Raw genomic sequence first — 72,089 nt, forward strand, 5'->3', positions numbered from 1 at the left:
TCCATGTCAACAGGTAAATGCTCACAGGGGAAAACTTGAAACTGGAAAAAGGCTCAGGGGAGACCACCCAGGAACTTACTGGGAGGTGGACTTTACCGAAGTACGTCCTGGAAGGTACGGTAATAAATACCTCCTGGTTTTTATAGATACTTTTTCAGGATGGATAGAAGCCTTCCCAACGAAGAAAGAAACAGCTGCTGTGGTAGCCAAAAAGATCCTAGAAGAAATTTTTCCTCGATTTGGGGCACCAAAGGTAATAGGGTCCGACAATGGTCCGGCCTTCGTCGCCCAGGTAAGTCAGGATGTGGCCAGATATTTGGGGACTGATTGGAAATTACATTGTGCATATAGACCCCAGAGTTCAGGTCAGGTAGAAAGAATGAATAGAACTCTAAAAGAGACCCTAACTAAATTGTCCTTGGAGACTGGCAGTACAGATTGGACGGTGCTCCTTCCTTTAGCCCTGTTCCGGGTTAGGAATACACCTTCCCGGTACCATCTTACTCCTTTTGAGGTGCTATACGGGGCCCCACCTCCCCTTCTCACCTTAGGAGAAGAAATAAAACCAGACTGTCAAAATAACACTGACTTGTATGCTAGGCTATTGGGACTCCAACTGGTCCAAAAGGAGATATGGTCCCAACTCGCCGAGGCCTACCAACCGGGAACACCAGGAGAAACTCATCTTTTCCAAGTCGGAGACTCCGTGTACGTCCGTCGGCATCGAACCCAGACGTTGGAACCTCGATGGAAAGGACCATACACCGTCCTCCTCACCACCCCAACGGCCATAAAAGTGGACGGCATCGCTGCCTGGATTCATGCTTCACACGTGAAAGCTGCACCAGCGACGGCATCATCAGGATGGTGGGCCCAAAGAACCGACAACCCGCTCAAACTCAAGCTTCTACGAACCTAAGACTTATAATTTTGATTTTACTGCCTTTATTGACTGTAAGTGATTTTAGCCCTCACCTGCCCCAACGTCTAACTTGGCAGGTAATTTCTCAAACTGGAGGTGTAACTTGGTCCATTAGCCATACTGCACCTCCCTGGACCTGGTGGCCAGACCTTTTTCCTGATGTCTGTAAACTGGCCATAGGAGCTCCCTATTGGGATCTAGAGGGTTATTATGATCAGCATAATGCTCCGTCCGAACTTCTAACTAGAGCTGATTACTCTGGAGAGGGTTGTAAAAATCAGGTCCGAAGAAGTTGGCTCAGAACCCTCTCCTTCTATGTATGCCCCGGGTTCCATCGCCCCCGATCCCTGAATTATAAATGTGGGGGAACTGAAAATTTTTATTGCCAAAACTGGGGATGTGAAACCACAGGAGATACTTATTGGAGACCCACCTCAACTTGGGATTTTATTACAGTAACAGCCAACTATACTCATACTTCTTATAGGGGTCCCCAACCCGTCGCCCCTGAATGTTCAGGATGGTGCCAGCCCCTCAAAATTTCCTTTAGTAATCCTGGAAAAAGGGATAAAGAATGGATAAATGGCCATTCATGGGGCATTAGATTTTACAAGAATGGATATGATTCGGGAATATTGATGACCCTTAAGCTAAAAATTGAGACTCCCGCTCCTGTGTCGATAGGCCCAAACCCTGTACTTGGCCCCCCCCGTTACCCCCAAACCCTGTACTTGGCCCCCCCCTGTTACCCCCAGCCCCTAAAAATAACGGGACCTCTGGGCTGAAAGAGACAACGATTAAGCCCGGAACCCGCCAGGATAGAATGCTTTCTTTGGTGCAGGCAGCTTTTACGGTCCTTAATGCTACAAACCCGGAGGCTACAAAATCATGTTGGCTCTGTTATGCTGCCCCTCCCCCTTATTATGATGCTATAGGATATAGTTCTAATTATACTAATGTCAGCTCCCCGGACCATTGTCGATGGAAACAGGAAGGGAACAGTAAATTAACTCTGTCTTCGGTTTTTGGAAATGGTACTTGTGTAGGAACACCTCCCCAGTCCCATCGACACCTTTGTCATGATTTTAGCCTCCCTTCAGGCTCAGGATATCTTGTACCTCCCCAAGATGGATGGTGGGCATGTAACACGGGGCTAACCCCTTGCGTTTCTCTAGAAGTTCTCAACACTTCAGCTGATTTTTGTGTACTAGTGCAATTAGTTCCTAGACTTATCTATCATTCAGATTCGTCCTTTCTGGATGAATACGAGGGAAGAAAAAAGAAAAAGATAACCCTCACGTTGGCCATGCTCCTAGGACTAGGAATAACTGCTGGGATAGGAACAGGAACCACAGCCCTCATACAACAACCCCAGTATTATGCAAGTTTAAGACAGGCTGTAGACATCGACCTTCGAGCATTAGAAAGTTCCATAACTCAACTAAAGGAATCACTCACCTCACTTTCAGAAGTGGTGTTGCAGAATAGAAGAGGCCTAGATTTGCTGTTTCTTAAGGAAGGGGGATTATGCGCCGCTCTAAAAGAAGAATGTTGCTTTTATATTGATCATTCAGGAACCATTACCAAAACCATGGATAAACTCAGGGAACGCTTAGATAAAAGGCAAAGGGAGAGAGAAAACGAAAAAGGATGGTTTCAATCATGGTTTGATAAATCCCCCTGGTTTACCACCTTAATCTCTACTCTGTTGGGACCTCTTATTGTTTTATTGTTGATTTTAACTTTTGGACCATGTATTCTAAATCGCTTGATAGCATTTATTAGAGAACGTATCAGTACTGTACAAGTTCTAATGCTAAGACAACAGTACCAAAGTTTACGAACAGAAGATTGAAATTCCATGATTGGAATCAATAGTCACAAGAAAAAGGGGGAAATGTGGGACTCGAGGGACATTGTTCCAGCTAATGATTAAGAACTCTCCAGACAATAGGGGCTTCTTAGACAATGGGTGAATTTCCAGGATGTCCGGCCCCCTTCCGAGAAGGAGGGAGATAAACAAAATGTAAAAAAGGTATCTGTCAAAGAACCAATCAGGAAGCCTGGGACAGGTTCCCTCTCTGGTCCGAACAGAAGCTAAGAACCTATCATTAAAAATCACAATTGAATCCACACTTTGCATAACAGGAAGTTGAGACCTATAAAAATGCATGTTCACGCCCTGGGGGGGTTCCTTCTTCGACCTCCTGCGTGAGGACCAAGGAACCCCGGTGCACCGGCCTTCAATAAACCTCTTGCGTTTTGCATCGGCTTCCGACTCTTGTTGTTTCCTGGGCGAGTCGAAACTCCTAGGAGACCGCGAAGGTCTAACATTTGGGGGCTCGTCCGGGATTCCACTCGCCCCGGACCACAAGAACATCGGGAGTTGGAGGTACCAGGTAAGCGCGAGCTTGATTGTCTGTTTGTCCCTTGTTCTTTGTGGGCCATTATCGGAGGAAAGCTGTAAGAATCGGCTTATTATGGAATCTGTATCGGACCTCTGGCTAGGCAGACGTGCTAATAGCCGGCGTCCATGAGCCCTAGGGGACGCCCTGGTGGCTCATCTGGAAGGAGAGGCAAACTCTGTCTCCCCTTCACTCGGTTTCGGCAGTTCCCTTTGTGATAACTGCCATCTGAAGAGGTTTCGGTTTTGAAGCGAGCTCGCGGCGGCCCATACGTATATGTGTTTCGTGGAGTTTTAACTGTTTCTGTATTGTGGTCTATTCTTCTTCTCTGACGGACGACAATGGGACAAACTATGACGACTCCTCTTTCCCTTACCCTAAGCCATTGGACCGAAGTTCGGGCCAGAGCCCATAATTTTTCGGTAGAGGTAAAGAAAGGAAAGTGGCAGACTTTGTGTGCCTCTGAATGGCCAACATTTCAGATAGGATGGCCCCCTGAAGGATCCTATTCATTAGACAAGATTAGGCTGCTGAAGTCTAAGATATTTAATATAGGACCCCACGGACATCCAGACCAAGTACCATACGTCTTGGTCTGGGAAGATTTAATTCTCTCCCCACCTCCGTGGGTCCGGCCCTTTGTTTCCTCAACAGGCACGTCCGCGCACACATCAGCAGCGTCAGAGATATTAGCCCTAAAGAAAAACCCCAACACGGAAAAGCTACCCGGCGCCCCAGATCCACCGAAAGCGATTTATCCTGACCCGCAGTCCGATTTGCTTCTTTTGGATTCCCCACCCCCTTATCCTCCGGCCCCAAATCCCCTACCACCTAGAGGACCCCCAGCTCCACTGCCCTCAGCACCAAGGGGACCATCCATGATGGAAGAAGAAAGGGGTCCCTCAGCGGGCACTAGGAGCCGGAGGGCTATCTCCCCGGACTCCACTGCCCTACCTCTTAGAGAATATGGCCCCCCCGATGGCCAAGGGAATAGACCTCTCCAATATTGGCCCTTTTCCTCTGCAGATCTTTATAATTGGAAAATGCATAACCCAACTTTTTCCGAAAATCCACAGGCCCTTACCGCTTTAATAGAATCTCTTGTTTTCTCCCACCAGCCCACATGGGATGATTGTCAGCAGCTGCTTCAGACTCTCCTAACGACTGAGGAGAGGCAACGGGTTCTTTTAGAAGCCAGAAAAAATGTATTAGGTGCCAATGGGCAACCTACCCAGCTGCCTAACGAGATTGATGTTGGTTTCCCACTCGTCAGGCCAAACTGGGATTTCAATGCCCCGGAAGGTAGGGAGCGCCTGAAAATGTATCGCCAGGCTCTGGTGGTGGGTCTCCATGGAGCAGCCAGACGGCCCACTAATTTGGCTAAGGTAAGGGAAGTCACTCAGGGGCCCCAGGAATCACCAACTGTGTTCCTGGAACGTTTAATGGAAGCCTTTAGACGCTTTACCCCTTATGATCCAACTTCGGAGGAACATAGGGCTACTATAGCAATGGCTTTCATAGATCAAGCGGCCCCTGATATTAAAAAAAAATTACAGAGGCCAGATGGCTTGCAGGGATTTTCGCTTCAGGAGTTAGTAAAAGAGGCAGATAAAGTATATAACCAAAGAGAAACAGAGGAAGAGAAGGAAGAAAGAAAGCAGAAAGAGCAGGAAGCCCGTGAAATAAGACGGGATAAGAAACAGGAGAGGAATTTAAGTAAGATACTGGCCACTGTGGTTGGAGGAAGAAATATAGGGGATAGAAATAGGCAGGAAGGGCGAACGGCAGACAGAAGGCGGCCATTAGACAAGGACCAATGTGCCTACTGTAAAGAAAAAGGACATTGGGCGAGAGAATGCCCTAAGAAAAAGAATGGAGGAAGGCCAACCAGAAACAAAATCTTAACATTGGAAGAAGAAGACTAGGAAAGTCAGGGCTCGAACCCTCTCCCCGAGCCCCAGGTAACTCTTAAAGTGGAGGGGGAACCTGTTCAATTTTTGGTGGATACTGGAGCCCAGCACTCCGTCCTTCTCCACTCAAAAGGTCCTATCTCAGCTAAAAGGTCATGGGTACAAGGAGCCACTGGGAATAAACAATATTCATGGACCACACGAAGGACAGTAGATCTTGGGATTGGACGAGTAACCCATTCATTTTTGATTATTCCGGAATGCCCCTATCCTTTGCTGGGAAGAGACTTGCTCTCCAAAGTGGGGGCTCAAATTCACTTCCAACCAGAAGGTCCCACCATAACTGACAATAAGGGAAGATTACTCCAAATATTGACTATGAGATTGGAAGATGAATATAAATTATATGAAAAACCTTCATCTCTACGGGTTAATGTCACAGATTGGGTAACTCGGTTCCCGCAAGCCTGGACAGAAACCGCTGGTATGGGGATGGCTAAAAATCGGCCCCCAGTACTAGTGGAACTCAAGGCAACTGCCACCCCAATAACGGTTCGTCAATACCCCATGAGTAAGGAAGCCAAAGACGGCATCCGTCCTCACATACAGAGGTTGCTGGAATTGGGCATTCTGGTAAGATGTCAATCCACGTGGAATACCCCTCTTTTGCCAGTTAAGAAACCGGGAACTAATGATTACCAACCAGTGCAAGACCTGCGTGAGGTAAATAAACGAGTGGCGGACCTCCACCCCACAGTACCAAATCCTTATAATCTCTTAAGCACTCTTCCGCCCCAACATACATGGTATACTGTTTTGGACCTTAAAGATGCTTTTTTCTGTCTAAGACTTTCTCCCCTCAGCCAGCCTTACTTTGCCTTCGAATGGAAGGACCCAGCATCAGGAATATCTGGCCAACTGACATGGACTTGTTTACCTCAGGAATTTAAGAACTCCCCTACCATCTTCGATGAAGCTCTTCATCAGGACTTAGCGTTATATAGAGAATCAAATCCACAGGTAACGCTACTTCAATATGTTGATGACATCTTATTAGCTGCTGAAACCCAGGAAGATTGTATCAAGGGAACTGAAAAACTGTTAACAGAGCTCAGAACCCTGGGATATAGAGCTTCAGCCAAGAAAGCACAAATATGCCAACAACAGGTCAGTTACCTGGGGTACCTGTTAAAAGGGGGACAAAGATGGCTCACGGAGAGCAGAAAGGATACGGTGGCCCAAATTCCGGCTCCCAAAAACGCCAGGCAGGTTAGAGAATTTTGGGGGATGGCCGGATTCTGTAGACTATGGATTCCAGGGTTTGCCAAGCTGACAGCCCCATTGTGCCCCCTAACCAAAAACAGCACTCCTTTCGTTTGGGGCGATAAGGAACAACGGGCTTTTGACCAAATCAAACGAGCTTTACTTTCAGCTCCAGCCCTAGGACTGCCAGATGTAACCAAACCTTTTCATTTATATGTGGCCGAAAATAAGGGCATTGCAAAAGGAGTATTGACTCAGAAATTGGGTCCCTGGAATCGCCCAGTTGCTTATTTGTCAAAAAAAATGGACCCTGTGGTATCAGGATGGCCCACCTGTTTAAAGATAATCGCTGCAGTAGCCGTTCTGGTCAAAGATGCTGACAAACTAACTTTAGGACAAAATCTAACGATAACAGCTCCTCATGCCCTGGAGAATGTAATCCGTCAACCACCGGATAGGTGGCTAACTAATGCCAGGATGACCCATTACCAAACCCTGTTGCTAAACTCAGATCGCATCAAGTTTGCTCCAGCCACAGGACTCAATCCAGCTACCTTGCTACCTGATCCCGATTTAGAAGGCTCCACCATCATCCATGATTGTCAGGAAGTGTTGGCTGCAGCACACGGTAGTAGACCAGATCTGACGGACCTACCCCTTCCTGATGCTGATTTTACTTGGTTTACTGATGGGAGCAGTTTCCTGGAAGGAGGTAAGCGTCGGGCTGGGGCAGCCGTGGTAGACGGAAAACAAGTCATCTGGGCAGCTGCGCTACCACAAGGGACCTCAGCCCAACGAGCTGAATTAATTGCCATGACAAAGGCACTGGAGATGGCAGAGAATAAAAAGGTAAACATCTACACGGACAGTAGATATGCATTTGCTACCGCTCATATCCACGGTACCATCTACCAACAGAGAGGGTTGCTAACCTCAAGTGGCAGAGAAATTAAAAACAAAGACGAAATTGTGGCTCTATTGGTTGCACTTATGCTTCCCACTAAAGTTAGCATCATTCACTGCCCTGGACACCAGAAAGACAATACCCCAATAACTAGGGGTAATAATATGGCTGACAAGGTGGCCCGAGAAATGGCATCGGGAGAAGTCATTTTAGGACTGTCAGATAAAGTTCCTGAAAAACCAGGCAGCGACGAGGAAATCATCCCGACCACAACCAAAGGATCTTTGTCCCCTCAGCAAGCAGAATCCATGTTACCACAGATTCATAGATGGACACACCTGGGGACTAAAAAAATGATATCCCTGTTACATAAAACCGGGTACGGAACCCCTGGATTGACAAAATTAGCTGAACAAATTGTACAGGAATGTGTTCCATGTCAACAGGTAAATGCTCACAGGGGAAAACTTGAAACTGGAAAAAGGCTCAGGGGAGACCACCCAGGAACTTACTGGGAGGTGGACTTTACCGAAGTACGTCCTGGAAGGTACGGTAATAAATACCTCCTGGTTTTTATAGATACTTTTTCAGGATGGATAGAAGCCTTCCCAACGAAGAAAGAAACAGCTGCTGTGGTAGCCAAAAAGATCCTAGAAGAAATTTTTCCTCGATTTGGGGCACCAAAGGTAATAGGGTCCGACAATGGTCCGGCCTTCGTCGCCCAGGTAAGTCAGGATGTGGCCAGATATTTGGGGACTGATTGGAAATTACATTGTGCATATAGACCCCAGAGTTCAGGTCAGGTAGAAAGAATGAATAGAACTCTAAAAGAGACCCTAACTAAATTGTCCTTGGAGACTGGCAGTACAGATTGGACGGTGCTCCTTCCTTTAGCCCTGTTCCGCGTTAGGAATACACCTTCCCGGTACCATCTTACTCCTTTTGAGGTGCTATACGGGGCCCCACCTCCCCTTCTCACCTTAGGAGAAGAAATAAAACCAGACTGTCAAAATAACACTGACTTGTATGCTAGGCTATTGGGACTCCAACTGGTCCAAAAGGAGATATGGTCCCAACTCGCCGAGGCCTACCAACCGGGAACACCAGGAGAAACTCATCTTTTCCAAGTCGGAGACTCCGTGTACGTCCGTCGGCATCGAACCCAGACGTTGGAACCTCGATGGAAAGGACCATACACCGTCCTCCTCACCACCCCAACGGCCATAAAAGTGGACGGCATCGCTGCCTGGATTCATGCTTCACACGTGAAAGCTGCACCAGCGACGGCATCATCAGGATGGTGGGCCCAAAGAACCGACAACCCGCTCAAACTCAAGCTTCTACGAACCTAAGACTTATAATTTTGATTTTACTGCCTTTATTGACTGTAAGTGATTTTAGCCCTCACCTGCCCCAACGTCTAACTTGGCAGGTAATTTCTCAAACTGGAGGTGTAACTTGGTCCATTAGCCATACTGCACCTCCCTGGACCTGGTGGCCAGACCTTTTTCCTGATGTCTGTAAACTGGCCATAGGAGCTCCCTATTGGGATCTAGAGGGTTATTATGATCAGCATAATGCTCCGTCCGAACTTCTAACTAGAGCTGATTACTCTGGAGAGGGTTGTAAAAATCAGGTCCGAAGAAGTTAGCTCAGAACCCTCTCCTTCTATGTATGCCCCGGGTTCCATCGCCCCCGATCCCTGAATTATAAATGTGGGGGAACTGAAAATTTTTATTGCCAAAACTGGGGATGTGAAACCACAGGAGATACTTATTGGAGACCCACCTCAACTTGGGATTTTATTACAGTAACAGCCAACTATACTCATACTTCTTATAGGGGTCCCCAACCCGTCGCCCCTGAATGTTCAGGATGGTGCCAGCCCCTCAAAATTTCCTTTAGTAATCCTGGAAAAAGGGATAAAGAATGGATAAATGGCCATTCATGGGGCATTAGATTTTACAAGAATGGATATGATTCGGGAATATTGATGACCCTTAAGCTAAAAATTGAGACTCCCGCTCCTGTGTCGATAGGCCCAAACCCTGTACTTGGCCCCCCCCGTTACCCCCAAACCCTGTACTTGGCCCCCCCCGTTACCCCCAGCCCCTAAAAATAACGGGACCTCTGGGCTGAAAGAGACAACGATTAAGCCCGGAACCCGCCAGGATAGAATGCTTTCTTTGGTGCAGGCAGCTTTTACGGTCCTTAATGCTACAAACCCGGAGGCTACAAAATCATGTTGGCTCTGTTATGCTGCCCCTCCCCCTTATTATGATGCTATAGGATATAGTTCTAATTATACTAATGTCAGCTCCCCGGACCATTGTCGATGGAAACAGGAAGGGAACAGTAAATTAACTCTGTCTTCGGTTTTTGGAAATGGTACTTGTGTAGGAACACCTCCCCAGTCCCATCGACACCTTTGTCATGATTTTAGCCTCCCTTCAGGCTCAGGATATCTTGTACCTCCCCAAGATGGATGGTGGGCATGTAACACGGGGCTAACCCCTTGCGTTTCTCTAGAAGTTCTCAACACTTCAGCTGATTTTTGTGTACTAGTGCAATTAGTTCCTAGACTTATCTATCATTCAGATTCGTCCTTTCTGGATGAATACGAGGGAAGAAAAAAGAAAAAGATAACCCTCACGTTGGCCATGCTCCTAGGACTAGGAATAACTGCTGGGATAGGAACAGGAACCACAGCCCTCATACAACAACCCCAGTATTATGCAAGTTTAAGACAGGCTGTAGACATCGACCTTCGAGCATTAGAAAGTTCCATAACTCAACTAAAGGAATCACTCACCTCACTTTCAGAAGTGGTGTTGCAGAATAGAAGAGGCCTAGATTTGCTGTTTCTTAAGGAAGGGGGATTATGCGCCGCTCTAAAAGAAGAATGTTGCTTTTATATTGATCATTCAGGAACCATTACCAAAACCATGGATAAACTCAGGGAACGCTTAGATAAAAGGCAAAGGGAGAGAGAAAACGAAAAAGGATGGTTTCAATCATGGTTTGATAAATCCCCCTGGTTTACCACCTTAATCTCTACTCTGTTGGGACCTCTTATTGTTTTATTGTTGATTTTAACTTTTGGACCATGTATTCTAAATCGCTTGATAGCATTTATTAGAGAACGTATCAGTACTGTACAAGTTCTAATGCTAAGACAACAGTACCAAAGTTTACGAACAGAAGATTGAAATTCCATGATTGGAATCAATAGTCACAAGAAAAAGGGGGAAATGTGGGACTCGAGGGACATTGTTCCAGCTAATGATTAAGAACTCTCCAGACAATAGGGGCTTCTTAGACAATGGGTGAATTTCCAGGATGTCCGGCCCCCTTCCGAGAAGGAGGGAGATAAACAAAATGTAAAAAAGGTATCTGTCAAAGAACCAATCAGGAAGCCTGGGACAGGTTCCCTCTCTGGTCCGAACAGAAGCTAAGAACCTATCATTAAAAATCACAATTGAATCCACACTTTGCATAACAGGAAGTTGAGACCTATAAAAATGCATGTTCACGCCCTGGGGGGGTTCCTTCTTCGACCTCCTGCGTGAGGACCAAGGAACCCCGGTGCACCGGCCTTCAATAAACCTCTTGCGTTTTGCATCGGCTTCCGACTCTTGTTGTTTCCTGGGCGAGTCGAAACTCCTAGGAGACCGCGAAGGTCTAACATTTGGGGGCTCGTCCGGGATTCCACTCGCCCCGGACCACAAGAACATCGGGAGTTGGAGGTACCAGGTAAGCTCGAGCTTGATTGTCTGTTTGTCCCTTGTTCTTTGTGGGCCATTATCGGAGGAAAGCTGTAAGAATCGGCTTATTATGGAATCTGTATCGGACCTCTGGCTAGGCAGACGTGCTAATAGCCGGCGTCCATGAGCCCTAGGGGACGCCCTGGTGGCTCATCTGGAAGGAGAGGCAAACTCTGTCTCCCCTTCACTCGGTTTCGGCAGTTCCCTTTGTGATAACTGCCATCTGAAGAGGTTTCGGTTTTGAAGCGAGCTCGCGGCGGCCCATACGTATATGTGTTTCGTGGAGTTTTAACTGTTTCTGTATTGTGGTCTATTCTTCTTCTCTGACGGACGACAATGGGACAAACTATGACGACTCCTCTTTCCCTTACCCTAAGCCATTGGACCGAAGTTCGGGCCAGAGCCCATAATTTTTCGGTAGAGGTAAAGAAAGGAAAGTGGCAGACTTTGTGTGCCTCTGAATGGCCAACATTTCAGATAGGATGGCCCCCTGAAGGATCCTATTCATTAGACAAGATTAGGCTGCTGAAGTCTAAGATATTTAATATAGGACCCCACGGACATCCAGACCAAGTACCATACGTCTTGGTCTGGGAAGATTTAATTCTCTCCCCACCTCCGTGGGTCCGGCCCTTTGTTTCCTCAACAGGCACGTCCGCGCACACATCAGCAGCGTCAGAGATATTAGCCCTAAAGAAAAACCCCAACACGGAAAAGCTACCCGGCGCCCCAGATCCACCGAAAGCGATTTATCCTGACCCGCAGTCCGATTTGCTTCTTTTGGATTCCCCACCCCCTTATCCTCCGGCCCCAAATCCCCTACCACCTAGAGGACCCCCAGCTCCACTGCCCTCAGCACCAAGGGGACCATCCATGATGGAAGAAGAAAGGGGTCCCTCAGCGGGCACTAGGAGCCGGAGGGCTATCTCCCCGGACTCCACTGCCCTACCTCTTAGAGAATATGGCCCCCCCGATGGCCAAGGGAATAGACCTCTCCAATATTGGCCCTTTTCCTCTGCAGATCTTTATAATTGGAAAATGCATAACCCAACTTTTTCCGAAAATCCACAGGCCCTTACCGCTTTAATAGAATCTCTTGTTTTCTCCCACCAGCCCACATGGGATGATTGTCAGCAGCTGCTTCAGACTCTCCTAACGACTGAGGAGAGGCAACGGGTTCTTTTAGAAGCCAGAAAAAATGTATTAGGTGCCAATGGGCAACCTACCCAGCTGCCTAACGAGATTGATGTTGGTTTCCCACTCGTCAGGCCAAACTGGGATTTCAATGCCCCGGAAGGTAGGGAGCGCCTGAAAATGTATCGCCAGGCTCTGGTGGTGGGTCTCCATGGAGCAGCCAGACGGCCCACTAATTTGGCTAAGGTAAGGGAAGTCACTCAGGGGCCCCAGGAATCACCAACTGTGTTCCTGGAACGTTTAATGGAAGCCTTTAGACGCTTTACCCCTTATGATCCAACTTCGGAGGAACATAGGGCTACTATAGCAATGGCTTTCATAGATCAAGCGGCCCCTGATATTAAAAAAAAATTACAGAGGCCAGATGGCTTGCAGGGATTTTCGCTTCAGGAGTTAGTAAAAGAGGCAGATAAAGTATATAACCAAAGAGAAACAGAGGAAGAGAAGGAAGAAAGAAAGCAGAAAGAGCAGGAAGCCCGTGAAATAAGACGGGATAAGAAACAGGAGAGGAATTTAAGTAAGATACTGGCCACTGTGGTTGGAGGAAGAAATATAGGGGATAGAAATAGGCAGGAAGGGTGAACGGCAGACAGAAGGCGGCCATTAGACAAGGACCAATGTGCCTACTGTAAAGAAAAAGGACATTGGGCGAGAGAATGCCCTAAGAAAAAGAATGGAGGAAGGCCAACCAGAAACAAAATCTTAACATTGGAAGAAGAAGACTAGGAAAGTCAGGGCTCGAACCCTCTCCCCGAGCCCCAGGTAACTCTTAAAGTGGAGGGGGAACCTGTTCAATTTTTGGTGGATACTGGAGCCCAGCACTCCGTCCTTCTCCACTCAAAAGGTCCTATCTCAGCTAAAAGGTCATGGGTACAAGGAGCCACTGGGAATAAACAATATTCATGGACCACACGAAGGACAGTAGATCTTGGGATTGGACGAGTAACCCATTCATTTTTGATTATTCCGGAATGCCCCTATCCTTTGCTGGGAAGAGACTTGCTCTCCAAAGTGGGGGCTCAAATTCACTTCCAACCAGAAGGTCCCACCATAACTGACAATAAGGGAAGATTACTCCAAATATTGACTATGAGATTGGAAGATGAATATAAATTATATGAAAAACCTTCATCTCTACGGGTTAATGTCACAGATTGGGTAACTCGGTTCCCGCAAGCCTGGACAGAAACCGCTGGTATGGGGATGGCTAAAAATCGGCCCCCAGTACTAGTGGAACTCAAGGCAACTGCCACCCCAATAACGGTTCGTCAATACCCCATGAGTAAGGAAGCCAAAGACGGCATCCGTCCTCACATACAGAGGTTGCTGGAATTGGGCATTCTGGTAAGATGTCAATCCACGTGGAATACCCCTCTTTTGCCAGTTAAGAAACCGGGAACTAATGATTACCAACCAGTGCAAGACCTGCGTGAGGTAAATAAACGAGTGGCGGACCTCCACCCCACAGTACCAAATCCTTATAATCTCTTAAGCACTCTTCCGCCCCAACATACATGGTATACTGTTTTGGACCTTAAAGATGCTTTTTTCTGTCTAAGACTTTCTCCCCTCAGCCAGCCTTACTTTGCCTTCGAATGGAAGGACCCAGCATCAGGAATATCTGGCCAACTGACATGGACTTGTTTACCTCAGGAATTTAAGAACTCCCCTACCATCTTCGATGAAGCTCTTCATCAGGACTTAGCGTTATATAGAGAATCAAATCCACAGGTAACGCTACTTCAATATGTTGATGACATCTTATTAGCTGCTGAAACCCAGGAAGATTGTATCAAGGGAACTGAAAAACTGTTAACAGAGCTCAGAACCCTGGGATATAGAGCTTCAGCCAAGAAAGCACAAATATGCCAACAACAGGTCAGTTACCTGGGGTACCTGTTAAAAGGGGGACAAAGATGGCTCACGGAGAGCAGAAAGGATACGGTGGCCCAAATTCCGGCTCCCAAAAACGCCAGGCAGGTTAGAGAATTTTGGGGGATGGCCGGATTCTGTAGACTATGGATTCCAGGGTTTGCCAAGCTGACAGCCCCATTGTGCCCCCTAACCAAAAACAGCACTCCTTTCGTTTGGGGCGATAAGGAACAACGGGCTTTTGACCAAATCAAACGAGCTTTACTTTCAGCTCCAGCCCTAGGACTGCCAGATGTAACCAAACCTTTTCATTTATATGTGGCCGAAAATAAGGGCATTGCAAAAGGAGTATTGACTCAGAAATTGGGTCCCTGGAATCGCCCAGTTGCTTATTTGTCAAAAAAAATGGACCCTGTGGTATCAGGATGGCCCACCTGTTTAAAGATAATCGCTGCAGTAGCCGTTCTGGTCAAAGATGCTGACAAACTAACTTTAGGACAAAATCTAACGATAACAGCTCCTCATGCCCTGGAGAATGTAATCCGTCAACCACCGGATAGGTGGCTAACTAATGCCAGGATGACCCATTACCAAACCCTGTTGCTAAACTCAGATCGCATCAAGTTTGCTCCAGCCACAGGACTCAATCCAGCTACCTTGCTACCTGATCCCGATTTAGAAGGCTCCACCATCATCCATGATTGTCAGGAAGTGTTGGCTGCAGCACACGGTAGTAGACCAGATCTGACGGACCTACCCCTTCCTGATGCTGATTTTACTTGGTTTACTGATGGGAGCAGTTTCCTGGAAGGAGGTAAGCGTCGGGCTGGGGCAGCCGTGGTAGACGGAAAACAAGTCATCTGGGCAGCTGCGCTACCACAAGGGACCTCAGCCCAACGAGCTGAATTAATTGCCATGACAAAGGCACTGGAGATGGCAGAGAATAAAAAGGTAAACATCTACACGGACAGTAGATATGCATTTGCTACCGCTCATATCCACGGTACCATCTACCAACAGAGAGGGTTGCTAACCTCAAGTGGCAGAGAAATTAAAAACAAAGACGAAATTGTGGCTCTATTGGTTGCACTTATGCTTCCCACTAAAGTTAGCATCATTCACTGCCCTGGACACCAGAAAGACAATACCCCAATAACTAGGGGTAATAATATGGCTGACAAGGTGGCCCGAGAAATGGCATCGGGAGAAGTCATTTTAGGACTGTCAGATAAAGTTCCTGAAAAACCAGGCAGCGACGAGGAAATCATCCCGACCACAACCAAAGGATCTTTGTCCCCTCAGCAAGCAGAATCCATGTTACCACAGATTCATAGATGGACACACCTGGGGACTAAAAAAATGATATCCCTGTTACATAAAACCGGGTACGGAACCCCTGGATTGACAAAATTAGCTGAACAAATTGTACAGGAATGTGTTCCATGTCAACAGGTAAATGCTCACAGGGGAAAACTTGAAACTGGAAAAAGGCTCAGGGGAGACCACCCAGGAACTTACTGGGAGGTGGACTTTACCGAAGTACGTCCTGGAAGGTACGGTAATAAATACCTCCTGGTTTTTATAGATACTTTTTCAGGATGGATAGAAGCCTTCCCAACGAAGAAAGAAACAGCTGCTGTGGTAGCCAAAAAGATCCTAGAAGAAATTTTTCCTCGATTTGGGGCACCAAAGGTAATAGGGTCCGACAATGGTCCGGCCTTCGTCGCCCAGGTAAGTCAGGATGTGGCCAGATATTTGGGGACTGATTGGAAATTACATTGTGCATATAGACCCCAGAGTTCAGGTCAGGTAGAAAGAATGAATAGAACTCTAAAAGAGACCCTAACTAAATTGTCCTTGGAGACTGGCAGTACAGATTGGACGGTGCTCCTTCCTTTAGCCCTGTTCCGGGTTAGGAATACACCTTCCCGGTACCATCTTACTCCTTTTGAGGTGCTATACGGGGCCCCACCTCCCCTTCTCACCTTAGGAGAAGAAATAAAACCAGACTGTCAAAATAACACTGACTTGTATGCTAGGCTATTGGGACTCCAACTGGTCCAAAAGGAGATATGGTCCCAACTCGCCGAGGCCTACCAACCGGGAACACCAGGAGAAACTCATCTTTTCCAAGTCGGAGACTCCGTGTACGTCCGTCGGCATCGAACCCAGACGTTGGAACCTCGATGGAAAGGACCATACACCGTCCTCCTCACCACCCCAACGGCCATAAAAGTGGACGGCATCGCTGCCTGGATTCATGCTTCACACGTGAAAGCTGCACCAGCGACGGCATCATCAGGATGGTGGGCCCAAAGAACCGACAACCCGCTCAAACTCAAGCTTCTACGAACCTAAGACTTATAATTTTGATTTTACTGCCTTTATTGACTGTAAGTGATTTTAGCCCTCACCTGCCCCAACGTCTAACTTGGCAGGTAATTTCTCAAACTGGAGGTGTAACTTGGTCCATTAGCCATACTGCACCTCCCTGGACCTGGTGGCCAGACCTTTTTCCTGATGTCTGTAAACTGGCCATAGGAGCTCCCTATTGGGATCTAGAGGGTTATTATGATCAGCATAATGCTCCGTCCGAACTTCTAACTAGAGCTGATTACTCTGGAGAGGGTTGTAAAAATCAGGTCCGAAGAAGTTGGCTCAGAACCCTCTCCTTCTATGTATGCCCCGGGTTCCATCGCCCCCGATCCCTGAATTATAAATGTGGGGGAACTGAAAATTTTTATTGCCAAAACTGGGGATGTGAAACCACAGGAGATACTTATTGGAGACCCACCTCAACTTGGGATTTTATTACAGTAACAGCCAACTATACTCATACTTCTTATAGGGGTCCCCAACCCGTCGCCCCTGAATGTTCAGGATGGTGCCAGCCCCTCAAAATTTCCTTTAGTAATCCTGGAAAAAGGGATAAAGAATGGATAAATGGCCATTCATGGGGCATTAGATTTTACAAGAATGGATATGATTCGGGAATATTGATGACCCTTAAGCTAAAAATTGAGACTCCCGCTCCTGTGTCGATAGGCCCAAACCCTGTACTTGGCCCCCCCCGTTACCCCCAAACCCTGTACTTGGCCCCCCCCTGTTACCCCCAGCCCCTAAAAATAACGGGACCTCTGGGCTGAAGGAGACAACGATTAAGCCCGGAACCCGCCAGGATAGAATGCTTTCTTTGGTGCAGGCAGCTTTTACGGTCCTTAATGCTACAAACCCGGAGGCTACAAAATCATGTTGGCTCTGTTATGCTGCCCCTCCCCCTTATTATGATGCTATAGGATATAGTTCTAATTATACTAATGTCAGCTCCCCGGACCATTGTCGATGGAAACAGGAAGGGAACAGTAAATTAACTCTGTCTTCGGTTTTTGGAAATGGTACTTGTGTAGGAACACCTCCCCAGTCCCATCGACACCTTTGTCATGATTTTAGCCTCCCTTCAGGCTCAGGATATCTTGTACCTCCCCAAGATGGATGGTGGGCATGTAACACGGGGCTAACCCCTTGCGTTTCTCTAGAAGTTCTCAACACTTCAGCTGATTTTTGTGTACTAGTGCAATTAGTTCCTAGACTTATCTATCATTCAGATTCGTCCTTTCTGGATGAATACGAGGGAAGAAAAAAGAAAAAGATAACCCTCACGTTGGCCATGCTCCTAGGACTAGGAATAACTGCTGGGATAGGAACAGGAACCACAGCCCTCATACAACAACCCCAGTATTATGCAAGTTTAAGACAGGCTGTAGACATCGACCTTCGAGCATTAGAAAGTTCCATAACTCAACTAAAGGAATCACTCACCTCACTTTCAGAAGTGGTGTTGCAGAATAGAAGAGGCCTAGATTTGCTGTTTCTTAAGGAAGGGGGATTATGCGCCGCTCTAAAAGAAGAATGTTGCTTTTATATTGATCATTCAGGAACCATTACCAAAACCATGGATAAACTCAGGGAACGCTTAGATAAAAGGCAAAGGGAGAGAGAAAACGAAAAAGGATGGTTTCAATCATGGTTTGATAAATCCCCCTGGTTTACCACCTTAATCTCTACTCTGTTGGGACCTCTTATTGTTTTATTGTTGATTTTAACTTTTGGACCATGTATTCTAAATCGCTTGATAGCATTTATTAGAGAACGTATCAGTACTGTACAAGTTCTAATGCTAAGACAACAGTACCAAAGTTTACGAACAGAAGATTGAAATTCCATGATTGGAATCAATAGTCACAAGAAAAAGGGGGAAATGTGGGACTCGAGGGACATTGTTCCAGCTAATGATTAAGAACTCTCCAGACAATAGGGGCTTCTTAGACAATGGGTGAATTTCCAGGATGTCCGGCCCCCTTCCGAGAAGGAGGGAGATAAACAAAATGTAAAAAAGGTATCTGTCAAAGAACCAATCAGGAAGCCTGGGACAGGTTCCCTCTCTGGTCCGAACAGAAGCTAAGAACCTATCATTAAAAATCACAATTGAATCCACACTTTGCATAACAGGAAGTTGAGACCTATAAAAATGCATGTTCACGCCCTGGGGGGGTTCCTTCTTCGACCTCCTGCGTGAGGACCAAGGAACCCCGGTGCACCGGCCTTCAATAAACCTCTTGCGTTTTGCATCGGCTTCCGACTCTTGTTGTTTCCTGGGCGAGTCGAAACTCCTAGGAGACCGCGAAGGTCTAACATTTGGGGGCTCGTCCGGGATTCCACTCGCCCCGGACCACAAGAACATCGGGAGTTGGAGGTACCAGGTAAGCTCGAGCTTGATTGTCTGTTTGTCCCTTGTTCTTTGTGGGCCATTATCGGAGGAAAGCTGTAAGAATCGGCTTATTATGGAATCTGTATCGGACCTCTGGCTAGGCAGACGTGCTAATAGCTGGCGTCCATGAGCCCTAGGGGACGCCCTGGTGGCTCATCTGGAAGGAGAGGCAAACTCTGTCTCCCCTTCACTCGGTTTCGGCAGTTCCCTTTGTGATAACTGCCATCTGAAGAGGTTTCGGTTTTGAAGCGAGCTCGCGGCGGCCCATACGTATATGTGTTTCGTGGAGTTTTAACTGTTTCTGTATTGTGGTCTATTCTTCTTCTCTGACGGACGACAATGGGACAAAGTATGACGACTCCTCTTTCCCTTACCCTAAGCCATTGGACCGAAGTTCGGGCCAGAGCCCATAATTTTTCGGTAGAGGTAAAGAAAGGAAAGTGGCAGACTTTGTGTGCCTCTGAATGGCCAACATTTCAGATAGGATGGCCCCCTGAAGGATCCTATTCATTAGACAAGATTAGGCTGCTGAAGTCTAAGATATTTAATATAGGACCCCACGGACATCCAGACCAAGTACCATACGTCTTGGTCTGGGAAGATTTAATTCTCTCCCCACCTCCGTGGGTCCGGCCCTTTGTTTCCTCAACAGGCACGTCCGCGCACACATCAGCAGCGTCAGAGATATTAGCCCTAAAGAAAAACCCCAACACGGAAAAGCTACCCGGCGCCCCAGATCCACCGAAAGCGATTTATCCTGACCCGCAGTCCGATTTGCTTCTTTTGGATTCCCCACCCCCTTATCCTCCGGCCCCAAATCCCCTACCACCTAGAGGACCCCCAGCTCCACTGCCCTCAGCACCAAGGGGACCATCCATGATGGAAGAAGAAAGGGGTCCCTCAGCGGGCACTAGGAGCCGGAGGGCTATCTCCCCGGACTCCACTGCCCTACCTCTTAGAGAATATGGCCCCCCCGATGGCCAAGGGAATAGACCTCTCCAATATTGGCCCTTTTCCTCTGCAGATCTTTATAATTGGAAAATGCATAACCCAACTTTTTCCGAAAATCCACAGGCCCTTACCGCTTTAATAGAATCTCTTGTTTTCTCCCACCAGCCCACATGGGATGATTGTCAGCTGCTGCTTCAGACTCTCCTAACGACTGAGGAGAGGCAACGGGTTCTTTTAGAAGCCAGAAAAAATGTATTAGGTGCCAATGGGCAACCTACCCAGCTGCCTAACGAGATTGATGTTGGTTTCCCACTCGTCAGGCCAAACTGGGATTTCAATGCCCCGGAAGGTAGGGAGCGCCTGAAAATGTATCGCCAGGCTCTGGTGGTGGGTCTCCATGGAGCAGCCAGACGGCCCACTAATTTGGCTAAGGTAAGGGAAGTCACTCAGGGGCCCCAGGAATCACCAACTGTGTTCCTGGAACGTTTAATGGAAGCCTTTAGACGCTTTACCCCTTATGATCCAACTTCGGAGGAACATAGGGCTACTATAGCAATGGCTTTCATAGATCAAGCGGCCCCTGATATTAAAAAAAAATTACAGAGGCTAGATGGCTTGCAGGGATTTTCGCTTCAGGAGTTAGTAAAAGAGGCAGATAAAGTATATAACAAAAGAGAAACAGAGGAAGAGAAGGAAGAAAGAAAGCAGAAAGAGCAGGAAGCCCGTGAAATAAGACGGGATAAGAGACAGGAGAGGAATTTAAGTAAGATACTGGCCACTGTGGTTGGAGGAAGAAATACAGGGGATAGAAATAGGCAGGAAGGGCGAACGGCAGACAGAAGGCGGCCATTAGACAAGGACCAATGTGCCTACTGTAAAGAAAAAGGACATTGGGCGAGAGAATGCCCTAAGAAAAAGAATGGAGGAAGGCCAACCAGAAACAAAATCTTAACATTGGAAGAAGAAGACTAGGAAAGTCAGGGCTCGAACCCTCTCCCCGAGCCCCAGGTAACTCTTAAAGTGGAGGGGGAACCTGTTCAATTTTTGGTGGATACTGGAGCCCAGCACTCCGTCCTTCTCCACTCAAAAGGTCCTATCTCAGCTAAAAGGTCATGGGTACAAGGAGCCACTGGGAATAAACAATATTCATGGACCACACGAAGGACAGTAGATCTTGGGATTGGACGAGTAACCCATTCATTTTTGATTATTCCGGAATGCCCCTATCCTTTGCTGGGAAGAGACTTGCTCTCCAAAGTGGGGGCTCAAATTCACTTCCAACCAGAAGGTCCCACCATAACTGACAATAAGGGAAGATTACTCCAAATATTGACTATGAGATTGGAAGATGAATATAAATTATATGAAAAACCTTCATCTCTACGGGTTAATGTCACAGATTGGGTAACTCGGTTCCCGCAAGCCTGGACAGAAACCGCTGGTATGGGGATGGCTAAAAATCGGCCCCCAGTACTAGTGGAACTCAAGGCAACTGCCACCCCAATAACGGTTCGTCAATACCCCATGAGTAAGGAAGCCAAAGACGGCATCCGTCCTCACATACAGAGGTTGCTGGAATTGGGCATTCTGGTAAGATGTCAATCCACGTGGAATACCCCTCTTTTGCCAGTTAAGAAACCGGGAACTAATGATTACCAACCAGTGCAAGACCTGCGTGAGGTAAATAAACGAGTGGCGGACCTCCACCCCACAGTACCAAATCCTTATAATCTCTTAAGCACTCTTCCGCCCCAACATACATGGTATACTGTTTTGGACCTTAAAGATGCTTTTTTCTGTCTAAGACTTTCTCCCCTCAGCCAGCCTTACTTTGCCTTCGAATGGAAGGACCCAGCATCAGGAATATCTGGCCAACTGACATGGACTTGTTTACCTCAGGAATTTAAGAACTCCCCTACCATCTTCGATGAAGCTCTTCATCAGGACTTAGCGTTATATAGAGAATCAAATCCACAGGTAACGCTACTTCAATATGTTGATGACATCTTATTAGCTGCTGAAACCCAGGAAGATTGTATCAAGGGAACTGAAAAACTGTTAACAGAGCTCAGAACCCTGGGATATAGAGCTTCAGCCAAGAAAGCACAAATATGCCAACAACAGGTCAGTTACCTGGGGTACCTGTTAAAAGGGGGACAAAGATGGCTCACGGAGAGCAGAAAGGATACGGTGGCCCAAATTCCGGCTCCCAAAAACGCCAGGCAGGTTAGAGAATTTTGGGGGATGGCCGGATTCTGTAGACTATGGATTCCAGGGTTTGCCAAGCTGACAGCCCCATTGTGCCCCCTAACCAAAAACAGCACTCCTTTCGTTTGGGGCGATAAGGAACAACGGGCTTTTGACCAAATCAAACGAGCTTTACTTTCAGCTCCAGCCCTAGGACTGCCAGATGTAACCAAACCTTTTCATTTATATGTGGCCGAAAATAAGGGCATTGCAAAAGGAGTATTGACTCAGAAATTGGGTCCCTGGAATCGCCCAGTTGCTTATTTGTCAAAAAAAATGGACCCTGTGGTATCAGGATGGCCCACCTGTTTAAAGATAATCGCTGCAGTAGCCGTTCTGGTCAAAGATGCTGACAAACTAACTTTAGGACAAAATCTAACGATAACAGCTCCTCATGCCCTGGAGAATGTAATCCGTCAACCACCGGATAGGTGGCTAACTAATGCCAGGATGACCCATTACCAAACCCTGTTGCTAAACTCAGATCGCATCAAGTTTGCTCCAGCCACAGGACTCAATCCAGCTACCTTGCTACCTGATCCCGATTTAGAAGGCTCCACCATCATCCATGATTGTCAGGAAGTGTTGGCTGCAGCACACGGTAGTAGACCAGATCTGACGGACCTACCCCTTCCTGATGCTGATTTTACTTGGTTTACTGATGGGAGCAGTTTCCTGGAAGGAGGTAAGCGTCGGGCTGGGGCAGCCGTGGTAGACGGAAAACAAGTCATCTGGGCAGCTGCGCTACCACAAGGGACCTCAGCCCAACGAGCTGAATTAATTGCCATGACAAGGGCACTGGAGATGGCAGAGAATAAAAAGGTAAACATCTACACGGACAGTAGATATGCATTTGCTACCGCTCATATCCACGGTACCATCTACCAACAGAGAGGGTTGCTAACCTCAAGTGGCAGAGAAATTAAAAACAAAGACGAAATTGTGGCTCTATTGGTTGCACTTATGCTTCCCACTAAAGTTAGCATCATTCACTGCCCTGGACACCAGAAAGACAATACCCCAATAACTAGGGGTAATAATATGGCTGACAAGGTGGCCCGAGAAATGGCATCGGGAGAAGTCATTTTAGGACTGTCAGATAAAGTTCCTGAAAAACCAGGCAGCGACGAGGAAATCATCCCGACCACAACCAAAGGATCTTTGTCCCCTCAGCAAGCAGAATCCATGTTACCACAGATTCATAGATGGACACACCTGGGGACTAAAAAAATGATATCCCTGTTACATAAAACCGGGTACGGAACCCCTGGATTGACAAAATTAGCTGAACAAATTGTACAGGAATGTGTTCCATGTCAACAGGTAAATGCTCACAGGGGAAAACTTGAAACTGGAAAAAGGCTCAGGGGAGACCACCCAGGAACTTACTGGGAGGTGGACTTTACCGAAGTACGTCCTGGAAGGTACGGTAATAAATACCTCCTGGTTTTTATAGATACTTTTTCAGGATGGATAGAAGCCTTCCCAACGAAGAAAGAAACAGCTGCTGTGGTAGCCAAAAAGATCCTAGAAGAAATTTTTCCTCGATTTGGGGCACCAAAGGTAATAGGGTCCGACAATGGTCCGGCCTTCGTCGCCCAGGTAAGTCAGGATGTGGCCAGATATTTGGGGACTGATTGGAAATTACATTGTGCATATAGACCCCAGAGTTCAGGTCAGGTAGAAAGAATGAATAGAACTCTAAAAGAGACCCTAACTAAATTGTCCTTGGAGACTGGCAGTACAGATTGGACGGTGCTCCTTCCTTTAGCCCTGTTCCGGGTTAGGAATACACCTTCCCGGTACCATCTTACTCCTTTTGAGGTGCTATACGGGGCCCCACCTCCCCTTCTCACCTTAGGAGAAGAAATAAAACCAGACTGTCAAAATAACACTGACTTGTATGCTAGGCTATTGGGACTCCAACTGGTCCAAAAGGAGATATGGTCCCAACTCGCCGAGGCCTACCAACCGGGAACACCAGGAGAAACTCATCTTTTCCAAGTCGGAGACTCCGTGTACGTCCGTCGGCATCGAACCCAGACGTTGGAACCTCGATGGAAAGGACCATACACCGTCCTCCTCACCACCCCAACGGCCATAAAAGTGGACGGCATCGCTGCCTGGATTCATGCTTCACACGTGAAAGCTGCACCAGCGACGGCATCATCAGGATGGTGGGCCCAAAGAACCGACAACCCGCTCAAACTCAAGCTTCTACGAACCTAAGACTTATAATTTTGATTTTACTGCCTTTATTGACTGTAAGTGATTTTAGCCCTCACCTGCCCCAACGTCTAACTTGGCAGGTAATTTCTCAAACTGGAGGTGTAACTTGGTCCATTAGCCATACTGCACCTCCCTGGACCTGGTGGCCAGACCTTTTTCCTGATGTCTGTAAACTGGCCATAGGAGCTCCCTATTGGGATCTAGAGGGTTATTATGATCAGCATAATGCTCCGTCCGAACTTCTAACTAGAGCTGATTACTCTGGAGAGGGTTGTAAAAATCAGGTCCGAAGAAGTTGGCTCAGAACCCTCTCCTTCTATGTATGCCCCGGGTTCCATCGCCCCCGATCCCTGAATTATAAATGTGGGGGAACTGAAAATTTTTATTGCCAAAACTGGGGATGTGAAACCACAGGAGATACTTATTGGAGACCCACCTCAACTTGGGATTTTATTACAGTAACAGCCAACTATACTCATACTTCTTATAGGGGTCCCCAACCCGTCGCCCCTGAATGTTCAGGATGGTGCCAGCCCCTCAAAATTTCCTTTAGTAATCCTGGAAAAAGGGATAAAGAATGGATAAATGGCCATTCATGGGGCATTAGATTTTACAAGAATGGATATGATTCGGGAATATTGATGACCCTTAAGCTAAAAATTGAGACTCCCGCTCCTGTGTCGATAGGCCCAAACCCTGTACTTGGCCCCCCCCGTTACCCCCAAACCCTGTACTTGGCCCCCCCCTGTTACCCCCAGCCCCTAAAAATAACGGGACCTCTGGGCTGAAGGAGACAACGATTAAGCCCGGAACCCGCCAGGATAGAATGCTTTCTTTGGTGCAGGCAGCTTTTACGGTCCTTAATGCTACAAACCCGGAGGCTACAAAATCATGTTGGCTCTGTTATGCTGCCCCTCCCCCTTATTATGATGCTATAGGATATAGTTCTAATTATACTAATGTCAGCTCCCCGGACCATTGTCGATGGAAACAGGAAGGGAACAGTAAATTAACTCTGTCTTCGGTTTTTGGAAATGGTACTTGTGTAGGAACACCTCCCCAGTCCCATCGACACCTTTGTCATGATTTTAGCCTCCCTTCAGGCTCAGGATATCTTGTACCTCCCCAAGATGGATGGTGGGCATGTAACACGGGGCTAACCCCTTGCGTTTCTCTAGAAGTTCTCAACACTTCAGCTGATTTTTGTGTACTAGTGCAATTAGTTCCTAGACTTATCTATCATTCAGATTCGTCCTTTCTGGATGAATACGAGGGAAGAAAAAAGAAAAAGATAACCCTCACGTTGGCCATGCTCCTAGGACTAGGAATAACTGCTGGGATAGGAACAGGAACCACAGCCCTCATACAACAACCCCAGTATTATGCAAGTTTAAGACAGGCTGTAGACATCGACCTTCGAGCATTAGAAAGTTCCATAACTCAACTAAAGGAATCACTCACCTCACTTTCAGAAGTGGTGTTGCAGAATAGAAGAGGCCTAGATTTGCTGTTTCTTAAGGAAGGGGGATTATGCGCCGCTCTAAAAGAAGAATGTTGCTTTTATATTGATCATTCAGGAACCATTACCAAAACCATGGATAAACTCAGGGAACGCTTAGATAAAAGGCAAAGGGAGAGAGAAAACGAAAAAGGATGGTTTCAATCATGGTTTGATAAATCCCCCTGGTTTACCACCTTAATCTCTACTCTGTTGGGACCTCTTATTGTTTTATTGTTGATTTTAACTTTTGGACCATGTATTCTAAATCGCTTGATAGCATTTATTAGAGAACGTATCAGTACTGTACAAGTTCTAATGCTAAGACAACAGTACCAAAGTTTACGAACAGAAGATTGAAATTCCATGATTGGAATCAATAGTCACAAGAAAAAGGGGGAAATGTGGGACTCGAGGGACATTGTTCCAGCTAATGATTAAGAACTCTCCAGACAATAGGGGCTTCTTAGACAATGGGTGAATTTCCAGGATGTCCGGCCCCCTTCCGAGAAGGAGGGAGATAAACAAAATGTAAAAAAGGTATCTGTCAAAGAACCAATCAGGAAGCCTGGGACAGGTTCCCTCTCTGGTCCGAACAGAAGCTAAGAACCTATCATTAAAAATCACAATTGAATCCACACTTTGCATAACAGGAAGTTGAGACCTATAAAAATGCATGTTCACGCCCTGGGGGGGTTCCTTCTTCGACCTCCTGCGTGAGGACCAAGGAACCCCGGTGCACCGGCCTTCAATAAACCTCTTGCGTTTTGCATCGGCTTCCGACTCTTGTTGTTTCCTGGGCGAGTCGAAACTCCTAGGAGACCGCGAAGGTCTAACATTTGGGGGCTCGTCCGGGATTCCACTCGCCCCGGACCACAAGAACATCGGGAGTTGGAGGTACCAGGTAAGCTCGAGCTTGATTGTCTGTTTGTCCCTTGTTCTTTGTGGGCCATTATCGGAGGAAAGCTGTAAGAATCGGCTTATTATGGAATCTGTATCGGACCTCTGGCTAGGCAGACGTGCTAATAGCTGGCGTCCATGAGCCCTAGGGGACGCCCTGGTGGCTCATCTGGAAGGAGAGGCAAACTCTGTCTCCCCTTCACTCGGTTTCGGCAGTTCCCTTTGTGATAACTGCCATCTGAAGAGGTTTCGGTTTTGAAGCGAGCTCGCGGCGGCCCATACGTATATGTGTTTCGTGGAGTTTTAACTGTTTCTGTATTGTGGTCTATTCTTCTTCTCTGACGGACGACAATGGGACAAAGTATGACGACTCCTCTTTCCCTTACCCTAAGCCATTGGACCGAAGTTCGGGCCAGAGCCCATAATTTTTCGGTAGAGGTAAAGAAAGGAAAGTGGCAGACTTTGTGTGCCTCTGAATGGCCAACATTTCAGATAGGATGGCCCCCTGAAGGATCCTATTCATTAGACAAGATTAGGCTGCTGAAGTCTAAGATATTTAATATAGGACCCCACGGACATCCAGACCAAGTACCATACGTCTTGGTCTGGGAAGATTTAATTCTCTCCCCACCTCCGTGGGTCCGGCCCTTTGTTTCCTCAACAGGCACGTCCGCGCACACATCAGCAGCGTCAGAGATATTAGCCCTAAAGAAAAACCCCAACACGGAAAAGCTACCCGGCGCCCCAGATCCACCGAAAGCGATTTATCCTGACCCGCAGTCCGATTTGCTTCTTTTGGATTCCCCACCCCCTTATCCTCCGGCCCCAAACCCCCTACCACCTAGAGGACCCCCAGCTCCACTGCCCTCAGCACCAAGGGGACCATCCATGATGGAAGAAGAAAGGGGTCCCTCAGCGGGCACTAGGAGCCGGAGGGCTATCTCCCCGGACTCCACTGCCCTACCTCTTAGAGAATATGGCCCCCCCGATGGCCAAGGGAATAGACCTCTCCAATATTGGCCCTTTTCCTCTGCAGATCTTTATAATTGGAAAATGCATAACCCAACTTTTTCCGAAAATCCACAGGCCCTTACCGCTTTAATAGAATCTCTTGTTTTCTCCCACCAGCCCACATGGGATGATTGTCAGCTGCTGCTTCAGACTCTCCTAACGACTGAGGAGAGGCAACGGGTTCTTTTAGAAGCCAGAAAAAATGTATTAGGTGCCAATGGGCAACCTACCCAGCTGCCTAACGAGATTGATGTTGGTTTCCCACTCGTCAGGCCAAACTGGGATTTCAATGCCCCGGAAGGTAGGGAGCGCCTGAAAATGTATCGCCAGGCTCTGGTGGTGGGTCTCCATGGAGCAGCCAGACGGCCCACTAATTTGGCTAAGGTAAGGGAAGTCACTCAGGGGCCCCAGGAATCACCAACTGTGTTCCTGGAACGTTTAATGGAAGCCTTTAGACGCTTTACCCCTTATGATCCAACTTCGGAGGAACATAGGGCTACTATAGCAATGGCTTTCATAGATCAAGCGGCCCCTGATATTAAAAAAAAATTACAGAGGCTAGATGGCTTGCAGGGATTTTCGCTTCAGGAGTTAGTAAAAGAGGCAGATAAAGTATATAACAAAAGAGAAACAGAGGAAGAGAAGGAAGAAAGAAAGCAGAAAGAGCAGGAAGCCCGTGAAATAAGACGGGATAAGAGACAGGAGAGGAATTTAAGTAAGATACTGGCCACTGTGGTTGGAGGAAGAAATACAGGGGATAGAAATAGGCAGGAAGGGCGAACGGCAGACAGAAGGCGGCCATTAGACAAGGACCAATGTGCCTACTGTAAAGAAAAAGGACATTGGGCGAGAGAATGCCCTAAGAAAAAGAATGGAGGAAGGCCAACCAGAAACAAAATCTTAACATTGGAAGAAGAAGACTAGGAAAGTCAGGGCTCGAACCCTCTCCCCGAGCCCCAGGTAACTCTTAAAGTGGAGGGGGAACCTGTTCAATTTTTGGTGGATACTGGAGCCCAGCACTCCGTCCTTCTCCACTCAAAAGGTCCTATCTCAGCTAAAAGGTCATGGGTACAAGGAGCCACTGGGAATAAACAATATTCATGGACCACACGAAGGACAGTAGATCTTGGGATTGGACGAGTAACCCATTCATTTTTGATTATTCCGGAATGCCCCTATCCTTTGCTGGGAAGAGACTTGCTCTCCAAAGTGGGGGCTCAAATTCACTTCCAACCAGAAGGTCCCACCATAACTGACAATAAGGGAAGATTACTCCAAATATTGACTATGAGATTGGAAGATGAATATAAATTATATGAAAAACCTTCATCTCTACGGGTTAATGTCACAGATTGGGTAACTCGGTTCCCGCAAGCCTGGACAGAAACCGCTGGTATGGGGATGGCTAAAAATCGGCCCCCAGTACTAGTGGAACTCAAGGCAACTGCCACCCCAATAACGGTTCGTCAATACCCCATGAGTAAGGAAGCCAAAGACGGCATCCGTCCTCACATACAGAGGTTGCTGGAATTGGGCATTCTGGTAAGATGTCAATCCACGTGGAATACCCCTCTTTTGCCAGTTAAGAAACCGGGAACTAATGATTACCAACCAGTGCAAGACCTGCGTGAGGTAAATAAACGAGTGGCGGACCTCCACCCCACAGTACCAAATCCTTATAATCTCTTAAGCACTCTTCCGCCCCAACATACATGGTATACTGTTTTGGACCTTAAAGATGCTTTTTTCTGTCTAAGACTTTCTCCCCTCAGCCAGCCTTACTTTGCCTTCGAATGGAAGGACCCAGCATCAGGAATATCTGGCCAACTGACATGGACTTGTTTACCTCAGGAATTTAAGAACTCCCCTACCATCTTCGATGAAGCTCTTCATCAGGACTTAGCGTTATATAGAGAATCAAATCCACAGGTAACGCTACTTCAATATGTTGATGACATCTTATTAGCTGCTGAAACCCAGGAAGATTGTATCAAGGGAACTGAAAAACTGTTAACAGAGCTCAGAACCCTGGGATATAGAGCTTCAGCCAAGAAAGCACAAATATGCCAACAACAGGTCAGTTACCTGGGGTACCTGTTAAAAGGGGGACAAAGATGGCTCACGGAGAGCAGAAAGGATACGGTGGCCCAAATTCCGGCTCCCAAAAACGCCAGGCAGGTTAGAGAATTTTGGGGGATGGCCGGATTCTGTAGACTATGGATTCCAGGGTTTGCCAAGCTGACAGCCCCATTGTGCCCCCTAACCAAAAACAGCACTCCTTTCGTTTGGGGCGATAAGGAACAACGGGCTTTTGACCAAATCAAACGAGCTTTACTTTCAGCTCCAGCCCTAGGACTGCCAGATGTAACCAAACCTTTTCATTTATATGTGGCCGAAAATAAGGGCATTGCAAAAGGAGTATTGACTCAGAAATTGGGTCCCTGGAATCGCCCAGTTGCTTATTTGTCAAAAAAAATGGACCCTGTGGTATCAGGATGGCCCACCTGTTTAAAGATAATCGCTGCAGTAGCCGTTCTGGTCAAAGATGCTGACAAACTAACTTTAGGACAAAATCTAACGATAACAGCTCCTCATGCCCTGGAGAATGTAATCCGTCAACCACCGGATAGGTGGCTAACTAATGCCAGGATGACCCATTACCAAACCCTGTTGCTAAACTCAGATCGCATCAAGTTTGCTCCAGCCACAGGACTCAATCCAGCTACCTTGCTACCTGATCCCGATTTAGAAGGCTCCACCATCATCCATGATTGTCAGGAAGTGTTGGCTGCAGCACACGGTAGTAGACCAGATCTGACGGACCTACCCCTTCCTGATGCTGATTTTACTTGGTTTACTGATGGGAGCAGTTTCCTGGAAGGAGGTAAGCGTCGGGCTGGGGCAACCGTGGTAGACGGAAAACAAGTCATCTGGGCAGCTGCGCTACCACAAGGGACCTCAGCCCAACGAGCTGAATTAATTGCCATGACAAGGGCACTGGAGATGGCAGAGAATAAAAAGGTAAACATCTACACGGACAGTAGATATGCATTTGCTACCGCTCATATCCACGGTACCATCTACCAACAGAGAGGGTTGCTAACCTCAAGTGGCAGAGAAATTAAAAACAAAGACGAAATTGTGGCTCTATTGGTTGCACTTATGCTTCCCACTAAAGTTAGCATCATTCACTGCCCTGGACACCAGAAAGACAATACCCCAATAACTAGGGGTAATAATATGGCTGACAAGGTGGCCCGAGAAATGGCATCGGGAGAAGTCATTTTAGGACTGTCAGATAAAGTTCCTGAAAAACCAGGCAGCGACGAGGAAATCATCCCGACCACAACCAAAGGATCTTTGTCCCCTCAGCAAGCAGAATCCATGTTACCACAGATTCATAGATGGACACACCTGGGGACTAAAAAAATGATATCCCTGTTACATAAAACCGGGTACGGAACCCCTGGATTGACAAAATTAGCTGAACAAATTGTACAGGAATGTGTTCCATGTCAACAGGTAAATGCTCACAGGGGAAAACTTGAAACTGGAAAAAGGCTCAGGGGAGACCACCCAGGAACTTACTGGGAGGTGGACTTTACCGAAGTACGTCCTGGAAGGTACGGTAATAAATACCTCCTGGTTTTTATAGATACTTTTTCAGGATGGATAGAAGCCTTCCCAACGAAGAAAGAAACAGCTGCTGTGGTAGCCAAAAAGATCCTAGAAGAAATTTTTCCTCGATTTGGGGCACCAAAGGTAATAGGGTCCGACAATGGTCCGGCCTTCGTCGCCCAGGTAAGTCAGGATGTGGCCAGATATTTGGGGACTGATTGGAAATTACATTGTGCATATAGACCCCAGAGTTCAGGTCAGGTAGAAAGAATGAATAGAACTCTAAAAGAGACCCTAACTAAATTGTCCTTGGAGACTGGCAGTACAGATTGGACGGTGCTCCTTCCTTTAGCCCTGTTCCGGGTTAGGAATACACCTTCCCGGTACCATCTTACTCCTTTTGAGGTGCTATACGGGGCCCCACCTCCCCTTCTCACCTTAGGAGAAGAAATAAAACCAGACTGTCAAAATAACACTGACTTGTATGCTAGGCTATTGGGACTCCAACTGGTCCAAAAGGAGATATGGTCCCAACTCGCCGAGGCCTACCAACCGGGAACACCAGGAGAAACTCATCTTTTCCAAGTCGGAGACTCCGTGTACGTCCGTCGGCATCGAACCCAGACGTTGGAACCTCGATGGAAAGGACCATACACCGTCCTCCTCACCACCCCAACGGCCATAAAAGTGGACGGCATCGCTGCCTGGATTCATGCTTCACACGTGAAAGCTGCACCAGCGACGGCATCATCAGGATGGTGGGCCCAAAGAACCGACAACCCGCTCAAACTCAAGCTTCTACGAACCTAAGACTTATAATTTTGATTTTACTGCCTTTATTGACTGTAAGTGATTTTAGCCCTCACCTGCCCCAACGTCTAACTTGGCAGGTAATTTCTCAAACTGGAGGTGTAACTTGGTCCATTAGCCATACTGCACCTCCCTGGACCTGGTGGCCAGACCTTTTTCCTGATGTCTGTAAACTGGCCATAGGAGCTCCCTATTGGGATCTAGAGGGTTATTATGATCAGCATAATGCTCCGTCCGAACTTCTAACTAGAGCTGATTACTCTGGAGAGGGTTGTAAAAATCAGGTCCGAAGAAGTTGGCTCAGAACCCTCTCCTTCTATGTATGCCCCGGGTTCCATCGCCCCCGATCCCTGAATTATAAATGTGGGGGAACTGAAAATTTTTATTGCCAAAACTGGGGATGTGAAACCACAGGAGATACTTATTGGAGACCCACCTCAACTTGGGATTTTATTACAGTAACAGCCAACTATACTCATACTTCTTATAGGGGTCCCCAACCCGTCGCCCCTGAATGTTCAGGATGGTGCCAGCCCCTCAAAATTTCCTTTAGTAATCCTGGAAAAAGGGATAAAGAATGGATAAATGGCCATTCATGGGGCATTAGATTTTACAAGAATGGATATGATTCGGGAATATTGATGACCCTTAAGCTAAAAATTGAGACTCCCGCTCCTGTGTCGATAGGCCCAAACCCTGTACTTGGCCCCCCCCGTTACCCCCAAACCCTGTACTTGGCCCCCCCCGTTACCCCCAGCCCCTAAAAATAACGGGACCTCTGGGCTGAAAGAGACAACGATTAAGCCCGGAACCCGCCAGGATAGAATGCTTTCTTTGGTGCAGGCAGCTTTTACGGTCCTTAATGCTACAAACCCGGAGGCTACAAAATCATGTTGGCTCTGTTATGCTGCCCCTCCCCCTTATTATGATGCTATAGGATATAGTTCTAATTATACTAATGTCAGCTCCCCGGACCATTGTCGATGGAAACAGGAAGGGAACAGTAAATTAACTCTGTCTTCGGTTTTTGGAAATGGTACTTGTGTAGGAACACCTCCCCAGTCCCATCGACACCTTTGTCATGATTTTAGCCTCCCTTCAGGCTCAGGATATCTTGTACCTCCCCAAGATGGATGGTGGGCATGTAACACGGGGCTAACCCCTTGCGTTTCTCTAGAAGTTCTCAACACTTCAGCTGATTTTTGTGTACTAGTGCAATTAGTTCCTAGACTTATCTATCATTCAGATTCGTCCTTTCTGGATGAATACGAGGGAAGAAAAAAGAAAAAGATAACCCTCACGTTGGCCATGCTCCTAGGACTAGGAATAACTGCTGGGATAGGAACAGGAACCACAGCCCTCATACAACAACCCCAGTATTATGCAAGTTTAAGACAGGCTGTAGACATCGACCTTCGAGCATTAGAAAGTTCCATAACTCAACTAAAGGAATCACTCACCTCACTTTCAGAAGTGGTGTTGCAGAATAGAAGAGGCCTAGATTTGCTGTTTCTTAAGGAAGGGGGATTATGCGCCGCTCTAAAAGAAGAATGTTGCTTTTATATTGATCATTCAGGAACCATTACCAAAACCATGGATAAACTCAGGGAACGCTTAGATAAAAGGCAAAGGGAGAGAGAAAACGAAAAAGGATGGTTTCAATCATGGTTTGATAAATCCCCCTGGTTTACCACCTTAATCTCTACTCTGTTGGGACCTCTTATTGTTTTATTGTTGATTTTAACTTTTGGACCATGTATTCTAAATCGCTTGATAGCATTTATTAGAGAACGTATCAGTACTGTACAAGTTCTAATGCTAAGACAACAGTACCAAAGTTTACGAACAGAAGATTGAAATTCCATGATTGGAATCAATAGTCACAAGAAAAAGGGGGAAATGTGGGACTCGAGGGACATTGTTCCAGCTAATGATTAAGAACTCTCCAGACAATAGGGGCTTCTTAGACAATGGGTGAATTTCCAGGATGTCCGGCCCCCTTCCGAGAAGGAGGGAGATAAACAAAATGTAAAAAAGGTATCTGTCAAAGAACCAATCAGGAAGCCTGGGACAGGTTCCCTCTCTGGTCCGAACAGAAGCTAAGAACCTATCATTAAAAATCACAATTGAATCCACACTTTGCATAACAGGAAGTTGAGACCTATAAAAATGCATGTTCACGCCCTGGGGGGGTTCCTTCTTCGACCTCCTGCGTGAGGACCAAGGAACCCCGGTGCACCGGCCTTCAATAAACCTCTTGCGTTTTGCATCGGCTTCCGACTCTTGTTGTTTCCTGGGCGAGTCGAAACTCCTAGGAGACCGCGAAGGTCTAACATTTGGGGGCTCGTCCGGGATTCCACTCGCCCCGGACCACAAGAACATCGGGAGTTGGAGGTACCAGGTAAGCGCGAGCTTGATTGTCTGTTTGTCCCTTGTTCTTTGTGGGCCATTATCGGAGGAAAGCTGTAAGAATCGGCTTATTATGGAATCTGTATCGGACCTCTGGCTAGGCAGACGTGCTAATAGCCGGCGTCCATGAGCCCTAGGGGACGCCCTGGTGGCTCATCTGGAAGGAGAGGCAAACTCTGTCTCCCCTTCACTCGGTTTCGGCAGTTCCCTTTGTGATAACTGCCATCTGAAGAGGTTTCGGTTTTGAAGCGAGCTCGCGGCGGCCCATACGTATATGTGTTTCGTGGAGTTTTAACTGTTTCTGTATTGTGGTCTATTCTTCTTCTCTGACGGACGACAATGGGACAAACTATGACGACTCCTCTTTCCCTTACCCTAAGCCATTGGACCGAAGTTCGGGCCAGAGCCCATAATTTTTCGGTAGAGGTAAAGAAAGGAAAGTGGCAGACTTTGTGTGCCTCTGAATGGCCAACATTTCAGATAGGATGGCCCCCTGAAGGATCCTATTCATTAGACAAGATTAGGCTGCTGAAGTCTAAGATATTTAATATAGGACCCCACGGACATCCAGACCAAGTACCATACGTCTTGGTCTGGGAAGATTTAATTCTCTCCCCACCTCCGTGGGTCCGGCCCTTTGTTTCCTCAACAGGCACGTCCGCGCACACATCAGCGGCGTCAGAGATATTAGCCCTAAAGAAAAACCCCAACACGGAAAAGCTACCCGGCGCCCCAGATCCACCGAAAGCGATTTATCCTGACCCGCAGTCCGATTTGCTTCTTTTGGATTCCCCACCCCCTTATCCTCCGGCCCCAAATCCCCTACCACCTAGAGGACCCCCAGCTCCACTGCCCTCAGCACCAAGGGGACCATCCATGATGGAAGAAGAAAGGGGTCCCTCAGCGGGCACTAGGAGCCGGAGGGCTATCTCCCCGGACTCCACTGCCCTACCTCTTAGAGAATATGGCCCCCCCGATGGCCAAGGGAATAGACCTCTCCAATATTGGCCCTTTTCCTCTGCAGATCTTTATAATTGGAAAATGCATAACCCAACTTTTTCCGAAAATCCACAGGCCCTTACCGCTTTAATAGAATCTCTTGTTTTCTCCCACCAGCCCACATGGGATGATTGTCAGCAGCTGCTTCAGACTCTCCTAACGACTGAGGAGAGGCAACGGGTTCTTTTAGAAGCCAGAAAAAATGTATTAGGTGCCAATGGGCAACCTACCCAGCTGCCTAACGAGATTGATGTTGGTTTCCCACTCGTCAGGCCAAACTGGGATTTCAATGCCCCGGAAGGTAGGGAGCGCCTGAAAATGTATCGCCAGGCTCTGGTGGTGGGTCTCCATGGAGCAGCCAGACGGCCCACTAATTTGGCTAAGGTAAGGGAAGTCACTCAGGGGCCCCAGGAATCACCAACTGTGTTCCTGGAACGTTTAATGGAAGCCTTTAGACGCTTTACCCCTTATGATCCAACTTCGGAGGAACATAGGGCTACTATAGCAATGGCTTTCATAGATCAAGCGGCCCCTGATATTAAAAAAAAATTACAGAGGCCAGATGGCTTGCAGGGATTTTCGCTTCAGGAGTTAGTAAAAGAGGCAGATAAAGTATATAACCAAAGAGAAACAGAGGAAGAGAAGGAAGAAAGAAAGCAGAAAGAGCAGGAAGCCCGTGAAATAAGACGGGATAAGAAACAGGAGAGGAATTTAAGTAAGATACTGGCCACTGTGGTTGGAGGAAGAAATATAGGGGATAGAAATAGGCAGGAAGGGCGAACGGCAGACAGAAGGCGGCCATTAGACAAGGACCAATGTGCCTACTGTAAAGAAAAAGGACATTGGGCGAGAGAATGCCCTAAGAAAAAGAATGGAGGAAGGCCAACCAGAAACAAAATCTTAACATTGGAAGAAGAAGACTAGGAAAGTCAGGGCTCGAACCCTCTCCCCGAGCCCCAGGTAACTCTTAAAGTGGAGGGGGAACCTGTTCAATTTTTGGTGGATACTGGAGCCCAGCACTCCGTCCTTCTCCACTCAAAAGGTCCTATCTCAGCTAAAAGGTCATGGGTACAAGGAGCCACTGGGAATAAACAATATTCATGGACCACACGAAGGACAGTAGATCTTGGGATTGGACGAGTAACCCATTCATTTTTGATTATTCCGGAATGCCCCTATCCTTTGCTGGGAAGAGACTTGCTCTCCAAAGTGGGGGCTCAAATTCACTTCCAACCAGAAGGTCCCACCATAACTGACAATAAGGGAAGATTACTCCAAATATTGACTATGAGATTGGAAGATGAATATAAATTATATGAAAAACCTTCATCTCTACGGGTTAATGTCACAGATTGGGTAACTCGGTTCCCGCAAGCCTGGACAGAAACCGCTGGTATGGGGATGGCTAAAAATCGGCCCCCAGTACTAGTGGAACTCAAGGCAACTGCCACCCCAATAACGGTTCGTCAATACCCCATGAGTAAGGAAGCCAAAGACGGCATCCGTCCTCACATACAGAGGTTGCTGGAATTGGGCATTCTGGTAAGATGTCAATCCACGTGGAATACCCCTCTTTTGCCAGTTAAGAAACCGGGAACTAATGATTACCAACCAGTGCAAGACCTGCGTGAGGTAAATAAACGAGTGGCGGACCTCCACCCCACAGTACCAAATCCTTATAATCTCTTAAGCACTCTTCCGCCCCAACATACATGGTATACTGTTTTGGACCTTAAAGATGCTTTTTTCTGTCTAAGACTTTCTCCCCTCAGCCAGCCTTACTTTGCCTTCGAATGGAAGGACCCAGCATCAGGAATATCTGGCCAACTGACATGGACTTGTTTACCTCAGGAATTTAAGAACTCCCCTACCATCTTCGATGAAGCTCTTCATCAGGACTTAGCGTTATATAGAGAATCAAATCCACAGGTAACGCTACTTCAATATGTTGATGACATCTTATTAGCTGCTGAAACCCAGGAAGATTGTATCAAGGGAACTGAAAAACTGTTAACAGAGCTCAGAACCCTGGGATATAGAGCTTCAGCCAAGAAAGCACAAATATGCCAACAACAGGTCAGTTACCTGGGGTACCTGTTAAAAGGGGGACAAAGATGGCTCACGGAGAGCAGAAAGGATACGGTGGCCCAAATTCCGGCTCCCAAAAACGCCAGGCAGGTTAGAGAATTTTGGGGGATGGCCGGATTCTGTAGACTATGGATTCCAGGGTTTGCCAAGCTGACAGCCCCATTGTGCCCCCTAACCAAAAACAGCACTCCTTTCGTTTGGGGCGATAAGGAACAACGGGCTTTTGACCAAATCAAACGAGCTTTACTTTCAGCTCCAGCCCTAGGACTGCCAGATGTAACCAAACCTTTTCATTTATATGTGGCCGAAAATAAGGGCATTGCAAAAGGAGTATTGACTCAGAAATTGGGTCCCTGGAATCGCCCAGTTGCTTATTTGTCAAAAAAAATGGACCCTGTGGTATCAGGATGGCCCACCTGTTTAAAGATAATCGCTGCAGTAGCCGTTCTGGTCAAAGATGCTGACAAACTAACTTTAGGACAAAATCTAACGATAACAGCTCCTCATGCCCTGGAGAATGTAATCCGTCAACCACCGGATAGGTGGCTAACTAATGCCAGGATGACCCATTACCAAACCCTGTTGCTAAACTCAGATCGCATCAAGTTTGCTCCAGCCACAGGACTCAATCCAGCTACCTTGCTACCTGATCCCGATTTAGAAGGCTCCACCATCATCCATGATTGTCAGGAAGTGTTGGCTGCAGCACACGGTAGTAGACCAGATCTGACGGACCTACCCCTTCCTGATGCTGATTTTACTTGGTTTACTGATGGGAGCAGTTTCCTGGAAGGAGGTAAGCGTCGGGCTGGGGCAGCCGTGGTAGACGGAAAACAAGTCATCTGGGCAGCTGCGCTACCACAAGGGACCTCAGCCCAACGAGCTGAATTAATTGCCATGACAAAGGCACTGGAGATGGCAGAGAATAAAAAGGTAAACATCTACACGGACAGTAGATATGCATTTGCTACCGCTCATATCCACGGTACCATCTACCAACAGAGAGGGTTGCTAACCTCAAGTGGCAGAGAAATTAAAAACAAAGACGAAATTGTGGCTCTATTGGTTGCACTTATGCTTCCCACTAAAGTTAGCATCATTCACTGCCCTGGACACCAGAAAGACAATACCCCAATAACTAGGGGTAATAATATGGCTGACAAGGTGGCCCGAGAAATGGCATCGGGAGAAGTCATTTTAGGACTGTCAGATAAAGTTCCTGAAAAACCAGGCAGCGACGAGGAAATCATCCCGACCACAACCAAAGGATCTTTGTCCCCTCAGCAAGCAGAATCCATGTTACCACAGATTCATAGAGGGACACACCTGGGGACTAAAAAAATGATATCCCTGTTACATAAAACCGGGTACGGAACCCCTGGATTGACAAAATTAGCTGAACAAATTGTACAGGAATGTGTTCCATGTCAACAGGTAAATGCTCACAGGGGAAAACTTGAAACTGGAAAAAGGCTCAGGGGAGACCACCCAGGAACTTACTGGGAGGTGGACTTTACCGAAGTACGTCCTGGAAGGTACGGTAATAAATACCTCCTGGTTTTTATAGATACTTTTTCAGGATGGATAGAAGCCTTCCCAACGAAGAAAGAAACAGCTGCTGTGGTAGCCAAAAAGATCCTAGAAGAAATTTTTCCTCGATTTGGGGCACCAAAGGTAATAGGGTCCGACAATGGTCCGGCCTTCGTCGCCCAGGTAAGTCAGGATGTGGCCAGATATTTGGGGACTGATTGGAAATTACATTGTGCATATAGACCCCAGAGTTCAGGTCAGGTAGAAAGAATGAATAGAACTCTAAAAGAGACCCTAACTAAATTGTCCTTGGAGACTGGCAGTACAGATTGGACGGTGCTCCTTCCTTTAGCCCTGTTCCGGGTTAGGAATACACCTTCCCGGTACCATCTTACTCCTTTTGAGGTGCTATACGGGGCCCCACCTCCCCTTCTCACCTTAGGAGAAGAAATAAAACCAGACTGTCAAAATAACACTGACTTGTATGCTAGGCTATTGGGACTCCAACTGGTCCAAAAGGAGATATGGTCCCAACTCGCCGAGGCCTACCAACCGGGAACACCAGGAGAAACTCATCTTTTCCAAGTCGGAGACTCCGTGTACGTCCGTCGGCATCGAACCCAGACGTTGGAACCTCGATGGAAAGGACCATACACCGTCCTCCTCACCACCCCAACGGCCATAAAAGTGGACGGCATCGCTGCCTGGATTCATGCTTCACACGTGAAAGCTGCACCAGCGACGGCATCATCAGGATGGTGGGCCCAAAGAACCGACAACCCGCTCAAACTCAAGCTTCTACGAACCTAAGACTTATAATTTTGATTTTACTGCCTTTATTGACTGTAAGTGATTTTAGCCCTCACCTGCCCCAACGTCTAACTTGGCAGGTAATTTCTCAAACTGGAGGTGTAACTTGGTCCATTAGCCATACTGCACCTCCCTGGACCTGGTGGCCAGACCTTTTTCCTGATGTCTGTAAACTGGCCATAGGAGCTCCCTATTGGGATCTAGAGGGTTATTATGATCAGCATAATGCTCCGTCCGAACTTCTAACTAGAGCTGATTACTCTGGAGAGGGTTGTAAAAATCAGGTCCGAAGAAGTTGGCTCAGAACCCTCTCCTTCTATGTATGCCCCGGGTTCCATCGCCCCCGATCCCTGAATTATAAATGTGGGGGAACTGAAAATTTTTATTGCCAAAACTGGGGATGTGAAACCACAGGAGATACTTATTGGAGACCCACCTCAACTTGGGATTTTATTACAGTAACAGCCAACTATACTCATACTTCTTATAGGGGTCCCCAACCCGTCGCCCCTGAATGTTCAGGATGGTGCCAGCCCCTCAAAATTTCCTTTAGTAATCCTGGAAAAAGGGATAAAGAATGGATAAATGGCCATTCATGGGGCATTAGATTTTACAAGAATGGATATGATTCGGGAATATTGATGACCCTTAAGCTAAAAATTGAGACTCCCGCTCCTGTGTCGATAGGCCCAAACCCTGTACTTGGCCCCCCCCGTTACCCCCAAACCCTGTACTTGGCCCCCCCCTGTTACCCCCAGCCCCTAAAAATAACGGGACCTCTGGGCTGAAAGAGACAACGATTAAGCCCGGAACCCGCCAGGATAGAATGCTTTCTTTGGTGCAGGCAGCTTTTACGGTCCTTAATGCTACAAACCCGGAGGCTACAAAATCATGTTGGCTCTGTTATGCTGCCCCTCCCCCTTATTATGATGCTATAGGATATAGTTCTAATTATACTAATGTCAGCTCCCCGGACCATTGTCGATGGAAACAGGAAGGGAACAGTAAATTAACTCTGTCTTCGGTTTTTGGAAATGGTACTTGTGTAGGAACACCTCCCCAGTCCCATCGACACCTTTGTCATGATTTTAGCCTCCCTTCAGGCTCAGGATATCTTGTACCTCCCCAAGATGGATGGTGGGCATGTAACACGGGGCTAACCCCTTGCGTTTCTCTAGAAGTTCTCAACACTTCAGCTGATTTTTGTGTACTAGTGCAATTAGTTCCTAGACTTATCTATCATTCAGATTCGTCCTTTCTGGATGAATACGAGGGAAGAAAAAAGAAAAAGATAACCCTCACGTTGGCCATGCTCCTAGGACTAGGAATAACTGCTGGGATAGGAACAGGAACCACAGCCCTCATACAACAACCCCAGTATTATGCAAGTTTAAGACAGGCTGTAGACATCGACCTTCGAGCATTAGAAAGTTCCATAACTCAACTAAAGGAATCACTCACCTCACTTTCAGAAGTGGTGTTGCAGAATAGAAGAGGCCTAGATTTGCTGTTTCTTAAGGAAGGGGGATTATGCGCCGCTCTAAAAGAAGAATGTTGCTTTTATATTGATCATTCAGGAACCATTACCAAAACCATGGATAAACTCAGGGAACGCTTAGATAAAAGGCAAAGGGAGAGAGAAAACGAAAAAGGATGGTTTCAATCATGGTTTGATAAATCCCCCTGGTTTACCACCTTAATCTCTACTCTGTTGGGACCTCTTATTGTTTTATTGTTGATTTTAACTTTTGGACCATGTATTCTAAATCGCTTGATAGCATTTATTAGAGAACGTATCAGTACTGTACAAGTTCTAATGCTAAGACAACAGTACCAAAGTTTACGAACAGAAGATTGAAATTCCATGATTGGAATCAATAGTCACAAGAAAAAGGGGGAAATGTGGGACTCGAGGGACATTGTTCCAGCTAATGATTAAGAACTCTCCAGACAATAGGGGCTTCTTAGACAATGGGTGAATTTCCAGGATGTCCGGCCCCCTTCCGAGAAGGAGGGAGATAAACAAAATGTAAAAAAGGTATCTGTCAAAGAACCAATCAGGAAGCCTGGGACAGGTTCCCTCTCTGGTCCGAACAGAAGCTAAGAACCTATCATTAAAAATCACAATTGAATCCACACTTTGCATAACAGGAAGTTGAGACCTATAAAAATGCATGTTCACGCCCTGGGGGGGTTCCTTCTTCGACCTCCTGCGTGAGGACCAAGGAACCCCGGTGCACCGGCCTTCAATAAACCTCTTGCGTTTTGCATCGGCTTCCGACTCTTGTTGTTTCCTGGGCGAGTCGAAACTCCTAGGAGACCGCGAAGGTCTAACATTTGGGGGCTCGTCCGGGATTCCACTCGCCCCGGACCACAAGAACATCGGGAGTTGGAGGTACCAGGTAAGCGCGAGCTTGATTGTCTGTTTGTCCCTTGTTCTTTGTGGGCCATTATCGGAGGAAAGCTGTAAGAATCGGCTTATTATGGAATCTGTATCGGACCTCTGGCTAGGCAGACGTGCTAATAGCCGGCGTCCATGAGCCCTAGGGGACGCCCTGGTGGCTCATCTGGAAGGAGAGGCAAACTCTGTCTCCCCTTCACTCGGTTTCGGCAGTTCCCTTTGTGATAACTGCCATCTGAAGAGGTTTCGGTTTTGAAGCGAGCTCGCGGCGGCCCATACGTATATGTGTTTCGTGGAGTTTTAACTGTTTCTGTATTGTGGTCTATTCTTCTTCTCTGACGGACGACAATGGGACAAACTATGACGACTCCTCTTTCCCTTACCCTAAGCCATTGGACCGAAGTTCGGGCCAGAGCCCATAATTTTTCGGTAGAGGTAAAGAAAGGAAAGTGGCAGACTTTGTGTGCCTCTGAATGGCCAACATTTCAGATAGGATGGCCCCCTGAAGGATCCTATTCATTAGACAAGATTAGGCTGCTGAAGTCTAAGATATTTAATATAGGACCCCACGGACATCCAGACCAAGTACCATACGTCTTGGTCTGGGAAGATTTAATTCTCTCCCCACCTCCGTGGGTCCGGCCCTTTGTTTCCTCAACAGGCACGTCCGCGCACACATCAGCAGCGTCAGAGATATTAGCCCTAAAGAAAAACCCCAACACGGAAAAGCTACCCGGCGCCCCAGATCCACCGAAAGCGATTTATCCTGACCCGCAGTCCGATTTGCTTCTTTTGGATTCCCCACCCCCTTATCCTCCGGCCCCAAATCCCCTACCACCTAGAGGACCCCCAGCTCCACTGCCCTCAGCACCAAGGGGACCATCCATGATGGAAGAAGAAAGGGGTCCCTCAGCGGGCACTAGGAGCCGGAGGGCTATCTCCCCGGACTCCACTGCCCTACCTCTTAGAGAATATGGCCCCCCCGATGGCCAAGGGAATAGACCTCTCCAATATTGGCCCTTTTCCTCTGCAGATCTTTATAATTGGAAAATGCATAACCCAACTTTTTCCGAAAATCCACAGGCCCTTACCGCTTTAATAGAATCTCTTGTTTTCTCCCACCAGCCCACATGGGATGATTGTCAGCAGCTGCTTCAGACTCTCCTAACGACTGAGGAGAGGCAACGGGTTCTTTTAGAAGCCAGAAAAAATGTATTAGGTGCCAATGGGCAACCTACCCAGCTGCCTAACGAGATTGATGTTGGTTTCCCACTCGTCAGGCCAAACTGGGATTTCAATGCCCCGGAAGGTAGGGAGCGCCTGAAAATGTATCGCCAGGCTCTGGTGGTGGGTCTCCATGGAGCAGCCAGACGGCCCACTAATTTGGCTAAGGTAAGGGAAGTCACTCAGGGGCCCCAGGAATCACCAACTGTGTTCCTGGAACGTTTAATGGAAGCCTTTAGACGCTTTACCCCTTATGATCCAACTTCGGAGGAACATAGGGCTACTATAGCAATGGCTTTCATAGATCAAGCGGCCCCTGATATTAAAAAAAAATTACAGAGGCCAGATGGCTTGCAGGGATTTTCGCTTCAGGAGTTAGTAAAAGAGGCAGATAAAGTATATAACCAAAGAGAAACAGAGGAAGAGAAGGAAGAAAGAAAGCAGAAAGAGCAGGAAGCCCGTGAAATAAGACGGGATAAGAAACAGGAGAGGAATTTAAGTAAGATACTGGCCACTGTGGTTGGAGGAAGAAATATAGGGGATAGAAATAGGCAGGAAGGGCGAACGGCAGACAGAAGGCGGCCATTAGACAAGGACCAATGTGCCTACTGTAAAGAAAAAGGACATTGGGCGAGAGAATGCCCTAAGAAAAAGAATGGAGGAAGGCCAACCAGAAACAAAATCTTAACATTGGAAGAAGAAGACTAGGAAAGTCAGGGCTCGAACCCTCTCCCCGAGCCCCAGGTAACTCTTAAAGTGGAGGGGGAACCTGTTCAATTTTTGGTGGATACTGGAGCCCAGCACTCCGTCCTTCTCCACTCAAAAGGTCCTATCTCAGCTAAAAGGTCATGGGTACAAGGAGCCACTGGGAATAAACAATATTCATGGACCACACGAAGGACAGTAGATCTTGGGATTGGACGAGTAACCCATTCATTTTTGATTATTCCGGAATGCCCCTATCCTTTGCTGGGAAGAGACTTGCTCTCCAAAGTGGGGGCTCAAATTCACTTCCAACCAGAAGGTCCCACCATAACTGACAATAAGGGAAGATTACTCCAAATATTGACTATGAGATTGGAAGATGAATATAAATTATATGAAAAACCTTCATCTCTACGGGTTAATGTCACAGATTGGGTAACTCGGTTCCCGCAAGCCTGGACAGAAACCGCTGGTATGGGGATGGCTAAAAATCGGCCCCCAGTACTAGTGGAACTCAAGGCAACTGCCACCCCAATAACGGTTCGTCAATACCCCATGAGTAAGGAAGCCAAAGACGGCATCCGTCCTCACATACAGAGGTTGCTGGAATTGGGCATTCTGGTAAGATGTCAATCCACGTGGAATACCCCTCTTTTGCCAGTTAAGAAACCGGGAACTAATGATTACCAACCAGTGCAAGACCTGCGTGAGGTAAATAAACGAGTGGCGGACCTCCACCCCACAGTACCAAATCCTTATAATCTCTTAAGCACTCTTCCGCCCCAACATACATGGTATACTGTTTTGGACCTTAAAGATGCTTTTTTCTGTCTAAGACTTTCTCCCCTCAGCCAGCCTTACTTTGCCTTCGAATGGAAGGACCCAGCATCAGGAATATCTGGCCAACTGACATGGACTTGTTTACCTCAGGAATTTAAGAACTCCCCTACCATCTTCGATGAAGCTCTTCATCAGGACTTAGCGTTATATAGAGAATCAAATCCACAGGTAACGCTACTTCAATATGTTGATGACATCTTATTAGCTGCTGAAACCCAGGAAGATTGTATCAAGGGAACTGAAAAACTGTTAACAGAGCTCAGAACCCTGGGATATAGAGCTTCAGCCAAGAAAGCACAAATATGCCAACAACAGGTCAGTTACCTGGGGTACCTGTTAAAAGGGGGACAAAGATGGCTCACGGAGAGCAGAAAGGATACGGTGGCCCAAATTCCGGCTCCCAAAAACGCCAGGCAGGTTAGAGAATTTTGGGGGATGGCCGGATTCTGTAGACTATGGATTCCAGGGTTTGCCAAGCTGACAGCCCCATTGTGCCCCCTAACCAAAAACAGCACTCCTTTCGTTTGGGGCGATAAGGAACAACGGGCTTTTGACCAAATCAAACGAGCTTTACTTTCAGCTCCAGCCCTAGGACTGCCAGATGTAACCAAACCTTTTCATTTATATGTGGCCGAAAATAAGGGCATTGCAAAAGGAGTATTGACTCAGAAATTGGGTCCCTGGAATCGCCCAGTTGCTTATTTGTCAAAAAAAATGGACCCTGTGGTATCAGGATGGCCCACCTGTTTAAAGATAATCGCTGCAGTAGCCGTTCTGGTCAAAGATGCTGACAAACTAACTTTAGGACAAAATCTAACGATAACAGCTCCTCATGCCCTGGAGAATGTAATCCGTCAACCACCGGATAGGTGGCTAACTAATGCCAGGATGACCCATTACCAAACCCTGTTGCTAAACTCAGATCGCATCAAGTTTGCTCCAGCCACAGGACTCAATCCAGCTACCTTGCTACCTGATCCCGATTTAGAAGGCTCCACCATCATCCATGATTGTCAGGAAGTGTTGGCTGCAGCACACGGTAGTAGACCAGATCTGACGGACCTACCCCTTCCTGATGCTGATTTTACTTGGTTTACTGATGGGAGCAGTTTCCTGGAAGGAGGTAAGCGTCGGGCTGGGGCAGCCGTGGTAGACGGAAAACAAGTCATCTGGGCAGCTGCGCTACCACAAGGGACCTCAGCCCAACGAGCTGAATTAATTGCCATGACAAAGGCACTGGAGATGGCAGAGAATAAAAAGGTAAACATCTACACGGACAGTAGATATGCATTTGCTACCGCTCATATCCACGGTACCATCTACCAACAGAGAGGGTTGCTAACCTCAAGTGGCAGAGAAATTAAAAACAAAGACGAAATTGTGGCTCTATTGGTTGCACTTATGCTTCCCACTAAAGTTAGCATCATTCACTGCCCTGGACACCAGAAAGACAATACCCCAATAACTAGGGGTAATAATATGGCTGACAAGGTGGCCCGAGAAATGGCATCGGGAGAAGTCATTTTAGGACTGTCAGATAAAGTTCCTGAAAAACCAGGCAGCGACGAGGAAATCATCCCGACCACAACCAAAGGATCTTTGTCCCCTCAGCAAGCAGAATCCATGTTACCACAGATTCATAGATGGACACACCTGGGGACTAAAAAAATGATATCCCTGTTACATAAAACCGGGTACGGAACCCCTGGATTGACAAAATTAGCTGAACAAATTGTACAGGAATGTGTTCCATGTCAACAGGTAAATGCTCACAGGGGAAAACTTGAAACTGGAAAAAGGCTCAGGGGAGACCACCCAGGAACTTACTGGGAGGTGGACTTTACCGAAGTACGTCCTGGAAGGTACGGTAATAAATACCTCCTGGTTTTTATAGATACTTTTTCAGGATGGATAGAAGCCTTCCCAACGAAGAAAGAAACAGCTGCTGTGGTAGCCAAAAAGATCCTAGAAGAAATTTTTCCTCGATTTGGGGCACCAAAGGTAATAGGGTCCGACAATGGTCCGGCCTTCGTCGCCCAGGTAAGTCAGGATGTGGCCAGATATTTGGGGACTGATTGGAAATTACATTGTGCATATAGACCCCAGAGTTCAGGTCAGGTAGAAAGAATGAATAGAACTCTAAAAGAGACCCTAACTAAATTGTCCTTGGAGACTGGCAGTACAGATTGGACGGTGCTCCTTCCTTTAGCCCTGTTCCGGGTTAGGAATACACCTTCCCGGTACCATCTTACTCCTTTTGAGGTGCTATACGGGGCCCCACCTCCCCTTCTCACCTTAGGAGAAGAAATAAAACCAGACTGTCAAAATAACACTGACTTGTATGCTAGGCTATTGGGACTCCAACTGGTCCAAAAGGAGATATGGTCCCAACTCGCCGAGGCCTACCAACCGGGAACACCAGGAGAAACTCATCTTTTCCAAGTCGGAGACTCCGTGTACGTCCGTCGGCATCGAACCCAGACGTTGGAACCTCGATGGAAAGGACCATACACCGTCCTCCTCACCACCCCAACGGCCATAAAAGTGGACGGCATCGCTGCCTGGATTCATGCTTCACACGTGAAAGCTGCACCAGCGACGGCATCATCAGGATGGTGGGCCCAAAGAACCGACAACCCGCTCAAACTCAAGCTTCTACGAACCTAAGACTTATAATTTTGATTTTACTGCCTTTATTGACTGTAAGTGATTTTAGCCCTCACCTGCCCCAACGTCTAACTTGGCAGGTAATTTCTCAAACTGGAGGTGTAACTTGGTCCATTAGCCATACTGCACCTCCCTGGACCTGGTGGCCAGACCTTTTTCCTGATGTCTGTAAACTGGCCATAGGAGCTCCCTATTGGGATCTAGAGGGTTATTATGATCAGCATAATGCTCCGTCCGAACTTCTAACTAGAGCTGATTACTCTGGAGAGGGTTGTAAAAATCAGGTCCGAAGAAGTTGGCTCAGAACCCTCTCCTTCTATGTATGCCCCGGGTTCCATCGCCCCCGATCCCTGAATTATAAATGTGGGGGAACTGAAAATTTTTATTGCCAAAACTGGGGATGTGAAACCACAGGAGATACTTATTGGAGACCCACCTCAACTTGGGATTTTATTACAGTAACAGCCAACTATACTCATACTTCTTATAGGGGTCCCCAACCCGTCGCCCCTGAATGTTCAGGATGGTGCCAGCCCCTCAAAATTTCCTTTAGTAATCCTGGAAAAAGGGATAAAGAATGGATAAATGGCCATTCATGGGGCATTAGATTTTACAAGAATGGATATGATTCGGGAATATTGATGACCCTTAAGCTAAAAATTGAGACTCCCGCTCCTGTGTCGATAGGCCCAAACCCTGTACTTGGCCCCCCCCGTTACCCCCAAACCCTGTACTTGGCCCCCCCCTGTTACCCCCAGCCCCTAAAAATAACGGGACCTCTGGGCTGAAGGAGACAACGATTAAGCCCGGAACCCGCCAGGATAGAATGCTTTCTTTGGTGCAGGCAGCTTTTACGGTCCTTAATGCTACAAACCCGGAGGCTACAAAATCATGTTGGCTCTGTTATGCTGCCCCTCCCCCTTATTATGATGCTATAGGATATAGTTCTAATTATACTAATGTCAGCTCCCCGGACCATTGTCGATGGAAACAGGAAGGGAACAGTAAATTAACTCTGTCTTCGGTTTTTGGAAATGGTACTTGTGTAGGAACACCTCCCCAGTCCCATCGACACCTTTGTCATGATTTTAGCCTCCCTTCAGGCTCAGGATATCTTGTACCTCCCCAAGATGGATGGTGGGCATGTAACACGGGGCTAACCCCTTGCGTTTCTCTAGAAGTTCTCAACACTTCAGCTGATTTTTGTGTACTAGTGCAATTAGTTCCTAGACTTATCTATCATTCAGATTCGTCCTTTCTGGATGAATACGAGGGAAGAAAAAAGAAAAAGATAACCCTCACGTTGGCCATGCTCCTAGGACTAGGAATAACTGCTGGGATAGGAACAGGAACCACAGCCCTCATACAACAACCCCAGTATTATGCAAGTTTAAGACAGGCTGTAGACATCGACCTTCGAGCATTAGAAAGTTCCATAACTCAACTAAAGGAATCACTCACCTCACTTTCAGAAGTGGTGTTGCAGAATAGAAGAGGCCTAGATTTGCTGTTTCTTAAGGAAGGGGGATTATGCGCCGCTCTAAAAGAAGAATGTTGCTTTTATATTGATCATTCAGGAACCATTACCAAAACCATGGATAAACTCAGGGAACGCTTAGATAAAAGGCAAAGGGAGAGAGAAAACGAAAAAGGATGGTTTCAATCATGGTTTGATAAATCCCCCTGGTTTACCACCTTAATCTCTACTCTGTTGGGACCTCTTATTGTTTTATTGTTGATTTTAACTTTTGGACCATGTATTCTAAATCGCTTGATAGCATTTATTAGAGAACGTATCAGTACTGTACAAGTTCTAATGCTAAGACAACAGTACCAAAGTTTACGAACAGAAGATTGAAATTCCATGATTGGAATCAATAGTCACAAGAAAAAGGGGGAAATGTGGGACTCGAGGGACATTGTTCCAGCTAATGATTAAGAACTCTCCAGACAATAGGGGCTTCTTAGACAATGGGTGAATTTCCAGGATGTCCGGCCCCCTTCCGAGAAGGAGGGAGATAAACAAAATGTAAAAAAGGTATCTGTCAAAGAACCAATCAGGAAGCCTGGGACAGGTTCCCTCTCTGGTCCGAACAGAAGCTAAGAACCTATCATTAAAAATCACAATTGAATCCACACTTTGCATAACAGGAAGTTGAGACCTATAAAAATGCATGTTCACGCCCTGGGGGGGTTCCTTCTTCGACCTCCTGCGTGAGGACCAAGGAACCCCGGTGCACCGGCCTTCAATAAACCTCTTGCGTTTTGCATCGGCTTCCGACTCTTGTTGTTTCCTGGGCGAGTCGAAACTCCTAGGAGACCGCAAAGGTCTAACATTTGGGGGCTCGTCCGGGATTCCACTCGCCCCGGACCACAAGAACATCGGGAGTTGGAGGTACCAGGTAAGCTCGAGCTTGATTGTCTGTTTGTCCCTTGTTCTTTGTGGGCCATTATCGGAGGAAAGCTGTAAGAATCGGCTTATTATGGAATCTGTATCGGACCTCTGGCTAGGCAGACGTGCTAATAGCCGGCGTCCATGAGCCCTAGGGGACGCCCTGGTGGCTCATCTGGAAGGAGAGGCAAACTCTGTCTCCCCTTCACTCGGTTTCGGCAGTTCCCTTTGTGATAACTGCCATCTGAAGAGGTTTCGGTTTTGAAGCGAGCTCGCGGCGGCCCATACGTATATGTGTTTCGTGGAGTTTTAACTGTTTCTGTATTGTGGTCTATTCTTCTTCTCTGACGGACGACAATGGGACAAACTATGACGACTCCTCTTTCCCTTACCCTAAGCCATTGGACCGAAGTTCGGGCCAGAGCCCATAATTTTTCGGTAGAGGTAAAGAAAGGAAAGTGGCAGACTTTGTGTGCCTCTGAATGGCCAACATTTCAGATAGGATGGCCCCCTGAAGGATCCTATTCATTAGACAAGATTAGGCTGCTGAAGTCTAAGATATTTAATATAGGACCCCACGGACATCCAGACCAAGTACCATACGTCTTGGTCTGGGAAGATTTAATTCTCTCCCCACCTCCGTGGGTCCGGCCCTTTGTTTCCTCAACAGGCACGTCCGCGCACACATCAGCAGCGTCAGAGATATTAGCCCTAAAGAAAAACCCCAACACGGAAAAGCTACCCGGCGCCCCAGATCCACCGAAAGCGATTTATCCTGACCCGCAGTCCGATTTGCTTCTTTTGGATTCCCCACCCCCTTATCCTCCGGCCCCAAATCCCCTACCACCTAGAGGACCCCCAGCTCCACTGCCCTCAGCACCAAGGGGACCATCCATGATGGAAGAAGAAAGGGGTCCCTCAGCGGGCACTAGGAGCCGGAGGGCTATCTCCCCGGACTCCACTGCCCTACCTCTTAGAGAATATGGCCCCCCCGATGGCCAAGGGAATAGACCTCTCCAATATTGGCCCTTTTCCTCTGCAGATCTTTATAATTGGAAAATGCATAACCCAACTTTTTCCGAAAATCCACAGGCCCTTACCGCTTTAATAGAATCTCTTGTTTTCTCCCACCAGCCCACATGGGATGATTGTCAGCAGCTGCTTCAGACTCTCCTAACGACTGAGGAGAGGCAACGGGTTCTTTTAGAAGCCAGAAAAAATGTATTAGGTGCCAATGGGCAACCTACCCAGCTGCCTAACGAGATTGATGTTGGTTTCCCACTCGTCAGGCCAAACTGGGATTTCAATGCCCCGGAAGGTAGGGAGCGCCTGAAAATGTATCGCCAGGCTCTGGTGGTGGGTCTCCATGGAGCAGCCAGACGGCCCACTAATTTGGCTAAGGTAAGGGAAGTCACTCAGGGGCCCCAGGAATCACCAACTGTGTTCCTGGAACGTTTAATGGAAGCCTTTAGACGCTTTACCCCTTATGATCCAACTTCGGAGGAACATAGGGCTACTATAGCAATGGCTTTCATAGATCAAGCGGCCCCTGATATTAAAAAAAAATTACAGAGGCCAGATGGCTTGCAGGGATTTTCGCTTCAGGAGTTAGTAAAAGAGGCAGATAAAGTATATAACCAAAGAGAAACAGAGGAAGAGAAGGAAGAAAGAAAGCAGAAAGAGCAGGAAGCCCGTGAAATAAGACGGGATAAGAAACAGGAGAGGAATTTAAGTAAGATACTGGCCACTGTGGTTGGAGGAAGAAATATAGGGGATAGAAATAGGCAGGAAGGGCGAACGGCAGACAGAAGGCGGCCATTAGACAAGGACCAATGTGCCTACTGTAAAGAAAAAGGACATTGGGCGAGAGAATGCCCTAAGAAAAAGAATGGAGGAAGGCCAACCAGAAACAAAATCTTAACATTGGAAGAAGAAGACTAGGAAAGTCAGGGCTCGAACCCTCTCCCCGAGCCCCAGGTAACTCTTAAAGTGGAGGGGGAACCTGTTCAATTTTTGGTGGATACTGGAGCCCAGCACTCCGTCCTTCTCCACTCAAAAGGTCCTATCTCAGCTAAAAGGTCATGGGTACAAGGAGCCACTGGGAATAAACAATATTCATGGACCACACGAAGGACAGTAGATCTTGGGATTGGACGAGTAACCCATTCATTTTTGATTATTCCGGAATGCCCCTATCCTTTGCTGGGAAGAGACTTGCTCTCCAAAGTGGGGGCTCAAATTCACTTCCAACCAGAAGGTCCCACCATAACTGACAATAAGGGAAGATTACTCCAAATATTGACTATGAGATTGGAAGATGAATATAAATTATATGAAAAACCTTCATCTCTACGGGTTAATGTCACAGATTGGGTAACTCGGTTCCCGCAAGCCTGGACAGAAACCGCTGGTATGGGGATGGCTAAAAATCGGCCCCCAGTACTAGTGGAACTCAAGGCAACTGCCACCCCAATAACGGTTCGTCAATACCCCATGAGTAAGGAAGCCAAAGACGGCATCCGTCCTCACATACAGAGGTTGCTGGAATTGGGCATTCTGGTAAGATGTCAATCCACGTGGAATACCCCTCTTTTGCCAGTTAAGAAACCGGGAACTAATGATTACCAACCAGTGCAAGACCTGCGTGAGGTAAATAAACGAGTGGCGGACCTCCACCCCACAGTACCAAATCCTTATAATCTCTTAAGCACTCTTCCGCCCCAACATACATGGTATACTGTTTTGGACCTTAAAGATGCTTTTTTCTGTCTAAGACTTTCTCCCCTCAGCCAGCCTTACTTTGCCTTCGAATGGAAGGACCCAGCATCAGGAATATCTGGCCAACTGACATGGACTTGTTTACCTCAGGAATTTAAGAACTCCCCTACCATCTTCGATGAAGCTCTTCATCAGGACTTAGCGTTATATAGAGAATCAAATCCACAGGTAACGCTACTTCAATATGTTGATGACATCTTATTAGCTGCTGAAACCCAGGAAGATTGTATCAAGGGAACTGAAAAACTGTTAACAGAGCTCAGAACCCTGGGATATAGAGCTTCAGCCAAGAAAGCACAAATATGCCAACAACAGGTCAGTTACCTGGGGTACCTGTTAAAAGGGGGACAAAGATGGCTCACGGAGAGCAGAAAGGATACGGTGGCCCAAATTCCGGCTCCCAAAAACGCCAGGCAGGTTAGAGAATTTTGGGGGATGGCCGGATTCTGTAGACTATGGATTCCAGGGTTTGCCAAGCTGACAGCCCCATTGTGCCCCCTAACCAAAAACAGCACTCCTTTCGTTTGGGGCGATAAGGAACAACGGGCTTTTGACCAAATCAAACGAGCTTTACTTTCAGCTCCAGCCCTAGGACTGCCAGATGTAACCAAACCTTTTCATTTATATGTGGCCGAAAATAAGGGCATTGCAAAAGGAGTATTGACTCAGAAATTGGGTCCCTGGAATCGCCCAGTTGCTTATTTGTCAAAAAAAATGGACCCTGTGGTATCAGGATGGCCCACCTGTTTAAAGATAATCGCTGCAGTAGCCGTTCTGGTCAAAGATGCTGACAAACTAACTTTAGGACAAAATCTAACGATAACAGCTCCTCATGCCCTGGAGAATGTAATCCGTCAACCACCGGATAGGTGGCTAACTAATGCCAGGATGACCCATTACCAAACCCTGTTGCTAAACTCAGATCGCATCAAGTTTGCTCCAGCCACAGGACTCAATCCAGCTACCTTGCTACCTGATCCCGATTTAGAAGGCTCCACCATCATCCATGATTGTCAGGAAGTGTTGGCTGCAGCACATGGTAGTAGACCAGATCTGACGGACCTACCCCTTCCTGATGCTGATTTTACTTGGTTTACTGATGGGAGCAGTTTCCTGGAAGGAGGTAAGCGTCGGGCTGGGGCAGCCGTGGTAGACGGAAAACAAGTCATCTGGGCAGCTGCGCTACCACAAGGGACCTCAGCCCAACGAGCTGAATTAATTGCCATGACAAAGGCACTGGAGATGGCAGAGAATAAAAAGGTAAACATCTACACGGACAGTAGATATGCATTTGCTACCGCTCATATCCACGGTACCATCTACCAACAGAGAGGGTTGCTAACCTCAAGTGGCAGAGAAATTAAAAACAAAGACGAAATTGTGGCTCTATTGGTTGCACTTATGCTTCCCACTAAAGTTAGCATCATTCACTGCCCTGGACACCAGAAAGACAATACCCCAATAACTAGGGGTAATAATATGGCTGACAAGGTGGCCCGAGAAATGGCATCGGGAGAAGTCATTTTAGGACTGTCAGATAAAGTTCCTGAAAAACCAGGCAGCGACGAGGAAATCATCCCGACCACAACCAAAGGATCTTTGTCCCCTCAGCAAGCAGAATCCATGTTACCACAGATTCATAGATGGACACACCTGGGGACTAAAAAAATGATATCCCTGTTACATAAAACCGGGTACGGAACCCCTGGATTGACAAAATTAGCTGAACAAATTGTACAGGAATGTGTTCCATGTCAACAGGTAAATGCTCACAGGGGAAAACTTGAAACTGGAAAAAGGCTCAGGGGAGACCACCCAGGAACTTACTGGGAGGTGGACTTTACCGAAGTACGTCCTGGAAGGTACGGTAATAAATACCTCCTGGTTTTTATAGATACTTTTTCAGGATGGATAGAAGCCTTCCCAACGAAGAAAGAAACAGCTGCTGTGGTAGCCAAAAAGATCCTAGAAGAAATTTTTCCTCGATTTGGGGCACCAAAGGTAATAGGGTCCGACAATGGTCCGGCCTTCGTCGCCCAGGTAAGTCAGGATGTGGCCAGATATTTGGGGACTGATTGGAAATTACATTGTGCATATAGACCCCAGAGTTCAGGTCAGGTAGAAAGAATGAATAGAACTCTAAAAGAGACCCTAACTAAATTGTCCTTGGAGACTGGCAGTACAGATTGGACGGTGCTCCTTCCTTTAGCCCTGTTCCGGGTTAGGAATACACCTTCCCGGTACCATCTTACTCCTTTTGAGGTGCTATACGGGGCCCCACCTCCCCTTCTCACCTTAGGAGAAGAAATAAAACCAGACTGTCAAAATAACACTGACTTGTATGCTAGGCTATTGGGACTCCAACTGGTCCAAAAGGAGATATGGTCCCAACTCGCCGAGGCCTACCAACCGGGAACACCAGGAGAAACTCATCTTTTCCAAGTCGGAGACTCCGTGTACGTCCGTCGGCATCGAACCCAGACGTTGGAACCTCGATGGAAAGGACCATACACCGTCCTCCTCACCACCCCAACGGCCATAAAAGTGGACGGCATCGCTGCCTGGATTCATGCTTCACACGTGAAAGCTGCACCAGCGACGGCATCATCAGGATGGTGGGCCCAAAGAACCGACAACCCGCTCAAACTCAAGCTTCTACGAACCTAAGACTTATAATTTTGATTTTACTGCCTTTATTGACTGTAAGTGATTTTAGCCCTCACCTGCCCCAACGTCTAACTTGGCAGGTAATTTCTCAAACTGGAGGTGTAACTTGGTCCATTAGCCATACTGCACCTCCCTGGACCTGGTGGCCAGACCTTTTTCCTGATGTCTGTAAACTGGCCATAGGAGCTCCCTATTGGGATCTAGAGGGTTATTATGATCAGCATAATGCTCCGTCCGAACTTCTAACTAGAGCTGATTACTCTGGAGAGGGTTGTAAAAATCAGGTCCGAAGAAGTTGGCTCAGAACCCTCTCCTTCTATGTATGCCCCGGGTTCCATCGCCCCCGATCCCTGAATTATAAATGTGGGGGAACTGAAAATTTTTATTGCCAAAACTGGGGATGTGAAACCACAGGAGATACTTATTGGAGACCCACCTCAACTTGGGATTTTATTACAGTAACAGCCAACTATACTCATACTTCTTATAGGGGTCCCCAACCCGTCGCCCCTGAATGTTCAGGATGGTGCCAGCCCCTCAAAATTTCCTTTAGTAATCCTGGAAAAAGGGATAAAGAATGGATAAATGGCCATTCATGGGGCATTAGATTTTACAAGAATGGATATGATTCGGGAATATTGATGACCCTTAAGCTAAAAATTGAGACTCCCGCTCCTGTGTCGATAGGCCCAAACCCTGTACTTGGCCCCCCCCGTTACCCCCAAACCCTGTACTTGGCCCCCCCCTGTTACCCCCAGCCCCTAAAAATAACGGGACCTCTGGGCTGAAGGAGACAACGATTAAGCCCGGAACCCGCCAGGATAGAATGCTTTCTTTGGTGCAGGCAGCTTTTACGGTCCTTAATGCTACAAACCCGGAGGCTACAAAATCATGTTGGCTCTGTTATGCTGCCCCTCCCCCTTATTATGATGCTATAGGATATAGTTCTAATTATACTAATGTCAGCTCCCCGGACCATTGTCGATGGAAACAGGAAGGGAACAGTAAATTAACTCTGTCTTCGGTTTTTGGAAATGGTACTTGTGTAGGAACACCTCCCCAGTCCCATCGACACCTTTGTCATGATTTTAGCCTCCCTTCAGGCTCAGGATATCTTGTACCTCCCCAAGATGGATGGTGGGCATGTAACACGGGGCTAACCCCTTGCGTTTCTCTAGAAGTTCTCAACACTTCAGCTGATTTTTGTGTACTAGTGCAATTAGTTCCTAGACTTATCTATCATTCAGATTCGTCCTTTCTGGATGAATACGAGGGAAGAAAAAAGAAAAAGATAACCCTCACGTTGGCCATGCTCCTAGGACTAGGAATAACTGCTGGGATAGGAACAGGAACCACAGCCCTCATACAACAACCCCAGTATTATGCAAGTTTAAGACAGGCTGTAGACATCGACCTTCGAGCATTAGAAAGTTCCATAACTCAACTAAAGGAATCACTCACCTCACTTTCAGAAGTGGTGTTGCAGAATAGAAGAGGCCTAGATTTGCTGTTTCTTAAGGAAGGGGGATTATGCGCCGCTCTAAAAGAAGAATGTTGCTTTTATATTGATCATTCAGGAACCATTACCAAAACCATGGATAAACTCAGGGAACGCTTAGATAAAAGGCAAAGGGAGAGAGAAAACGAAAAAGGATGGTTTCAATCATGGTTTGATAAATCCCCCTGGTTTACCACCTTAATCTCTACTCTGTTGGGACCTCTTATTGTTTTATTGTTGATTTTAACTTTTGGACCATGTATTCTAAATCGCTTGATAGCATTTATTAGAGAACGTATCAGTACTGTACAAGTTCTAATGCTAAGACAACAGTACCAAAGTTTACGAACAGAAGATTGAAATTCCATGATTGGAATCAATAGTCACAAGAAAAAGGGGGAAATGTGGGACTCGAGGGACATTGTTCCAGCTAATGATTAAGAACTCTCCAGACAATAGGGGCTTCTTAGACAATGGGTGAATTTCCAGGATGTCCGGCCCCCTTCCGAGAAGGAGGGAGATAAACAAAATGTAAAAAAGGTATCTGTCAAAGAACCAATCAGGAAGCCTGGGACAGGTTCCCTCTCTGGTCCGAACAGAAGCTAAGAACCTATCATTAAAAATCACAATTGAATCCACACTTTGCATAACAGGAAGTTGAGACCTATAAAAATGCATGTTCACGCCCTGGGGGGGTTCCTTCTTCGACCTCCTGCGTGAGGACCAAGGAACCCCGGTGCACCGGCCTTCAATAAACCTCTTGCGTTTTGCATCGGCTTCCGACTCTTGTTGTTTCCTGGGCGAGTCGAAACTCCTAGGAGACCGCGAAGGTCTAACATTTGGGGGCTCGTCCGGGATTCCACTCGCCCCGGACCACAAGAACATCGGGAGTTGGAGGTACCAGGTAAGCTCGAGCTTGATTGTCTGTTTGTCCCTTGTTCTTTGTGGGCCATTATTGGAGGAAAGCTGTAAGAATCGGCTTATTATGGAATCTGTATCGGACCTCTGGCTAGGCAGACGTGCTAATAGCCGGCGTCCATGAGCCCTAGGGGACGCCCTGGTGGCTCATCTGGAAGGAGAGGCAAACTCTGTCTCCCCTTCACTCGGTTTCGGCAGTTCCCTTTGTGATAACTGCCATCTGAAGAGGTTTCGGTTTTGAAGCGAGCTCGCGGCGGCCCATACGTATATGTGTTTCGTGGAGTTTTAACTGTTTCTGTATTGTGGTCTATTCTTCTTCTCTGACGGACGACAATGGGACAAAGTATGACGACTCCTCTTTCCCTTACCCTAAGCCATTGGACCGAAGTTCGGGCCAGAGCCCATAATTTTTCGGTAGAGGTAAAGAAAGGAAAGTGGCAGACTTTGTGTGCCTCTGAATGGCCAACATTTCAGATAGGATGGCCCCCTGAAGGATCCTATTCATTAGACAAGATTAGGCTGCTGAAGTCTAAGATATTTAATATAGGACCCCACGGACATCCAGACCAAGTACCATACGTCTTGGTCTGGGAAGATTTAATTCTCTCCCCACCTCCGTGGGTCCGGCCCTTTGTTTCCTCAACAGGCACGTCCGCGCACACATCAGCAGCGTCAGAGATATTAGCCCTAAAGAAAAACCCCAACACGGAAAAGCTACCCGGCGCCCCAGATCCACCGAAAGCGATTTATCCTGACCCGCAGTCCGATTTGCTTCTTTTGGATTCCCCACCCCCTTATCCTCCGGCCCCAAATCCCCTACCACCTAGAGGACCCCCAGCTCCACTGCCCTCAGCACCAAGGGGACCATCCATGATGGAAGAAGAAAGGGGTCCCTCAGCGGGCACTAGGAGCCGGAGGGCTATCTCCCCGGACTCCACTGCCCTACCTCTTAGAGAATATGGCCCCCCCGATGGCCAAGGGAATAGACCTCTCCAATATTGGCCCTTTTCCTCTGCAGATCTTTATAATTGGAAAATGCATAACCCAACTTTTTCCGAAAATCCACAGGCCCTTACCGCTTTAATAGAATCTCTTGTTTTCTCCCACCAGCCCACATGGGATGATTGTCAGCTGCTGCTTCAGACTCTCCTAACGACTGAGGAGAGGCAACGGGTTCTTTTAGAAGCCAGAAAAAATGTATTAGGTGCCAATGGGCAACCTACCCAGCTGCCTAACGAGATTGATGTTGGTTTCCCACTCGTCAGGCCAAACTGGGATTTCAATGCCCCGGAAGGTAGGGAGCGCCTGAAAATGTATCGCCAGGCTCTGGTGGTGGGTCTCCATGGAGCAGCCAGACGGCCCACTAATTTGGCTAAGGTAAGGGAAGTCACTCAGGGGCCCCAGGAATCACCAACTGTGTTCCTGGAACGTTTAATGGAAGCCTTTAGACGCTTTACCCCTTATGATCCAACTTCGGAGGAACATAGGGCTACTATAGCAATGGCTTTCATAGATCAAGCGGCCCCTGATATTAAAAAAAAATTACAGAGGCTAGATGGCTTGCAGGGATTTTCGCTTCAGGAGTTAGTAAAAGAGGCAGATAAAGTATATAACAAAAGAGAAACAGAGGAAGAGAAGGAAGAAAGAAAGCAGAAAGAGCAGGAAGCCCGTGAAATAAGACGGGATAAGAGACAGGAGAGGAATTTAAGTAAGATACTGGCCACTGTGGTTGGAGGAAGAAATACAGGGGATAGAAATAGGCAGGAAGGGCGAACGGCAGACAGAAGGCGGCCATTAGACAAGGACCAATGTGCCTACTGTAAAGAAAAAGGACATTGGGCGAGAGAATGCCCTAAGAAAAAGAATGGAGGAAGGCCAACCAGAAACAAAATCTTAACATTGGAAGAAGAAGACTAGGAAAGTCAGGGCTCGAACCCTCTCCCCGAGCCCCAGGTAACTCTTAAAGTGGAGGGGGAACCTGTTCAATTTTTGGTGGATACTGGAGCCCAGCACTCCGTCCTTCTCCACTCAAAAGGTCCTATCTCAGCTAAAAGGTCATGGGTACAAGGAGCCACTGGGAATAAACAATATTCATGGACCACACGAAGGACAGTAGATCTTGGGATTGGACGAGTAACCCATTCATTTTTGATTATTCCGGAATGCCCCTATCCTTTGCTGGGAAGAGACTTGCTCTCCAAAGTGGGGGCTCAAATTCACTTCCAACCAGAAGGTCCCACCATAACTGACAATAAGGGAAGATTACTCCAAATATTGACTATGAGATTGGAAGATGAATATAAATTATATGAAAAACCTTCATCTCTACGGGTTAATGTCACAGATTGGGTAACTCGGTTCCCGCAAGCCTGGACAGAAACCGCTGGTATGGGGATGGCTAAAAATCGGCCCCCAGTACTAGTGGAACTCAAGGCAACTGCCACCCCAATAACGGTTCGTCAATACCCCATGAGTAAGGAAGCCAAAGACGGCATCCGTCCTCACATACAGAGGTTGCTGGAATTGGGCATTCTGGTAAGATGTCAATCCACGTGGAATACCCCTCTTTTGCCAGTTAAGAAACCGGGAACTAATGATTACCAACCAGTGCAAGACCTGCGTGAGGTAAATAAACGAGTGGCGGACCTCCACCCCACAGTACCAAATCCTTATAATCTCTTAAGCACTCTTCCGCCCCAACATACATGGTATACTGTTTTGGACCTTAAAGATGCTTTTTTCTGTCTAAGACTTTCTCCCCTCAGCCAGCCTTACTTTGCCTTCGAATGGAAGGACCCAGCATCAGGAATATCTGGCCAACTGACATGGACTTGTTTACCTCAGGAATTTAAGAACTCCCCTACCATCTTCGATGAAGCTCTTCATCAGGACTTAGCGTTATATAGAGAATCAAATCCACAGGTAACGCTACTTCAATATGTTGATGACATCTTATTAGCTGCTGAAACCCAGGAAGATTGTATCAAGGGAACTGAAAAACTGTTAACAGAGCTCAGAACCCTGGGATATAGAGCTTCAGCCAAGAAAGCACAAATATGCCAACAACAGGTCAGTTACCTGGGGTACCTGTTAAAAGGGGGACAAAGATGGCTCACGGAGAGCAGAAAGGATACGGTGGCCCAAATTCCGGCTCCCAAAAACGCCAGGCAGGTTAGAGAATTTTGGGGGATGGCCGGATTCTGTAGACTATGGATTCCAGGGTTTGCCAAGCTGACAGCCCCATTGTGCCCCCTAACCAAAAACAGCACTCCTTTCGTTTGGGGCGATAAGGAACAACGGGCTTTTGACCAAATCAAACGAGCTTTACTTTCAGCTCCAGCCCTAGGACTGCCAGATGTAACCAAACCTTTTCATTTATATGTGGCCGAAAATAAGGGCATTGCAAAAGGAGTATTGACTCAGAAATTGGGTCCCTGGAATCGCCCAGTTGCTTATTTGTCAAAAAAAATGGACCCTGTGGTATCAGGATGGCCCACCTGTTTAAAGATAATCGCTGCAGTAGCCGTTCTGGTCAAAGATGCTGACAAACTAACTTTAGGACAAAATCTAACGATAACAGCTCCTCATGCCCTGGAGAATGTAATCCGTCAACCACCGGATAGGTGGCTAACTAATGCCAGGATGACCCATTACCAAACCCTGTTGCTAAACTCAGATCGCATCAAGTTTGCTCCAGCCACAGGACTCAATCCAGCTACCTTGCTACCTGATCCCGATTTAGAAGGCTCCACCATCATCCATGATTGTCAGGAAGTGTTGGCTGCAGCACACGGTAGTAGACCAGATCTGACGGACCTACCCCTTCCTGATGCTGATTTTACTTGGTTTACTGATGGGAGCAGTTTCCTGGAAGGAGGTAAGCGTCGGGCTGGGGCAGCCGTGGTAGACGGAAAACAAGTCATCTGGGCAGCTGCGCTACCACAAGGGACCTCAGCCCAACGAGCTGAATTAATTGCCATGACAAGGGCACTGGAGATGGCAGAGAATAAAAAGGTAAACATCTACACGGACAGTAGATATGCATTTGCTACCGCTCATATCCACGGTACCATCTACCAACAGAGAGGGTTGCTAACCTCAAGTGGCAGAGAAATTAAAAACAAAGACGAAATTGTGGCTCTATTGGTTGCACTTATGCTTCCCACTAAAGTTAGCATCATTCACTGCCCTGGACACCAGAAAGACAATACCCCAATAACTAGGGGTAATAATATGGCTGACAAGGTGGCCCGAGAAATGGCATCGGGAGAAGTCATTTTAGGACTGTCAGATAAAGTTCCTGAAAAACCAGGCAGCGACGAGGAAATCATCCCGACCACAACCAAAGGATCTTTGTCCCCTCAGCAAGCAGAATCCATGTTACCACAGATTCATAGATGGACACACCTGGGGACTAAAAAAATGATATCCCTGTTACATAAAACCGGGTACGGAACCCCTGGATTGACAAAATTAGCTGAACAAATTGTACAGGAATGTGTTCCATGTCAACAGGTAAATGCTCACAGGGGAAAACTTGAAACTGGAAAAAGGCTCAGGGGAGACCACCCAGGAACTTACTGGGAGGTGGACTTTACCGAAGTACGTCCTGGAAGGTACGGTAATAAATACCTCCTGGTTTTTATAGATACTTTTTCAGGATGGATAGAAGCCTTCCCAACGAAGAAAGAAACAGCTGCTGTGGTAGCCAAAAAGATCCTAGAAGAAATTTTTCCTCGATTTGGGGCACCAAAGGTAATAGGGTCCGACAATGGTCCGGCCTTCGTCGCCCAGGTAAGTCAGGATGTGGCCAGATATTTGGGGACTGATTGGAAATTACATTGTGCATATAGACCCCAGAGTTCAGGTCAGGTAGAAAGAATGAATAGAACTCTAAAAGAGACCCTAACTAAATTGTCCTTGGAGACTGGCAGTACAGATTGGACGGTGCTCCTTCCTTTAGCCCTGTTCCGGGTTAGGAATACACCTTCCCGGTACCATCTTACTCCTTTTGAGGTGCTATACGGGGCCCCACCTCCCCTTCTCACCTTAGGAGAAGAAATAAAACCAGACTGTCAAAATAACACTGACTTGTATGCTAGGCTATTGGGACTCCAACTGGTCCAAAAGGAGATATGGTCCCAACTCGCCGAGGCCTACCAACCGGGAACACCAGGAGAAACTCATCTTTTCCAAGTCGGAGACTCCGTGTACGTCCGTCGGCATCGAACCCAGACGTTGGAACCTCGATGGAAAGGACCATACACCGTCCTCCTCACCACCCCAACGGCCATAAAAGTGGACGGCATCGCTGCCTGGATTCATGCTTCACACGTGAAAGCTGCACCAGCGACGGCATCATCAGGATGGTGGGCCCAAAGAACAGACAACCCGCTCAAACTCAAGCTTCTACGAACCTAAGACTTATAATTTTGATTTTACTGCCTTTATTGACTGTAAGTGATTTTAGCCCTCACCTGCCCCAACGTCTAACTTGGCAGGTAATTTCTCAAACTGGAGGTGTAACTTGGTCCATTAGCCATACTGCACCTCCCTGGACCTGGTGGCCAGACCTTTTTCCTGATGTCTGTAAACTGGCCATAGGAGCTCCCTATTGGGATCTAGAGGGTTATTATGATCAGTATAATGCTCCGTCCGAACTTCTAACTAGAGCTGATTATTCTGGAGAGGGTTGTAAAAATCAGGTCCGAAGAAGTTGGCTCAGAACCCTCTCCTTCTATGTATGCCCCGGGTTCCATCGCCCCCGATCCCTGAATTATAAATGTGGGGGAACTGAAAATTTTTATTGCCAAAACTGGGGATGTGAAACCACAGGAGATACTTATTGGAGACCCACCTCAACTTGGGATTTTATTACAGTAACAGCCAACTATACTCATACTTCTTATAGGGGTCCCCAACCCGTCGCCCCTGAATGTTCAGGATGGTGCCAGCCCCTCAAAATTTCCTTTAGTAATCCTGGAAAAAGGGATAAAGAATGGATAAATGGCCATTCATGGGGCATTAGATTTTACAAGAATGGATATGATTCGGGAATATTGATGACCCTTAAGCTAAAAATTGAGACTCCCGCTCCTGTGTCGATAGGCCCAAACCCTGTACTTGGCCCCCCCCCGTTACCCCCAAACCCTGTACTTGGCCCCCCCCTGTTACCCCCAGCCCCTAAAAATAACGGGACCTCTGGGCTGAAAGAGACAACGATTAAGCCCGGAACCCGCCAGGATAGAATGCTTTCTTTGGTGCAGGCAGCTTTTACGGTCCTTAATGCTACAAACCCGGAGGCTACAAAATCATGTTGGCTCTGTTATGCTGCCCCTCCCCCTTATTATGATGCTATAGGATATAGTTCTAATTATACTAATGTCAGCTCCCCGGACCATTGTCGATGGAAACAGGAAGGGAACAGTAAATTAACTCTGTCTTCGGTTTTTGGAAATGGTACTTGTGTAGGAACACCTCCCCAGTCCCATCGACACCTTTGTCATGATTTTAGCCTCCCTTCAGGCTCAGGATATCTTGTACCTCCCCAAGATGGATGGTGGGCATGTAACACGGGGCTAACCCCTTGCGTTTCTCTAGAAGTTCTCAACACTTCAGCTGATTTTTGTGTACTAGTGCAATTAGTTCCTAGACTTATCTATCATTCAGATTCGTCCTTTCTGGATGAATACGAGGGAAGAAAAAAGAAAAAGATAACCCTCACGTTGGCCATGCTCCTAGGACTAGGAATAACTGCTGGGATAGGAACAGGAACCACAGCCCTCATACAACAACCCCAGTATTATGCAAGTTTAAGACAGGCTGTAGACATCGACCTTCGAGCATTAGAAAGTTCCATAACTCAACTAAAGGAATCACTCACCTCACTTTCAGAAGTGGTGTTGCAGAATAGAAGAGGCCTAGATTTGCTGTTTCTTAAGGAAGGGGGATTATGCGCTGCTCTAAAAGAAGAATGTTGCTTTTATATTGATCATTCAGGAACCATTACCAAAACCATGGATAAACTCAGGGAACGCTTAGATAAAAGGCAAAGGGAGAGAGAAAACGAAAAAGGATGGTTTCAATCATGGTTTGATAAATCCCCCTGGTTTACCACCTTAATCTCTACTCTGTTGGGACCTCTTATTGTTTTATTGTTGATTTTAACTTTTGGACCATGTATTCTAAATCGCTTGATAGCATTTATTAGAGAACGTATCAGTACTGTACAAGTTCTAATGCTAAGACAACAGTACCAAAGTTTACGAACAGAAGATTGAAATTCCATGATTGGAATCAATAGTCACAAGAAAAAGGGGGAAATGTGGGACTCGAGGGACATTGTTCCAGCTAATGATTAAGAACTCTCCAGACAATAGGGGCTTCTTAGACAATGGGTGAATTTCCAGGATGTCCGGCCCCCTTCCGAGAAGGAGGGAGATAAACAAAATGTAAAAAAGGTATCTGTCAAAGAACCAATCAGGAAGCCTGGGACAGGTTCCCTCTCTGGTCCGAACAGAAGCTAAGAACCTATCATTAAAAATCACAATTGAATCCACACTTTGCATAACAGGAAGTTGAGACCTATAAAAATGCATGTTCACGCCCTGGGGGGGTTCCTTCTTCGACCTCCTGCGTGAGGACCAAGGAACCCCGGTGCACCGGCCTTCAATAAACCTCTTGCGTTTTGCATCGGCTTCCGACTCTTGTTGTTTCCTGGGCGAGTCGAAACTCCTAGGAGACCGCGAAGGTCTAACATTTGGGGGCTCGTCCGGGATTCCACTCGCCCCGGACCACAAGAACATCGGGAGTTGGAGGTACCAGGTAAGCTCGAGCTTGATTGTCTGTTTGTCCCTTGTTCTTTGTGGGCCATTATCGGAGGAAAGCTGTAAGAATCGGCTTATTATGGAATCTGTATCGGACCTCTGGCTAGGCAGACGTGCTAATAGCCGGCGTCCATGAGCCCTAGGGGACACCCTGGTGGCTCATCTGGAAGGAGAGGCAAACTCTGTCTCCCCTTCACTCGGTTTCGGCAGTTCCCTTTGTGATAACTGCCATCTGAAGAGGTTTCGGTTTTGAAGCGAGCTCGCGGCGGCCCATACGTATATGTGTTTCGTGGAGTTTTAACTGTTTCTGTATTGTGGTCTATTCTTCTTCTCTGACGGACGACAATGGGACAAAGTATGACGACTCCTCTTTCCCTTACCCTAAGCCATTGGACCGAAGTTCGGGCCAGAGCCCATAATTTTTCGGTAGAGGTAAAGAAAGGAAAGTGGCAGACTTTGTGTGCCTCTGAATGGCCAACATTTCAGATAGGATGGCCCCCTGAAGGATCCTATTCATTAGACAAGATTAGGCTGCTGAAGTCTAAGATATTTAATATAGGACCCCACGGACATCCAGACCAAGTACCATACGTCTTGGTCTGGGAAGATTTAATTCTCTCCCCACCTCCGTGGGTCCGGCCCTTTGTTTCCTCAACAGGCACGTCCGCGCACACATCAGCAGCGTCAGAGATATTAGCCCTAAAGAAAAACCCCAACACGGAAAAGCTACCCGGCGCCCCAGATCCACCGAAAGCGATTTATCCTGACCCGCAGTCCGATTTGCTTCTTTTGGATTCCCCACCCCCTTATCCTCCGGCCCCAAATCCCCTACCACCTAGAGGACCCCCAGCTCCACTGCCCTCAGCACCAAGGGGACCATCCATGATGGAAGAAGAAAGGGGTCCCTCAGCGGGCACTAGGAGCCGGAGGGCTATCTCCCCGGACTCCACTGCCCTACCTCTTAGAGAATATGGCCCCCCCGATGGCCAAGGGAATAGACCTCTCCAATATTGGCCCTTTTCCTCTGCAGATCTTTATAATTGGAAAATGCATAACCCAACTTTTTCCGAAAATCCACAGGCCCTTACCGCTTTAATAGAATCTCTTGTTTTCTCCCACCAGCCCACATGGGATGATTGTCAGCTGCTGCTTCAGACTCTCCTAACGACTGAGGAGAGGCAACGGGTTCTTTTAGAAGCCAGAAAAAATGTATTAGGTGCCAATGGGCAACCTACCCAGCTGCCTAACGAGATTGATGTTGGTTTCCCACTCGTCAGGCCAAACTGGGATTTCAATGCCCCGGAAGGTAGGGAGCGCCTGAAAATGTATCGCCAGGCTCTGGTGGTGGGTCTCCATGGAGCAGCCAGACGGCCCACTAATTTGGCTAAGGTAAGGGAAGTCACTCAGGGGCCCCAGGAATCACCAACTGTGTTCCTGGAACGTTTAATGGAAGCCTTTAGACGCTTTACCCCTTATGATCCAACTTCGGAGGAACATAGGGCTACTATAGCAATGGCTTTCATAGATCAAGCGGCCCCTGATATTAAAAAAAAATTACAGAGGCTAGATGGCTTGCAGGGATTTTCGCTTCAGGAGTTAGTAAAAGAGGCAGATAAAGTATATAACAAAAGAGAAACAGAGGAAGAGAAGGAAGAAAGAAAGCAGAAAGAGCAGGAAGCCCGTGAAATAAGACGGGATAAGAGACAGGAGAGGAATTTAAGTAAGATACTGGCCACTGTGGTTGGAGGAAGAAATATAGGGGATAGAAATAGGCAGGAAGGGCGAACGGCAGACAGAAGGCGGCCATTAGACAAGGACCAATGTGCCTACTGTAAAGAAAAAGGACATTGGGCGAGAGAATGCCCTAAGAAAAAGAATGGAGGAAGGCCAACCAGAAACAAAATCTTAACATTGGAAGAAGAAGACTAGGAAAGTCAGGGCTCGAACCCTCTCCCCGAGCCCCAGGTAACTCTTAAAGTGGAGGGGGAACCTGTTCAATTTTTGGTGGATACTGGAGCCCAGCACTCCGTCCTTCTCCACTCAAAAGGTCCTATCTCAGCTAAAAGGTCATGGGTACAAGGAGCCACTGGGAATAAACAATATTCATGGACCACACGAAGGACAGTAGATCTTGGGATTGGACGAGTAACCCATTCATTTTTGATTATTCCGGAATGCCCCTATCCTTTGCTGGGAAGAGACTTGCTCTCCAAAGTGGGGGCTCAAATTCACTTCCAACCAGAAGGTCCCACCATAACTGACAATAAGGGAAGATTACTCCAAATATTGACTATGAGATTGGAAGATGAATATAAATTATATGAAAAACCTTCATCTCTACGGGTTAATGTCACAGATTGGGTAACTCGGTTCCCGCAAGCCTGGACAGAAACCGCTGGTATGGGGATGGCTAAAAATCGGCCCCCAGTACTAGTGGAACTCAAGGCAACTGCCACCCCAATAACGGTTCGTCAATACCCCATGAGTAAGGAAGCCAAAGACGGCATCCGTCCTCACATACAGAGGTTGCTGGAATTGGGCATTCTGGTAAGATGTCAATCCACGTGGAATACCCCTCTTTTGCCAGTTAAGAAACCGGGAACTAATGATTACCAACCAGTGCAAGACCTGCGTGAGGTAAATAAACGAGTGGCGGACCTCCACCCCACAGTACCAAATCCTTATAATCTCTTAAGCACTCTTCCGCCCCAACATACATGGTATACTGTTTTGGACCTTAAAGATGCTTTTTTCTGTCTAAGACTTTCTCCCCTCAGCCAGCCTTACTTTGCCTTCGAATGGAAGGACCCAGCATCAGGAATATCTGGCCAACTGACATGGACTTGTTTACCTCAGGAATTTAAGAACTCCCCTACCATCTTCGATGAAGCTCTTCATCAGGACTTAGCGTTATATAGAGAATCAAATCCACAGGTAACGCTACTTCAATATGTTGATGACATCTTATTAGCTGCTGAAACCCAGGAAGATTGTATCAAGGGAACTGAAAAACTGTTAACAGAGCTCAGAACCCTGGGATATAGAGCTTCAGCCAAGAAAGCACAAATATGCCAACAACAGGTCAGTTACCTGGGGTACCTGTTAAAAGGGGGACAAAGATGGCTCACGGAGAGCAGAAAGGATACGGTGGCCCAAATTCCGGCTCCCAAAAACGCCAGGCAGGTTAGAGAATTTTGGGGGATGGCCGGATTCTGTAGACTATGGATTCCAGGGTTTGCCAAGCTGACAGCCCCATTGTGCCCCCTAACCAAAAACAGCACTCCTTTCGTTTGGGGCGATAAGGAACAACGGGCTTTTGACCAAATCAAACGAGCTTTACTTTCAGCTCCAGCCCTAGGACTGCCAGATGTAACCAAACCTTTTCATTTATATGTGGCCGAAAATAAGGGCATTGCAAAAGGAGTATTGACTCAGAAATTGGGTCCCTGGAATCGCCCAGTTGCTTATTTGTCAAAAAAAATGGACCCTGTGGTATCAGGATGGCCCACCTGTTTAAAGATAATCGCTGCAGTAGCCGTTCTGGTCAAAGATGCTGACAAACTAACTTTAGGACAAAATCTAACGATAACAGCTCCTCATGCCCTGGAGAATGTAATCCGTCAACCACCGGATAGGTGGCTAACTAATGCCAGGATGACCCATTACCAAACCCTGTTGCTAAACTCAGATCGCATCAAGTTTGCTCCAGCCACAGGACTCAATCCAGCTACCTTGCTACCTGATCCCGATTTAGAAGGCTCCACCATCATCCATGATTGTCAGGAAGTGTTGGCTGCAGCACACGGTAGTAGACCAGATCTGACGGACCTACCCCTTCCTGATGCTGATTTTACTTGGTTTACTGATGGGAGCAGTTTCCTGGAAGGAGGTAAGCGTCGGGCTGGGGCAGCCGTGGTAGACGGAAAACAAGTCATCTGGGCAGCTGCGCTACCACAAGGGACCTCAGCCCAACGAGCTGAATTAATTGCCATGACAAGGGCACTGGAGATGGCAGAGAATAAAAAGGTAAACATCTACACGGACAGTAGATATGCATTTGCTACCGCTCATATCCACGGTACCATCTACCAACAGAGAGGGTTGCTAACCTCAAGTGGCAGAGAAATTAAAAACAAAGACGAAATTGTGGCTCTATTGGTTGCACTTATGCTTCCCACTAAAGTTAGCATCATTCACTGCCCTGGACACCAGAAAGACAATACCCCAATAACTAGGGGTAATAATATGGCTGACAAGGTGGCCCGAGAAATGGCATCGGGAGAAGTCATTTTAGGACTGTCAGATAAAGTTCCTGAAAAACCAGGCAGCGACGAGGAAATCATCCCGACCACAACCAAAGGATCTTTGTCCCCTCAGCAAGCAGAATCCATGTTACCACAGATTCATAGATGGACACACCTGGGGACTAAAAAAATGATATCCCTGTTACATAAAACCGGGTACGGAACCCCTGGATTGACAAAATTAGCTGAACAAATTGTACAGGAATGTGTTCCATGTCAACAGGTAAATGCTCACAGGGGAAAACTTGAAACTGGAAAAAGGCTCAGGGGAGACCACCCAGGAACTTACTGGGAGGTGGACTTTACCGAAGTACGTCCTGGAAGGTACGGTAATAAATACCTCCTGGTTTTTATAGATACTTTTTCAGGATGGATAGAAGCCTTCCCAACGAAGAAAGAAACAGCTGCTGTGGTAGCCAAAAAGATCCTAGAAGAAATTTTTCCTCGATTTGGGGCACCAAAGGTAATAGGGTCCGACAATGGTCCGGTCTTCGTCGCCCAGGTAAGTCAGGATGTGGCCAGATATTTGGGGACTGATTGGAAATTACATTGTGCATATAGACCCCAGAGTTCAGGTCAGGTAGAAAGAATGAATAGAACTCTAAAAGAGACCCTAACTAAATTGTCCTTGGAGACTGGCAGTACAGATTGGACGGTGCTCCTTCCTTTAGCCCTGTTCCGGGTTAGGAATACACCTTCCCGGTACCATCTTACTCCTTTTGAGGTGCTATACGGGGCCCCACCTCCCCTTCTCACCTTAGGAGAAGAAATAAAACCAGACTGTCAAAATAACACTGACTTGTATGCTAGGCTATTGGGACTCCAACTGGTCCAAAAGGAGATATGGTCCCAACTCGCCGAGGCCTACCAACCGGGAACACCAGGAGAAACTCATCTTTTCCAAGTCGGAGACTCCGTGTACGTCCGTCGGCATCGAACCCAGACGTTGGAACCTCGATGGAAAGGACCATACACCGTCCTCCTCACCACCCCAACGGCCATAAAAGTGGACGGCATCGCTGCCTGGATTCATGCTTCACACGTGAAAGCTGCACCAGCGACGGCATCATCAGGATGGTGGGCCCAAAGAACCGACAACCCGCTCAAACTCAAGCTTCTACGAACCTAAGACTTATAATTTTGATTTTACTGCCTTTATTGACTGTAAGTGATTTTAGCCCTCACCTGCCCCAACGTCTAACTTGGCAGGTAATTTCTCAAACTGGAGGTGTAACTTGGTCCATTAGCCATACTGCACCTCCCTGGACCTGGTGGCCAGACCTTTTTCCTGATGTCTGTAAACTGGCCATAGGAGCTCCCTATTGGGATCTAGAGGGTTATTATGATCAGCATAATGCTCCGTCCGAACTTCTAACTAGAGCTGATTACTCTGGAGAGGGTTGTAAAAATCAGGTCCGAAGAAGTTGGCTCAGAACCCTCTCCTTCTATGTATGCCCCGGGTTCCATCGCCCCCGATCCCTGAATTATAAATGTGGGGGAACTGAAAATTTTTATTGCCAAAACTGGGGATGTGAAACCACAGGAGATACTTATTGGAGACCCACCTCAACTTGGGATTTTATTACAGTAACAGCCAACTATACTCATACTTCTTATAGGGGTCCCCAACCCGTCGCCCCTGAATGTTCAGGATGGTGCCAGCCCCTCAAAATTTCCTTTAGTAATCCTGGAAAAAGGGATAAAGAATGGATAAATGGCCATTCATGGGGCATTAGATTTTACAAGAATGGATATGATTCGGGAATA

The 72,089-nt window shown here is 47.2% G+C and overlaps 7 protein-coding genes across 7 annotated transcripts; all 7 read left to right on the forward strand.

Annotated features, from left to right (window-relative positions):
* The first annotated feature begins 3,551 nt into the window (after positions 1-3,551).
* Positions 3,552-11,862, forward strand: LOC125960888 (uncharacterized). The gene is given in 3 exon segments (XM_049696253.1): positions 3,552-8,748; positions 11,818-11,825; positions 11,857-11,862. Coding segments are annotated over 3 exon segments (5,094 nt in total). The 5' UTR covers positions 3,552-3,668.
* Positions 11,863-19,341: 7,479 nt separating this feature from the next.
* Positions 19,342-24,411, forward strand: LOC125960848 (uncharacterized; the record flags this gene model as incomplete). The annotated part of the gene is given in 1 exon segment (XM_049696134.1): positions 19,342-24,411. A coding segment is annotated over 1 exon segment (5,070 nt), but the record flags the coding sequence as incomplete, so codon positions are not given.
* Positions 24,412-27,178: 2,767 nt separating this feature from the next.
* On the forward strand, positions 27,179-32,248 carry LOC125960847 (uncharacterized; the record flags this gene model as incomplete). Its single annotated transcript, XM_049696133.1, is given in 1 exon segment — positions 27,179-32,248. A coding segment is annotated over 1 exon segment (5,070 nt), but the record flags the coding sequence as incomplete, so codon positions are not given.
* A 2,649-nt stretch (positions 32,249-34,897) lies between these two features.
* LOC125960844 (uncharacterized) lies at positions 34,898-40,084 on the forward strand (the record flags this gene model as incomplete). The annotated part of the gene is given in 1 exon segment (XM_049696129.1): positions 34,898-40,084. A coding segment is annotated over 1 exon segment (5,070 nt), but the record flags the coding sequence as incomplete, so codon positions are not given.
* A 2,650-nt stretch (positions 40,085-42,734) lies between these two features.
* On the forward strand, positions 42,735-47,921 carry LOC125960845 (uncharacterized; the record flags this gene model as incomplete). The annotated part of the gene is given in 1 exon segment (XM_049696131.1): positions 42,735-47,921. A coding segment is annotated over 1 exon segment (5,070 nt), but the record flags the coding sequence as incomplete, so codon positions are not given.
* Positions 47,922-50,571: 2,650 nt separating this feature from the next.
* LOC125960846 (uncharacterized) lies at positions 50,572-55,758 on the forward strand (the record flags this gene model as incomplete). Its single annotated transcript, XM_049696132.1, is given in 1 exon segment — positions 50,572-55,758. A coding segment is annotated over 1 exon segment (5,070 nt), but the record flags the coding sequence as incomplete, so codon positions are not given.
* A 2,767-nt stretch (positions 55,759-58,525) lies between these two features.
* LOC125960849 (uncharacterized) lies at positions 58,526-63,595 on the forward strand (the record flags this gene model as incomplete). The annotated part of the gene is given in 1 exon segment (XM_049696135.1): positions 58,526-63,595. A coding segment is annotated over 1 exon segment (5,070 nt), but the record flags the coding sequence as incomplete, so codon positions are not given.
* Positions 63,596-72,089: the final 8,494 nt, after the last annotated feature.

The sequence above is a fragment of the Orcinus orca genome, chromosome 13 (assembly GCF_937001465.1).
Source record: "Orcinus orca chromosome 13, mOrcOrc1.1, whole genome shotgun sequence".
Lineage (NCBI taxonomy): Eukaryota > Metazoa > Chordata > Mammalia > Artiodactyla > Delphinidae > Orcinus > Orcinus orca.